Source organism: Bidens hawaiensis, unplaced genomic scaffold (assembly GCF_021521415.1).
Source record: "Bidens hawaiensis isolate Kalapana, Puna unplaced genomic scaffold, B.hawaiensis_p1.1 tig00000820_1, whole genome shotgun sequence".
Classification (NCBI taxonomy): domain Eukaryota; kingdom Viridiplantae; phylum Streptophyta; class Magnoliopsida; order Asterales; family Asteraceae; genus Bidens; species Bidens hawaiensis.
In genome coordinates this window covers 3,666,272-3,738,360 of record NW_027491048.1, presented here as the reverse complement: position 1 = coordinate 3,738,360, position 72,089 = coordinate 3,666,272, and the positions used below count along the sequence as shown (strand labels likewise).

At 35.9% G+C, this 72,089-nt stretch overlaps 3 protein-coding genes and 1 pseudogene across 5 annotated transcripts; 2 read left to right on the top strand and 2 right to left on the bottom strand.

The window, feature by feature from the left end:
* Positions 1–12,551: 12,551 nt before the first annotated feature.
* On the top strand, positions 12,552–15,561 carry LOC143540362 (protein neprosin-like). Its single transcript, XM_077033450.1, has 7 exons — positions 12,552–13,297; positions 13,501–13,587; positions 13,686–13,910; positions 14,010–14,174; positions 14,273–14,326; positions 14,429–14,575; positions 15,055–15,561. Exons 1-7 carry the CDS (start codon positions 12,944–12,946, stop codon positions 15,430–15,432), a joined length of 1,410 nt encoding a protein of 469 aa, XP_076889565.1. The 5' UTR covers positions 12,552–12,943; the 3' UTR covers positions 15,433–15,561.
* A 38,287-nt stretch (positions 15,562–53,848) lies between these two features.
* On the top strand, positions 53,849–57,302 carry LOC143542730 (uncharacterized). Its single transcript, XM_077035259.1, has 8 exons — positions 53,849–54,263; positions 54,332–54,426; positions 54,530–54,633; positions 54,728–54,828; positions 54,945–55,048; positions 55,603–56,040; positions 56,112–56,243; positions 56,979–57,302. The coding sequence occupies exons 1-8, from the start codon at positions 54,012–54,014 to the stop codon at positions 57,130–57,132; spliced, it is 1,380 nt and encodes a 459-aa protein (XP_076891374.1). The 5' UTR covers positions 53,849–54,011; the 3' UTR covers positions 57,133–57,302.
* Positions 57,303–57,598: 296 nt separating this feature from the next.
* Positions 57,599–60,563, bottom strand: LOC143542701 (lysM domain receptor-like kinase 3). Of its 2 annotated transcripts, none has more exons than XM_077035236.1 (10): positions 59,884–60,563; positions 59,585–59,794; positions 59,079–59,218; positions 58,896–58,985; positions 58,726–58,831; positions 58,490–58,641; positions 58,297–58,394; positions 58,067–58,205; positions 57,895–57,996; positions 57,599–57,781 (listed from the first exon to the last, which is right to left on the bottom strand). In XM_077035236.1, exons 1-10 carry the CDS (start codon positions 60,533–60,535, stop codon positions 57,617–57,619), a joined length of 1,854 nt encoding a protein of 617 aa, XP_076891351.1. In that variant the 5' UTR covers positions 60,536–60,563; the 3' UTR covers positions 57,599–57,616. The 2 variants fall into 2 exon arrangements, with proteins under 2 accessions (XP_076891351.1, XP_076891356.1); XM_077035241.1 differs by having other exon boundaries at positions 58,070–58,205.
* A 1,633-nt stretch (positions 60,564–62,196) lies between these two features.
* LOC143542719 (BTB/POZ domain-containing protein At1g67900-like) lies at positions 62,197–65,337 on the bottom strand (annotated as a pseudogene). The gene is made up of 4 exons (XR_013136942.1): positions 64,750–65,337; positions 64,566–64,635; positions 62,753–63,841; positions 62,197–62,664 (listed from the first exon to the last, which is right to left on the bottom strand). The product of XR_013136942.1 is annotated as a BTB/POZ domain-containing protein At1g67900-like (transcript).
* Positions 65,338–72,089: the final 6,752 nt, after the last annotated feature.

Below are 72,089 nucleotides of genomic sequence, written 5' to 3'. Positions count from 1 at the left end.
TGGTGGTGGCGGAAGGTGGGTGGTTGACGGTGGTGGCGTTGGACGGTGGGTGGTGGTGGCAACGGGGGGCGGTAGGTGGTGGGTGGTGGTGGCGGACGGTGGGTGGTGGTGGTGGTGGCGCACGGTGGGTGGTGGTGGTGGACATTGGATGTTGGTAGGATGATAAGAATGTGAAAAAGTGTGAAGAAGTGTGAAGATGTTGGATATTAGCTTCTTATTTAAGACCATATAAACAATTTTCAAATCTTTTTCTTTTTTTTAAACAAACTGTCTTCAGGAACTTATGTCTGTGCACCCGCAGACATAACCCTCCTGCAGACCTTTGAAGCAAAAACAAACACAACCTAAACATGAAAGTTCTTTGATAAGGTGAAATATGCCAAATGCCAATAATACTTCACCAGAGGTGCATGGACCGTGGACGAGTATACTATTATCTTTAAACGGATCAGTGAAATGAGTCAAATTTACCTATGGGTTACAATAGAGGTGCGCAAATCGGGTTTTTTCTAATACCCGGGTTCGGGTATGGAACCGGTTTCGGGTATGAACGGGTATTGAAAAATCGGGTATTGAGAGAATTCGGGTAAGGTTCGGGTAGGGTATTGGAACCGGGTACGACCGGGTATTAATACCCGGTTTTGAATTTGTAATTTTTTTATACAATTTTTAATTTGTTTAAAATTTAAATTTGCTTTGTAATTTATAAAAATAATTAAACTATATTACAAAAATCATAAATCCACTTAATTACAAATTATTTACTTAGTAATATGTATTTTACAAAAACTTAAACATAAAAGTTGTGAAGTAAACATAAATATATACTATAAAAACTCATGTATTATTTCGGGTATTAGAAAAAATTGGTATCGGGTATAACCGGGTATCGGGTATAGGGTATATGACCGGGTCCGGGTATTTACGGGTATAAATCGGGTACGGTTCCGGGTACGGGTATTGACTCAAAATGCATACCCTATCCATACCCTATGGGTAGGGTCGGTTCCGGTTTCGGGTATAGAATACCAGGGTATAAAAAAACCAGTTCCGGGTATTTTTTTAGGTTCGATTCCGGATACGGGTTTTTTTGTGCACCTCTAGGTTACAACACTACTACATGGGCTATTACTGACATGGCCCATTACCATGCTGTAATAAAAAAATGCAGTGATAGTTTGTAGGTCCAACTTAACTTGAAATATGGATGATTTGATTCTCATGGTCCATGGATGGTTGCCTAAGTTATAACCCAAACTCCCAAAGTATACCCTAGATCATTTTGTTAAAAAAAGATATTTTTAATCAAATAGATTAAATTGTTAAAAAAACACCACGTTATTTAAGTGAGTGAGAATTTTTTATGTGATAATCTTAAAAATTCAAAATAGAAGTGCATATGTATTATGTATTACAACCCTAAAATGTGAGTCAAAGACGAAAATACAAAGTGCAACGACATATGTGACTCCTTTTAATTCATCTACCTAGAAATTGTGACAAATATAAGTAAACATATCATAGGCTCATTGCTCCACGTCTTTGGTATACACCAAAGAGAGCTAAAAACATTGAAAATGACAGTTTAATGAACCGAGTTTCTACTAAATCCGTCAAGCCATTTAGTTTTTATTGATGTCATTAGCTATATGCTAATATAAATGGAAGTGTTTAGCAATAATATATTAGAAAGTATTGCAACTCATTAATACTTAACTTATGATTGTGGGGTATGGCTCCGTCGCAAAAAATAAGGTGAAACAATTAGATGTTTAAGTTGACTAGAGAGACATCATTATGTGCATCATCATCACCATGATGCAATGCAATGCTATGCAAATGGTCCATGGACATAATTCCCTTAGCATGCCATGGTGGAGAGGGGAATCTTCCAACCCCAATACAAATCATGGTTTATGAATAACATAAATCTCCACTTGCTCATTTCTATTCATATTACCTATGTCAATAATCACTTAGGGCTATTAAATATACATCTAGGATTCCTTATACTATTTATTTCTATAATATAAAAAGGGGAGACAAAGTATTATATGATGGACAATCCATACACATGTAGATGTGTATGTATATATTTATTTAAGGTTTATAAATTTTTTATAAACTATTAAAATAATTTTGAGAAAACAGAATTGAATATTGTTGAATATATTTTGTGTATTTTATAACTCGTAGTTAACTTATCTCTTTATATATATTGAACCAATACAACACAAGATAATTTTCAAATTTTAAAAACTATCTAAATAAGCTAATGTAGATATAAGAACAACATAATAGAGACATATTTTATATCTTGAACAACAATATATTATTTTGGCGAAAGAAAACCGTAGGCGGGGAGCTGAAACGTCAAAATAGATATAACATTATAGCTGGCTCCTCTAATTTAGTTTTGTTACTATGAAATGAAATCTAGTATATATGTAATATGCCGCTAATAAATATTAAAAATTCGCATGTTAATTTATTAGTATAATAAGTTTTTACTCATATTTTATTTAACTACTAAGTTCGGGAAAACATCAACTACAATAGTGCACTTGTGTAGTCAAGAAAAGATGAGACTGACATATCATAAATATAAGTGTTTAAAAAGAAAATATTTTGGTTGTTTAGAAGTAATAAATAATGAAAGTGTGTGATTGTGTGAAAGATCATGTTAGCTAAAATGGCTACTTGACCATTCAACCAAGTTATTCATGACTGGGCGTTATGCTGATTTAATTTAGAAGAATATTAATAAACACGTATATAACTAACTATGCGCTAATTAATAAGCCGTATGCATGTATGTCAATATGTGTGCATATATATATGTCTATTCATAACATGCATGTATCATGTATCATGTATCTCCATATAACTATTGTCAAAAGAATATTACTAAAACACACACACACACACATTTATATTAGAGTAAAGATATACCCATCAACTCAATGTGTTACCTCCCTCAATCCAAATTTCACGTCAAACAAACTTTTTATTATTATTTTTTCAATAATTGTCTTGTTTTGTCGTTTTTATTCTTTTAACTTTTTTAGATTATAATATTATATTATCCTAATCCCCTTAACCATTATCGTGACGAATTTGCCGATCGCGATGAAATTTTGTGAAGGGATGAAAGGATCGGAATAGAAGGGAACAATATCCCTCGTTAGTGTCGGCCAAAAATTTTATCTCGTCCCAAAACGACATCTTGCACATCAAAAAAAAGATGGGAAGTTATAAGATCTATTTATGTTAGTTACCTCATGTTTCTTTTTTTGTTACATAGAAACGTAAGAGTTAATGAATCAAGCTTTTCACTTTTTGGTTGATATTATTATATAAGCTATTAGAAGTGGTTGTGGCTCAATGGTAGAGCACTCACTTTACAAGTGAGAGGTAGAGGGATCAAACCTCACTATCACCAACTTATATGGCAGATATGAGGGATGACCCTGGCTGGTTCGAGTCCTGATCTCACCCGGTTTTACCGGCTCCTCGTTGTCGTGCCGTTTGGCGGGCGTGTGGGTCGGGTTTATCCGGTGAATCCCTCAACAGGTGGACCGCTAGGGGCTCCGTCCGTCCGGAGTAGTGGCTGGCTCGGGCTACCTTTAGCCAATGGGGGCCGCATACAGGGTACCGGCGTTACTTAGTTGGCCGTTCAAATATATATATATATATATATATATATATATATATATATATATATAAGCTATTAGAAATTTAAAATCTTTTAATATATGATAAGTGTTAAAACTTAAAACAAGACCACCCATATGTAAAACATCTTATTTGGATTGGAGCCTTTTTCACATATTCAGATTTGCAAACATGTATAGTATTTACTTTTATTAAGGTTATAAGCTAAAAGTAAAGGTGGGGAGAGCTATTTAGACATAATCATTGCTTTTAACATTATACTTTCATGGCCATCGACTTTAGTGTTTATGTTATTTCAATTTTTTATAGTTTTATTTCCAAATATGCCTGTCAAAACGTACATATCTACATGTGTGTATATTATATACATGAAATTACCATATATTAATACCTATAGATAGAAAGATATGTGTGTACAATCATATAGAATTTGTAACAAGTGGGGCCTAAGGGCATTTGTGTCAAATGGGGGTTTTGTCCAAACTCCCCAAAGATTTGGTGTCCATTTGGTTGTGAAAACAATCACTTTGATGTATGAACCATTCTTTCTCATGATTCTGGTCTCTTCTTTTCATGTGCATGTGTTGGCGGGACTTCATTCCCCTTTATAGACCATCACCCCTCTCTCTAATACTGATTTCTTTTATAAATATTTTGTAGAAATTTGATATCATATGACTAATTGCCTAGGCTCAACCAACCAAAATCAGGGGAACAAAGCAAATCTAACTATATATATTGACGAATAAACTCGTATACAAGTTAATACAGAAATGACTAGTTCAAAAATGAGCTACCTATAGTGTTTCCAGACAAATTGAATATGATTTTAGTATGTTTTGTACTTTGATATTAAACCATGTTGGTAAAATGTATATCGTGCTAATGTTCACACTGTAGACGATTGTTGTACTAAGTAAAGATAGGGAAGCAAATGGCAAAATTATGAATCCAACATATCATTCTCATGCATTTGATACCCTATAAAATTTACTTCAACGCTTATATGGAGAGAACAAATCGTCACTTCAAAGACCATGATGTCAAATTGAAGATAATCTTTACTCTTTAACAAAAGACTACAAGTTTTGCCACTTGTCATTCTTACATTAAACCTCATACTTTTTTAACAAATTTATAATAGTAAAATAATAGTTACTATTCTTAAAATTTATGCTTCAAAATTTGTTAATTTAATATATATATATATATATATATATATATATTCCTATTTTTTTTCAAACATTTTATATTTATAATTATCTTTTACTTTAAAATGTTTTAAAGAGTATTGTACAACGACTGTATTAATAGTGTTTAATGGATTTATTGTTTATTGTATACTGATTATTTATTAAATATTGTATTTTCAAGAACTACCCGTGTAATACACGAGCCTCAAACTAGTAAACTATATACTAAGAACCTATGTTGCAAAAATCCCGACTTGGCATCGATTAATCGCTAGTACCCATGTCACTGATTAATTTTGGGCTAGTCGGCAAATTAATCGGTCACGGTCAAATCCGGCCAAAGTCAGCGGTTTCCGGCGAGATTCCGACAAAAATCAGCACTTTCCGGCGAGATTCCGACCAAAATCAATGCTTTCCGACGACATTCCAGCAAAAACCAGCGGTTTCTAGCAAGATTCCAGTCAATTTCCGGCCAAAATATGTTTGTGTATGTATAAAACTAAAAATTACATATAAAAATGTGTGTGTGTATATAAAACTGGAAAATATACATTAAAGTCCGATCCGATTAATCCCGCTTAATCTCGTTTAATCCCGATTAATCGCTAGCCTCCACCTCACCGCCCGACTAGCGATTAGCGATTTTTACAACACTGCTAAGAACACAAAGACGTCAACAATGTGTATTTGGACAACCTCCCATATATATGATCATAATGTTGTGAGTGAGGAGATAGTCGATATTGTTGGTGCATACTTGTTACTCATCAAAGTGTATCTTTTTATGCTTATAAGAAGTAGCAAGAGACTCCATTGCTAATTCTATAAAGATCATATGCTCAAAATCTTCTCGTATCTACGTCTAAGGAACAAAATATATTCAAGTACAAACAAAGATGAAAATCAATATGCAGTCTTAAAGGTTGATACATGAGCGGACCATGGGTCAACTGTGTAGTAACTACCAAGCACCGTTGCATAATTTTCATAAGAGAAAATGGAGGACTCAAATTCAATGACCAAGCAATTGTAAGATTATAAAAGACTTAATTGCATCCATTCAATTGGTGATTACCATATATAAAGATACTAATAAGTCCTAATGATGCCATAATGATAGTATACGTTCCAGTACCAACGACTTGATCTTAGAACACTTCACCCAAAATAAAATACCCAAGTTAACCATTCCAATTTCAAAAACTACAGTAGATCTAGGATTTAATCAATGATGAATCGGTTGAAGGTTTGGCAAGTTTCTTAAAAAAACTATTTCAACGATTCAGGCAAATATCGAACATTCACATTCATACTTACTCTTGAATGATTCAGTATGAGGAAAGTTGACACATGATGATAAAAAGTTAAAAACGAGTCACTATAGAAGCAGTGTATAAAGACATACAACTTTTATCGAAGTTAGTTAAACGTTTCAATAAAAGAAAGCAATGTTTAATAGAAGAGTAAGCATTATTGTTATGTTATAACTAGGGATGAGCATGGGATGGTACCGGTACCGACCCTGATTTTCCCGATCCCGAAAATTGGAAATTCTTGGTACCGGTATTCGGTTCAGTACCGATACGATACCGGTACCGGGATAGTACCGGTACCGTACCGATCCGAAACTTAAAACTTTGGTACTGATTCGGTACCGATTTTGCTCATCCCTAGTTGATAGTTATAACCGTAAAGCTTGTGAATTGTAGATTCCATTAATTCGTGCATTTATTTAGTTGTTTATTTAAATTATTTTTATTTCTAGATTGTCCATTTTAATTTACTAAAATTTGGTAACGCCTACCAAATTTAGTATGTTAAGTAAAAAATTGTGTTTGATGTAATGAGTTTTTATCATTCAAAATCATATCATTTTCTTATAAATGTAAAGAATGCATTATTTCCTTTAGTTTCGCGTGAAAAAAGGATATGTTTATTGATTGTGCAATAGGCCAATTAATTTACTATATGTTCAATGAAATAACATCGCATAGAGATTTCAAATGCCTCAAATGACGACTAAAATATACCTACATTTTCCCCAGAACTGGATATAACTAAGGCGCTTAAGGGCTCCGTGCGACTGGGTTGTGTCAGCTGGCGGTGGCATTTAGCTATTGAGTCACCCCGTACGAAGTACCTAGACAATTCTTGTTGGTCGTTTAAAAAAATAAAATATTTGAGCCCCCCACCCCTATTTAATTATAAGTTCAAAGGGCCATCTCTTTCCAAACCCAATTTGTTTACTTAAATGGATGTTAATTAATCCCAGAATCCAGTAGTGTATTGATCATCCAATAATCCACAAAAACTTGAACCAATAAAATCGAGCCTTAAGTGGCCGCCGAGGCCCGCACCACTTCTTGCCCGGCTCTGCTCAACGTGGTCCATCATATGGTCAACGAGTGTTATGTGTTATTTTGGTCACTTTGGTGCTTCTTCAGATAATCCACGATAACACGGGTTTAACGTTTTTAAAACCAGTTTAGATGATGGATTGTTAGGAGCGTAGCAAGAAATTTTTTCCCATGGGTTCGGAAAATTTCGAGGGACGAACGACCGATTGTTTATCACTTAGATTTGGGTTTTCTACGGGTTCGATGTTGAAATTTCTACAGGTTCGATATCAAAACACGCTAATATATAACACTAAAACAAAAATTTTTATGGGTTCGACTGAACCCGTGTATTGTAGATAAACAAAGTGATATTTCAAAAACTAGTAAAAAATACATATTAGTCCTAGTCGATATTCTTTGAAGTTCCGATCCGATCTGGTTTGGTTTGGTTCGGTTCGGTTCGGCCTGGTAAGATAAAAGTGGTTCGACTGTTGTTGATTTTGTTTTCAGTATGTCTCCTTTTAGATGAAAACCTATTACATGTTACTTCAAATGTCAAATGTGTTGATTTTGTTTTCACTATGTCTCCTTTTAGATGAACTAACACAAGCTTTTCGTTTGGTCAAGCATAAACACAAGGGGACACATTTGAATGTGCATGATATCACCTGCATGCCAGTTGGTCGGTCAAGGACTCACTCAAGGTCATAATATCTAATAAAATAATATATATAGTAATAACTATATATTATCGACCTAAATTCATTTATACTCGTCAGGAATTGACAAGATGACATTGAAAAGTTAGCCAGGCTAAAAGAAACTTCGACATATGTAAAGTCAAAGGATTTAACTCTAAACACATATTATAAGACATATGAAATCATGAAAGGGATTAGGATTTCACCTTTTTTGGCTAGCTGGATCATTTTTATTCCATCATAAAGATAAACCAAACTTCAAATTCTAATCAATTCATGTTTCTAAACCCATGATATTGATTCAATTATGAAGAAACAAAACAACAATGTGTAGTGGATTAATGGTCAGGATATATAAATGCTTCACCAACCGGTGACCGGTGACCAACTTGTTGATCAATTCCTCATGGTGATAATGGAAAACATGATAATATGATAAACACATTAATCATACGCGTACCTGTTATAGCATGGAGAGTAGTAATCGCATCGGAGAAGGATGTAGACGACATAGTTGTCAGCTTGATCGAGTTCCCCTTTCGGATGTATAGTTAAGGATGGTGTTAGGGTTCTTGAGAGGAACCCGGTATATAATAAGATAAATTTATTTTGATCTAATATTATATAAATGATAATGATGGCCATATAAATATAAATATATATATATATATATAAATTTATTCTTAAAAAATTGACGGCGTAAAGTTAGCGCTTTAGCATCAAGCCCATTAGGATGATCCTGATCGAATGGATCGATCAACAAACTACTCTTGTTGTTGTCCAGTTAGATTTCCGAGACGTGTTAAGTGGTTTTCCATTGCTTTGTCGAGTTTGATATATGATCTAAACTTATAGACATCACTTGGTGCAACAATGTTCACTAGTTTGGAGTCCCACGAATCTATGTCGATAATCTTTGTTATTAATTAAAATTACCAGATAATCTAAAATATTATACAGTGGTGAAAGTTTTATTTAAATTTTGTTAGGAAAAAGAAGACAAGGGTGGTGGGATGCATCATTGCCGTAACTCTAAAAAGGGAAGTAGGTGTTAGGGTAAGGAAAATAGTATTTACAAATTCATAACCCATACTTACACACTAATTAAATATTACCTCAACATCACATATCTAAATATTATTAATTACCAAAGGTTTATCCATTTTAAATTTTTGTTTTCACTTGTTTATGTAACATGTTTATTAATTACCAAAGGTACTTTATCCATTTTTGTTAAGGTTTTACATTGGTTTTGACAAGACCCTACTTATTTAATATTATTTGTTGCTTTTAAATATCATTTACATCGCTTACCATAGAACACTAATTTTTTTAAGTAAAATAAACATTACACCAATCTTATAAAACCTTTGTATTTTGGTTAACAATTTATATATTTTCTTGAAAATTAATTTCTTTATAACTTACCATATATGAGTACTATACATTCGACCGACTAGGGAGCGTCCTAACGACTTCTGCAACCATAAAATATACAAATCGAATTAATGATGAAAACAATGAAAATCAAGCAGAAAAAGAAGTTAATCTACCTATTTGCTAATTCTGAGCGCGTTATTGATCAATCTCCTTGAAATCGGATGCTAAACTCCCGTATTTGTCACCCTCAGTCGTCTCGGTAGATTAGACTTGGAAAATTAATCGATTATGTAAAATTTTTGGTAAAGTTCATTATATAGGCTACGTTACTCGACACAACCATGCATCAGCTAGGTGTGGTTGTACATGGCAAGGACCAGAATCGTTAGCTCGCACATTGAATGTTCTCGTAAGCAGGGTGATCGATGGCTTCTTGGTTTGTGGCACACGCATGGAGGATTGGTTGTGTGTGCACCTAAGCATGGTTGCTCATGCTTGTGCATCATGTGTGCTTCTAGTTCTTCTTGTATTCGGCCTTGACATGATCATGCCACTAAATTCAATTCTACCGACTTCTGTGCTTTCCTCGTTTTTATATCTTGCAACAAAATTTACTACAAATTCACAATTTAATAAGTAAAGCAACCACGTCATTTTTATTTACGTAACATTCCTTAAACAACTAGCATGTAAAAAAAATTATGACTCCTCGGTTGAGTGTGACCTTAAATCAAATACATCCCCTCAATTTTATCTCTTTGATTAGGATGATAAGAGAAAGTTGGATTTCATCTAAAAGGATCCGATGGAAGGTCATTCAAAATTCAGTCTTTTCAAAAGTGTTACTTGAAGACGAAGATCCATGTTTTACCATGTATTTTTGTAACATATTTTTAAATTCACCAAATTTAAAAATTCAAATTTAAATCAGAATGACATTTTAACTTTCTAATAACTAATTAATGAAGTTTAAACTAAAAATAGAATAATCAAACTAACATTTTAAGTTCTAACAAATGATCAAATTCAAGTCAACTAACATCATCATGCCACATGGAAAATTGCTTGAAGCAATACATTATACGTCCATGTCTTTTAGAGGATTAACAATGCAACTGTTTTTGGCATGATCTCTATGAGATTTAACCAAACATTTTAATTACATGTACGTCTTTCTCTAAACCACATAAAAAGTATATATAAGTCAGTAATAATTGTGTCTTCAAAAACCGTTAATTAACTGTATTATATTCATTTATAGCTAGTGTGAGTATAGTAAGTACTAAACCCATTTTAAACGGTTAGAGTAGGTGCAGGTGTAAAACACTAAAACTTTTTAACTATAAAAAACATAACATATTACATAAACTAATAATAATAATGTAAGATTACCTTTTTACCCCTTGAAATGTTATCAAAGGGTGGGTTATGCGCGTGCAAAATACATGGATTTGTAGCGTTATAAGCATGCATGTTCACATAACCAGGTCCCCGCATGCCAACACATCCAACCCAGTAGCCCAGCCCACTATTACACCCAAATCTTGGACATAATATGATTTTTTGTTCATAAATTTTTAATATCTTACCTTTTGTGCTCCTTTACTAACTGCATGTTTACAGAAATTAGCAACCTTTGGATTTGTTATTGAATCAATTAAAATATGTTGTTACCTTGCTATAGACACTTTTACTAGACACAATAAGTACTTTTGTATCACATAATGTTAAAAACTACTTTTGTGTGACAACTTCCAATTATAATGTTGGTTTTTGTATAGCAAAAAATGTTAGAAACTGAAGTGATCGTTGAATGAACCGTGATCAGTTTATTAGGCGGATCGGTTTCATCGAATGACATTATAAACAATTTGATAACTAAGAAAAAAAATACACTATAATTGAAATGAACATTATATAGAAGAAAAAGAAGTTATAATTCTTGTTATTGTTATGGAGCCAAACTGATTAATCACCTCAAATATAAACAATTATTATGCATACATATCAGAACTACAATGACAGAAAAGTTACTAATTATAATTAATGTTCGAAACCTTGTACTCTCATTTATAAATTTTAAGTTTGGTTAAATTCTAAACCATATGCACGCTCACAATTAAGTACGTTTAATAATTACCAATGACTTAATGGTCTAGTGGTATTGTGTCCACATATTCAAAATGAAGGTGATAGGTTCAAATTCTTACAAGTGCTGAGTTAGGGGGATTTTGATGGAAATAAATTTGTTGTTTAGAAAAAACCAAAAAAATTAACCGGTTCACCCATTTACGTCTAAGACATTTGAACCGAATCACAATGCACGGTTCCTAGTTCAGCCGATCAACCGGGATTGATAACCTTAAAGGTAAAGGAGCTAAAGCACCATATATAATAAAGTAGAATTTGGTGTTATAACATGGATGTATAATTTTTTTAACTACCATCTAGATTCTTATACGGATTAACCTAAACCAGTCAATTTATATTCAAATTGTTTTTATTAAATAAATATATTATGTAAATCAAGGGTAAAAAAGTAGAATATTTAGAAAAGAAGAGAGTAGCAGAAAGAACATATAGGGAGAAGTGAAAGAGAAGCGCTTAAAGCAAGTAGAGGGCAACTTTGAGACTCAGAATCAAGTGTAATTCCTTTCTGTCACCCCAAACAAACTAAAGAATATATATCACTCCCTTTTTTTATAATTACATACATTTAAATTATATAATGTACTATTTTTGCATAAAAATATACCACAATTCTTTAATTTTATCACATTATTCTTTCACCATTTGATATACTAAAGTTTTCTTTTATTATCATGTGATTCAATTAAAATGTTACAGCCAAAGAAAATTTTCCTTAACATCCACTCAAAAATATGACATGCCAAACATTTCCTTCTATAAACGCCGTCTGACATCTAATTTCACATACATTGTTTTAAACAGCTATCAAGATACAAGTCGGATGTTTTGACCAAAAGTTTTCATCCGTAAGTGTCAATTGGACCGTCCGAATATTGTTCAAACTGCTATTCAACAATAATATTCGAAGTTTGATTTTTTTTTTATCAAAACGATCGTCTAAGTAGTGTTCGTTTGATGACGTGAAATAAGATAGGGTGGTGTAACCATAACATAATTATCCTTGTCATAGATTTAACATTATAACAAGTGCATCTAATTAAAGATATACTTAAACAAGTTCAACAAGTTTATGTATTGAAAACTAAACACCCCCCCCCCTCTTCAACCCACACTTCTCTCTTTCATTCTCTCTCTACTCGATTTTAATTTCTCAAAAAATGCATGTCTTGGCCACACCCCAATATTTATTAGCAAACCCCACATGGTTAACCTCTAAAAGAACTCAAAACCCCCCATTTTTGGTGCTCAAATCATCAATACTTGAGCTATTTAATTGCTTCTTGCCTTGAAGTTGTTGTTTGTCAGAGCATAGAAATCAAGGAATAGAATTAGAATAGAAACTCTAGAGAGAGAAGATCAGTGTGACCGCATTACTTGGATTCTCTTTTGTTTCTATTCTTATTATTATTATTATCATTATTATTATTATTCTCTCACAAAACATCATAATTTGAAACTTCGAAAATGGCGTACGTTTGAGTGATTCTGGAACCTATTTGGATCAATGGCTAGTCTTCATTGGGAGAAAACAGAAGAAACTTGTTTTTGTTTTGATCTGAGAAGAAGACAAGAAGAAGGCAAATGCACAAAACAAAAACAAAAACATAAAACAAAGACACATTTGTTTGGAACAACACAAGTACATACAAGAATGTATTCCACTTTTAACTTCCGGTTCAGTCCAATCATTTCCTCCTTTGTATTTTTCCTATTGTTTTTTCCAGCAATCTCCGCGGCACAATTCGAAGATTTCCGGCGAATGAATCAAACTTTCCGGCCGGGTGAAGAGTCGAAGAAAATGAGATTAATCAGAACACATCTGTTGAAGATCAACAAACCTGCTGTTAAAACAATCCAGGTAAATATACGTTTAATTAATTGTTGAAATGTTTTTGACCAGAACTGTCTTACGTCTAATCTCACACTGTTCACTGTCTTCTGACTTCAAAATGTAACATTTTGGTCAAAACGGCAGTTTGGTTATGTAAAATCAGATGGAGATGGTGTAGCTATAACATTACGGTTTTGAATATTAATTGATTTTTATTTATTTCGATATAGAGTCCAGATGGGGATATATTGGATTGTGTCATGGTTCATCACCAGCCAGCTTTTGACCATCCTATGTTGAAAGGAACAAAGCCATTGGTGAGTTTAACTTTTTAAATTTTAATTATTGAAAAAAATACAAGATTAATTATTTTTCTTGTTCTTATATAATTTCTTACTAATTTTTAAATAATTAGGATCCACCGGAGAGACCATACGGGCATCGACAACATCATCATCAAGCCAGAATAGAGTCGGAAAACTATCAACTATGGAGCATATCCGGCGAATACTGCCCCGAAGGAACAATTCCAATTAGAAGAACAACCGAGCAAGATATTTTACGAGCAAATTCGATTAAAAGATTCGGTCGAAAAATAGTGAAGTCAGTGAGAAGAGATTCTTCTAATGGTGGCCACGAGGTAAATTCATAGAGCATAATATTATTTTTGGGAACATAATAACTTTTGGACCGAGAACTCGTTGCTAAAAGTATAAATTCCGTCGCAAATGATGGACAGCATGCTGTTGGTTATGTGAGTGGAGATCAATATTATGGAGCAAAATCCAGCATAAATGTTTGGGATCCAAAGGTGACGGATCGATTCGAGTTCAGTTTGTCGCAAATGTGGGTTATTTCTGGTTCTTTTGGTGATGATCTCAACACCATTGAAGCTGGTTGGCAGGTATTTTTGTTCAACATACATGTACATGCATGATGCATATATAGACATTAATACATAATACACATATATGATATGTGTTCATAATTTGTATGTAACAGGTTAGCCCAGAGTTATATGGAGATAACTACCCTAGATTCTTTACTTATTGGACTGTAAGATTTAATTCTTTTAGCTAATCATTTTGTGACATAACGTATTTATTGAAATAATTTTGTAATTAATTTTAACTTATTATTATTTTAAATAAATTGTAGACTGATGCGTATCAAGCAACCGGATGCTACAATCTATTGTGCTCGGGTTTTGTTCAAACGAACAATAGGATTGCGATTGGAGCGGCTATATCTCCGACGTCATCGTATAACGGTGGACAGTTTGATATCAGTTTGCTGATATGGAAGGTAAGTTTAACCGTGTCACAATTAATAGATTTATAATAAATTTTATGTTACAAATTTTGAAATTTATGCTGGAAATTGGTAAAAGATATTTTAAATAATTGTAAATAAAAAGGTTTGATTTTGTATAAAAAGGAAAAGTAATAAAGAGATACGAATCATTTGGTTTCTTTAAAGGGTGGAAGTGTAATCATATATTTCAAAGCAGCCTTGCCTTATACACCATGAAGAAATTATATCCTATGTTCTTTATCTAGAAATATATTATTATACCTTTAAAATGGATAGGTTGGATCGACGGGTTAACGGGTCAATACGAGTTTAAGTTAGAACGAGTTATTTAAAGGAAACGGTTATTTTGTTTCTGGTTACAACCGATTTAAAAAAAAATGTTTACATGTCAAAACGGGTAACTTAAAAAGATCTAAAATAAAGTGATACCTACATGGTCATTTAAAGTATTTTGGACTGATTTGACGCAGGATCCGAAGCATGGAAACTGGTGGCTCGAGTTTGGATCGGGGGTTTTGGTTGGATATTGGCCAGCCTCTTTGTTCACTCACCTTCGGGATCACGCGAGTATGGTACAATTCGGGGGTGAAATTGTGAATAGTCAAGCCTCGGGTTCTCATACGTCAACTCAAATGGGAAGCGGTCATTTCTCGGGTGAAGGATTTGGGAAAGCTTCATATTTTCGGAACATGCAAGTTGTTGACTGGGATAATAGCTTAATCCCATTGTCTAATCTGAAAGTATTAGCTGACAATCCCAACTGCTATGATATTAGAGGCGGGATTAATAATGTTTGGGGTAATTATATTTATTATGGCGGGCCGGGTAAAAACCCGAGATGCCCCTAAAATGCACTGGCTCAGGTTATCCGTTGAGTACAAATACAAGGATGGCGTTTTTACAATCAGTTTTGTTGTTTTATTTCGGTTTAACGATCCATTTGCTTTTTATATGGGTTATTCTTTCAATTTTTAGGGTTTGTTTTGAATTATAGCTTGATGAAAATCATGTAAATTTGTGGTTTTGATTAAATTAAATAGTTCATATGTTATGATGATTTACGGTGTATTTTTTTCTTTTTCAATTTATGTTAATTTTGTTCTACGCACAATTGTTAATTAACTTAATAGAATGGAATAATTTAAACCGTTATTCTGTTTATTAACATCGAAAATATTGGGTATTTGATGCTAGAGGTGCAAATACCAGTTATGACTTATGACTAGAGGTGCACAAATCGGATTTTTTAAATATCCGGGTTCGGGTATGGAACCGGGTTCGAGTATGATCGGGTATTAGAAAATCGGGTATTGGTAAAAATCGGGACGGGTTCGGGTCCGGGTATTGCCTCTAAAAACCACACCCAATGCATCGGGTTCGGGGTAGGGTATATAACCGGGTATTCTAAAACCGGGTATTTAAATACCCTATTTTCGGGTATTGAAAAAACCCTTTTTGTGGGGTTTTTCGGGTTTTTTTCCGGGTACTTTTCCGGGTATAGATTGGAATTTTTAAAAGGTTGCACTTTTTAGGGGTATTTTCGGGTATTTTTAAGGTATTTTTCGGGTATAAATCGGGTATTTGAAATACCCGGTTTCCAGTATTGGAAAAACCCGGTTCCGGGTATGGAGTCCGGTTCGGGTTTTCGGGTATTACCGGGTACAAATCGGGTCCAGTTCGGGTTTTAGTGCCGAAATGCATACCCTATCTATACCCTACGGGTAGTGTCGGGTACGGGTTCAGGTGTTAAAAACCCAGGTATTAAAAAAACCGGCTCCGGAATTTTATTTCGGGTCCGATTCCAGGATCGGGTTTTTTTTGCACCTCTAGTTATGACCACAATAGTTAATAACCAAGCTGCTTATTGGTCCTATATATGTTCCTATCAGTTACAAACCGTTTCTAAATGCAAGTTACTGGGTCTAACTAGTTTCGATTGGTGAACCGGTTAAAATTTACACCTCTATTTGACAGACCAAAACCTGAGTAGATAATGGGTCGTTCAGAGTCGAGATATTTTATCAAGGCCCAATAGTCGAAGGTAAATGTAGGCCCAATCTATGAAATGCCTCATTAATATTGAACTAGGATGCGTTTCACGACAGAACCATTAAATCTAACAAAAAAAAACATAAGTAAAAGAGTTAAAGTATAAACTCGTTGCAAGTCGATATGAAGTCAGTTTGTATCAAGTTACTACATATCGAAACTAAACAAAATAAATAAACCCGTCAATGCCAAAATACAACAAATTATATCATACGCAGATCCAAAAAAAACCGACACGTTTCAACTGTAAGCTAACACAAATTCGGTTAGTATCAGCGGTACCAACACAAATTCGTAAGCATAAATTAGTAAGCCAAAAAAATAGTTTAAGGCGAGGTATCAAACATTGAAACACGGATATAAAATCATGAGACGATGATATAATCATGAAAAAAGTTTCAGACATTCTAAAGATGGACCATGAAAAATAGGAAAACAAAGTTTGAAAAAAATCGTTTAACTAACTGACAAATAAAACATATAAAGCCGACACTTACCCTAGTGTAGTGTTTAAAAATATAATTTATAAATATTTTATTTAGTTTAAATATAAAGTAAAATAAAAGAAATAAAAAACATTACTTTTATTTATGGAATTAAGGATAATTATTTAGTTGTTATAATTAATAAAATATTAAATAATTACGTGAGTGACTAGAGATTTTGGCATGAGCCCGATAAGCCTCATCAATTATTCAATATCAATATTAATATATATATTAAAAATAAGATTCAATCATACTCACAACTTTAATATTCAAGACATGGACACAAAAGTCTTGATATAAGATGAAAGGGTCAGTTAAAATATAAAGTGATATAAAGATAAGAAGTGTGAGAAGAATTTGTGATTATATAAATAATTCTTTAAAATATTTTAAAAAATAATAAAATAATTATAACTCAAAATATAAATAAAAAACGAAAAAAAAACAGAAAAAAAAAACTAAAATGTTTCCGCCATCATTCCCGTTGATAAAAAATGACAAAAAGACACAATGACGAAAATGAATAAAAGACGCAATTATAACTAAAAAATGACACAATAAATCGCAAAATATAAAACAATACCGAACAAAATATAGCACGATTGTAACATCCTAAAATATTATAACGTTAAATAAAGAAAGTTACGTTTAGTGATCTCGCGTTATTAATTAATTAATATCGAGTAAAGAACGGATCATGGACTTAGATTAAATAAGATGGATTAAAGGGTAATGGGCTTTAGGTCCATGGGCCTTGGGGAATATAAATATCCTCCTAAACCACCATAAAACCCTAAACCTCATTTCATTCCATCTAAATCTCTACACACTCCAAAACACACACACCACACACCACCGTATACACGGCCGAGAGAGACGAGAGGGGCTTGAGGCCAAACGAACGTTAGTTGGTATTAGATCTTTATTACACGAGATCTAGAGTACATAAACAAGTTAAACGAGATCCAAACGAGCGCTAAATGTATAATCTTGACCCTTTAAAGTTTACGTTTTATTAGCGTTTAGCATTGAAACTTAGAACGAGAGTAGATCGGGTATAAACGAAACATAAAGTTGTAAACTTGATGATAAATACGAGTGTAATGAACCCGAAAATGGAAACGGCTCGGTTAATGAACCCTTAACACTAGTATTGAACGTTTTTGAACTTAAAGGTCCAAACTTTACGTGTTTTTGGGTCAAACCATATCCAAAAACGACCATAGGAATGACCGCGGATTAGTCAAATACCATACCCATGGATTTCTCGGTAAAACGATGATGATTTTGGGGAATTAAGGATGAACAGCGGCGGCTGCTGCACAACTTCGCCTACACGCGAACTTCGCCTGTAAGCAAGTTCGCCTGCAAGCAAGTTCGCCTAACTGATAACTTCGCTGATTAACTAAGTTCGCTGGCCAACTTCGCTTGTTGACAAGTTCGCCTATGATTAACTTCGCTGGACCCCAAGTTCGCCCTGACAACTTCGCCTGGCATATGTTCGCCTAGGGTTAACTTCGCCGAACACTAATTTCGCCTATGCTTAAGTTCGCTAACGATAAGTTCGCTTAATGTTAAGTTCGCTTAATGTTAAGTTCGCTTATTGTTAAGTTCGCTTAATGTTAAGTTCGCTTATTGTTAAGTTCGCTTAATGATAAGTTCGCTGGAGTTAGCAAATGAGAAAATAAATTAAAAACCTAATGAAAAATGTGTTAAGACAGTTAATGGAAATAAAATTTTTCCAAGCTAACCTGGCAGCTCGACCCTAGCCAGGGGCTCTGCCCCTTGGACCCTGCTAGGGGCTGCCACCCCTGGACCCCACTGCCAGGGGCGCTGCCCCCGGACCCCCGTTCGTTGTGGGTTATATAAAGATAGAAATACAACATGAGTAGTAGTAGTTAATTGATACATGTAAATATTACAGTTAGCCGTGCACAGCTCAAGAAGGGAATAACGATTAACGGAAAGCGTAACAGGATTCAGGTGAGTTTCTAGCCCCACTTTCTTGTTATGTTTTCGGGGTTGTGTGCATACTCGATGTGATAGTTAATACACTTATCTTAAGTGATAAGTGTATGCCTCGTATGATTTATGTATGATGATTGTTTGACGGTGCGTGAACGATCTTCGGATATTGCATGTACCGTCAGGTGGTAGTTAAGATATGATTGATAAGTATGATGAAAGATATAATGTATGTATGAATATATGATGTATGCATAATGTATGTATGTTATGATGATGGTACGTGAACGCTCTTCGGAGATTGCACGTATTGTCAAGGAAAGTATGTATGAACAGGTACGGTACAATTACACGAAACAAAGGGACCAGACCCTAATAATATCTGTGATGTTAGGGACTAGACCCTAATAATATCTGTGATGTTAGGGACCAGACCCTTACAATATCTGTGATGTCAGGGACCAGACCCTTATAATATCTGTGATGTCAGGGACCAGACCCTTATAATATCTGTGAGGTTATAGGGCGAAAGGCTCTTTAAAACGTATGATTATGTATGTAAAGAAAGTATGAAGGTAAGAATGAAAGTATATGCACTTATGTGTGTATGAAAGAAAGTTAAGAGGTTAAGTATGAAATGTAAAAAGGTATTGTATGAGTATGTGATTAACTAGGACTCACTCAGCGTAGCTGACTTTTAGTATGCACGCAGGTGAGTAGAATGAGGCAGGTAGCTTGAGGAGGACACATGGCAGAGTTGGACGAAGCTGGCATCTGAAGATTTTGCTATGACGTTTTATTTTAAAAGACTATGTTTTGTTTTTAAATGACAATGAATGCTCGATAAGACAAGAATTATGGTTATGGAATGTAATGGTTTGAATGTTTTTAATGTTCCGCGAATGTTTTAATTAACTCTGATATTTAGAACTGCGTTTATGAGTAAATCCAACACGAAAGTAGGGCTACCGGTAACAGGGCCTTACAACAATGTTGAGTAATATAACACAATTTAAAGAAGAAAAAAAAAGACACAATGCCAAAGAAAAAAGACAATCAATAACGGAAATAAACACAAAACACAATGATAAACAAAAAAACACAGTGACTTTTTTCACTTACCGTTGTGTTTTTTTTATGAGAACAAGAAAAACGGTGGAAACATCTTTTTGTTTTTTATTACATTTTGAGTTACGATTTTTATATTTATATATTTTAAATATTTTTGAGGTGTTTTTTGTGTGCCTATAAATCATTCTAATTTATGTTCTCATGTAAAATAACTTAACCCTGTTATGTAATTATTTTATTATATTTTTTTCTAAAAGTGGGTAAAATTAGAGATTCAGAAGATACAGAGACATCGATGTGACTGTTTTTAACTAAAAGTTTTGGGATAAATTAGTAATATTTTAGATTATTAATACAAAATATATAAGTGTAAGATAAAATATTAATTCTATAACTGATTAGTCTTATGCTTATACTTGGCATAATGAGCAGGTAAGATAAGCTAACAAATAATCCATATGGTTAAGATCAAATTAGGTTCTGCTCAAAACGGGTTTGATTTCAAAAAAAGTTTGTTTTAGTAATATCACATAGGATTCGCCCTTTATATTTATTTTTTATAGCTACTACTAACGACAGTGGACATGGGTTAAACATACGGCAGAGGTGGTGTGATGACAACGATGGCATCATGATTCACGGGGATTAAAGGGCTTATGACCGCCGGATACCATCGGCCCATAGCCCATCCTTTTCCTTCTTCAGTCTAAAATATGCAACCCATCAAGGCATCAAGCCTCTTGCCTTCCATTTTCCCTCAAAATCATAAATTCATTATGGTATTGTTATTGTTCTTCAATTATTTTGAAATGTCCTTTTACTATGCCAATTTATAATATTATGTTTATTCTTCAATTTACTGATTTACACTAAATTGCAGTACCTATTGACCTCTAGTAACTTGGTAACAACTCTGTTGCTACCGAAATTCTGAGATCCTACCAAATTATGAAATATTACCGGACCTTATTAGCTACTTAGCTCACTAGTTACTGACAGACAAATTGGCTACCGCTTGAATGCAACTTTACATAATTCATGTCGATTTGATGTGTTTCCCATTAAGCACCACTATTGAAAAATAAAAAAAATTTCACGCTAGCGCTAACTTAGCAGCGTGATCAAACCAAAGACATTGCCCCTTGGACCCTACAAGAGGCCAGCCTCTTGTCTCTGACAAGGTGGAGCCTCTTGTCTCTGACAAGGTGGAGCCCCTTGGAACACCCAAGGTACCTAAGTCACAGTAACATTGAATGAACAGGTAACCCGCTCCTTCTAATTTGTATCAAAGTTTATCATGATTTCCTCTTTTGTTCTACAATTGAATATGATTACCAAAATAACATGAAGACACTAAAATGACCTATACTTTTACACGGGTATGATAACAAAAGAAAAGGAATATACCATTTATTAGGGAGATAATAATATATATAACTAGTGTCACTTGACCCATAGGCTATGACATGTTGACAATACGTAATTGTATTTTTTAAATCAGTTTACAATTTAATATAATATATTTAATATTTAAAAAATAAAAACTAATAACGTGAGAAGTAAGGCGATTGGACGGAATGGGACAATGGTTCGAGTGTGAAGAGGTAGGTCCCCGCAAAGCCCAGTTGGACCCGCAAGACACACCTTGATGAGGTACGTCTGCGCATAGACCAACTGGTTCCGCAGGACCCACCATGCTCAGAGAGATGAAGACCTTACACGCAGTAAGCCAGCTGTTCCCGCAGGAAAGCCTCCCTTGGTACAGTACCCTGCCTGTTCCCGCAGCTATGAGTACAAGCCAAGAAGGAAGGCTACCGCACTAACAGTAAGGCTACACGCATAAGGCACTAACTCTTATACTTCAGCAATGTCACCTGAAGAAGGAATGAGCAAGGCGGGAATATTCCCGCCCAAAAGAGCCAGTCCGTACGCTTCTGGAAGATCTTTTGTACTATACCTGCCAAGGTATGGACAAAATAGACAAGATCTGACCAAAGCAGCCCATGAACCAATCACAGGGTGACAGCTCACCGACAATAGTACGAGGAGGAGCACGCTCTAGTACAAAATGTCACTATCAGCCGCTGCCTACCCACCAACTCCCATCGTGGCACGTACATAGCCCGTAGTTAGTGGAAAAGGAATAGTATACAGCCGGCCATGTCACTATCAGCCGCTGCCTACCCACCAACTCCCATCGTGGCACGTACATAGCCCGTAGTTGGTGGAAAAGGAATATTATACAGCTGGCCGTACTTGCTTGGAAACCTACATTCGGCTATAAATACTCCAACACCTTGGAACGGTATCGGCATCTTATCTGATCTTCTCTAGCTATTTCTCTTAATATACACTTATATTCAGAGCAATCTAGTCTGATTCTCACGCCGGAGGGTGGTCACAAGGAGGAACCCCCCCCCCCCCTTCTCAGTGACGAGCTCACGGTGTCTGTTTTGCAGGTCTAGAAGAATAACCATCTTTGCCGGACCTAACCCTCGTGGGAAACATCTACTTAACCCTAAGATTATCCGTAATCTGCCGAGGTCACCTAGTGTTTCTTCATTGGCGACATCCGTGCATAAAGCTAGAACTAATTCTTTTTCTCAGTTTTTTCAAAACCTCTGGAAAGATGGTTAAGGTTACTCCGATGCCAAGGCCACCGAGTGACCAAGAAAATCCGGTAACCACAACCCCAGCTACTGGGGGGAACACCGGCGAGTACACAATTTTTACGAACACTACCCCGGTTACCCAAGCCGGGGCAAGTGCAGTAAACAATCCTCCCCTGGGATTCATTGATACCCAGTTGGAGAAACAACAGACAAGGCTTCCCCGCCAAACACTGGATCAAGTTAAAGCTTGGGCGGAAGCACGTCAGAAAGAATTCCAAGCTGAGTTGGATGAACGTTTACGTTCACTCCAACAGGCCAATGACGAATTCGGAAGCACTCGACAACAGCTCAACATGAGCAATGATTGCGAGTACTTGGACGATGATTGGGAGGAGTCCGACAGTGACGCAAACCCTCGTCATAGGGCGAAAGGGAAGCGTAAAGAAACGGACTTCCAGCCGAGAAGGAATTTTGGAGAAACCTTTAAACCAAGGAACGCGGGGGGAAACCCATGTGACTTCTCCAAAACTTTCAGGCCAACTGTTGCAAATGCGGGAACGTCCAAGTTTGCAAGGGACATTGCGGAAGCAATCGCCCCGAAGAGTGCCAAACAGATGTCCAACATCGGCACTTATGATGGCATATCCGACCCAGACGATCACTTGAACAGATTCATAGCGGGGGCAACCGTCAGCAACTGGACGGAACCCACGTGGTGTTATATGTTCCAAATGACGCTAGTCGGAGCGGCCAGGGCGTGGTTTGATCGTCTACCGGTCCACCACATCTATGATTGGGCGGACTTCCAGCACAAGTTCAGCCAGCACTTCAGTCAACAGAGAAAATATACTGAAGAGCAGTGGACGATCCTCAACTGCGTTAGAGAGGAGGATGAATCTTTGCTAGACTTCATCACTCGCTTTAACTCAAAGAAACTGAGTCTGGGCACCATAAGTGAAGATCTCGTTCGCGCCGCTTTCATCCAGGGCGCCGAATACCCAGAGCTTATCAGCACATTGACGGGTAAAGATGGCATGCCATCCACATGGGATGCCATCATGACGGCAGCTAAACGCTTTGCCGAAACGGAGAAACAACTGGGTAGGAATCTTCCCCAGAGTACAAACCTCTACACGCAAAGGACCAGAGAGAATAATGTCCGCACCGCCCGACAAAACAAAAAGAGGAAGCTTGGTATTTGGCAGTCAAGGGTAAACTTTGACACCTCATCCAGCTCTCGCCCTCTATTAGGCGGAAGGGATAACACGCACTCATCAAACCGGAACCCTAGATGGACGCCACTCACCAAAAACGTCACAGAGATATTTGCCACCGAGAAACTCCCATGGCCAAAAGCTCCAACGATCCGACAGCGCCATAAGGCTGATCAGAGAAAATCCTGTGACTTCCACGGGACAAAGGGCCACACCACCGAGGAGTGTACATCTTTGAAGGATATTGTCGAAACATTCGTCAAAGATGGAAAACTTATACACCTCGTGGCATCAATCAAGAACGGAGGGAGGAATGATAATCGGTACAAGGGCAACGGACGAAAGCCTGTCGACATCAGCATCCACATGGTTCATGGCAACGTCAGAGGAAGAAAACGACGAATGACAGAACCATGTGCGTGGAAGAAAGCTGAAGTGCGCTTCCCGCGAGTGCCAGGAGGACCCAACAAAGAAGGCCCTATAGTCATCAAAAGCCAGCTGGGGAACTACATCACTTCCCGCACTCTTGCTGATAACGGCGCTTCGTCAACAGTCATGTACAGGAAGTTCTTCGACAAGCTAGACGACGAAGACAAAGAACGCCTGGAAACGGTCTACGCCTCGATGGAAGGGTTCGATGATAGCACAAACACCTCCCTGGGTATCCTATCTTTCCCCGTCACTCTCACGGACGGGAAACACTCCCGCACAGAAGACGTGGACTTCATCGTAATGAGGAAGCCACACCACACATACGACATTCTCTTCGGGAGAGATGGGATGGCAAGATTCAATGCCGTGGTGTCTTCAGTCCACGGCATGATGGGTTGGCCAACAGCTGAGGGTGTAGCGATGATCACCGGTATTCCCCAGGTATGCATCGCATCTGTCTCATCTAAACCCAAACCAAAGATGGCTAAACCAACCATTACCGAACCAGAAGAATGGGCCTTCAATGGCAAATACCCTGACCAGGCTGTTACCAATGGTCCAACAATCACCGATCCCACACGCACCTTACTCAAACGCTTACTGCAGAAAAACGCTGACATCTTCGCGTGGACACCAGCTGACATGACTGGTGTACCTCGAAATAAGACAGAGCATAAGCTCAAGTGTGACCCGGCTTTTACGCCAGTCATACAAAAGCGTCGAGTAATGGGAGCGGAACAGGCTAACGCGTGTAGAACCCAAGTCAAGGAACTCCTTGACGCAGGCATCGTACGCGTTAGTAAATATCAAACATGGGTTGCAAATCCCGTCATGGTACCGAAATCTAACAAACAATGGCGCATGTGCATAGATTTCAAAGACCTAAACAAAGCATGCCCCAAAGATTGTTACCCGTTACCCGAAATCGACCTTAAGGTAGATTCGTTAGCACCGTTTCGCCTTAAATGCTTCCTTGATGCGTATAAGGGATACCATCAAATCCACATGGCCGTTGACGATCAGGACAAAACTGCATTTCGGACGCCCGATGGCACGTTTTGTTATCAAATGATGTCATTCGGACTTAAGAATGCCGGGTCCACATACCAACGCCTGATGGACAAAGAGTTTCATGCCCAAATTGGGAGAAACTTGGAAGTTTACATGGATGACCTGGTCATCAAAAGCCTTGAGCCAGAAGCGATGTTGAAAGACATCGAGGAAACTTTCAACACGCTCAGAAATATAAACATGAAGCTCAACCCGAGCAAGTGTTCTTTTGGAATGGAAGAAAGGAAGTTCTTAAGAGTCATCGTTACCAAAGATGGCTTCAGAGCCAACCCTGAAAAGGTCGAAGCCATTATCAAAATGGAATCACCTACTACCATCAAACAAACTCAGACACTGAATGGACGACTAGTCGCACTTAACCGCTTTTTGGCGAATCATGCGGATAGGTCGTTCCCATCCGTGTCAACATTGAGAAATTGTTTAAAGAAAACGCACTTCCGCTGGACACCAGAAGCGGAAGCAGCTTTTCAAGAGATTCGGTCACGCTTGATCGAACTCCCAACACTCACAGCACCAGAAGCGGGGGAGGAGTTAATCCTATACCTCTCCGCCACAGATAGAGCAACCGGGGCAGTCCTGCTAGTAGAACGAAAAGGCATCCAGATGCCCATCTACTATGTTAGCCGCGTCTTAACAGACGTAGAAACCTGGTACTCTACTTTGGAAATATTAGTCTTAGCGCTCGTACAGGCTTCACGCAGACTAAGACGGTATTTCCAAGGTCACCCAATCGCCATTCTCACCAACTTCAAACTTGAAAACGTTCTAGGCAAACCCGAGTTGTCAGGACGCCTAGCCAAATGGGCTATAGAATTGGGAGAATATGCGATAAAGTACAAGCCAAGACCAGCCATAAAAGGCCAGGTCTTGGCCGACTTTATTGCAGAAGTCCCAGCTTCGCGGGAGAAAGAGTGCCAGGAAGAGGCTCAACCCTCTCCAGCACAGGACATTGATGATGTCTGGCGACTCTACACTGATGGAGCAGCCAACAACGAGGGTTCAGGCGCAGGGTTGAAACTAACCAACCCAGCAGGCCAAGAGTACACTTACGCTATTCGACTGGATTTTCCAAGTACGAATAACGAAGCGGAGTACGAAACATTCCTGGCCGGATTGAGAATTGCGCGGAAGATGGGGATGAAAAACCTGGAAGCCCACGTGGATTCCATGTTAGTAGCCAACCAGATAAACGGGACGTACACGGCCGTTAACGACACAATGACCCTGTACCTCGCACAAGCAAAAACCCTTATGCGCGATTTCAACGATTGCAAAGTCATGCACATCAAGCGAAGCGAAAACAAATCTGCGGATGCGTTAAGCAAGCTTGCATCGTTAGCCTTCACCCACTTGGGAAAGGACATCCGCGTTGAACTCCTTGGAGCACCGTCAGTCCCGCACAAGGAAATTTGTGTCATCCAAACCGGTACGGAAACGTGGATGACACCAATCATAAATTACCTTGCGGCGGGTATACTACCAAAGTCAAAAGCACAGGCAAGAAAGATACGCTGTAAAGCACTGAACTATCAACTGGTTGATGACATACTTTACAGGCGTAATTTTCTTGGCCCACTCCTAAGATGCGTGGACGACCAAGATGCTGATTACCTCCTAAGGGAAGTACACGAAGGCATCTGTGGAGTACACGTAGGTCCACGCGCAGTTGTAGCTAAGCTAAACAACGCGGGATACTTTTGGCCGGGGATGCATATAGATGCGCTGGCATACATCAGAAAATGTAGGTCCTGCCAGCTCTACGCACCCAACACGCATCGCCCGAAAAATGAACTTGTTCCAGTCACTTCTTCATGGCCATTTCAGAAGTGGGCCATCGATGTGACGGGCCCATTTCCCACAGCAGCAGGGAACGTTCAGTTCCTAGTGGTAGCTATCGATTACTTCACCAAGTGGATAGAAGCAAAACCCTTAGCCCAAACAACCGCAAAACATATCAAAAAATTTATTTGGGAATTTATTATTTGTCGTTTTGGATTTCCACAGAATTTGGTGAGCGATAACGGCACCAACTTTGCTGACAAGAAGCTACAAAAGTGGCTGGAAGAACTTCAAATCACCCACACCTTTACCTCAGTGGCACACCCGCAGGGTAATGGTGAGGTGAAAAGAGCAAATAAGAACATCGTCGACGGCATAAAGAAAAGACTCTTGGAACATAGATCTGGCTGGGTGGACGAAGTTCCACACGTCCTTTGGGCAAACAGAACGCTAAAAAAGGCAAGTACAGGAGAAACCCCGTTCAGCCTCACCTATGGCACTGAAGCCATGGTCCCGGTCGAAATTGGTCTACCCTCACCAAGGGTCTTGACTCAACCAGAAGACAATGATGCGGAAAGACGGTTAGACCTTATGCTAACCGAAGAACGCAGAGACTTAGCCGCAGCGCGTGAAGAGAACTACAAGCGACAAATGCAAAAGTACTACAACACGCGGGTAAAACTCTGCAACTTCAATGTCGGAGACTACATACTGCGTAACAACGAGGCTTCGAACCAAGAACGCCCAGGAAAGCTGGCCCCGGTCTGGGAAGGGCCATATATTATCAAAGAAGTTTTGGAAAAGGGCACATACCGGCTCGAAAGGCTCGATGGCACCCCCATCCTAAGAACATGGAATGGAGCTCAATTACGCAAATGTTACATGTAGATCAATTCCAAACTTGTAAAGAAAAGGCCTAGAGCCACTTCTAGTGGAAATGATTCTCCTTTATCACATTGTGTTGATAGCCTTACCTTTATACTTATGAACTTTCCACACTGATATGCCGGTATTCACCGCATAAATAAGTGTGGAAAGAAGTAAGTCGTTGCATGTGGAAGGCGGCAAAACCCGCATAAACATAAAAACGGTAAAAATTTCTAAGGAAAAGATGAGGAAAACCTTCACGCAGGTCAGATATAGGTAAAGTTTGGCCATCCTACTAAGTGAAAGTGACGGTCTTACCCGCACAATCATGATAGAGGAAGCAAAACTTGGTACCACGTTGACAGGTTAACTTATCCAAAACACTTAGAAAGTTGCTAAGTTAAACTAAAATATGCATGAGCAAAACATATAAGGTTTACACGGCAAGGCATTAACAAAACATTTATATTCCATAAAAATTCAAACATTACAAGAATAGTTGGGTATCTACCCGCCTACAAAAATATAAATCTATCCTAATGGTGGGAAGGGATCTCAAGGTTCAAACTTCAGGACCACTCCCTCCAAATCCACTTGAACCCGCACCATCAGTTGGTTGTGGCGGTTCAAGGAAAGCCTTGAGAATAGTTAGCCCATCATCAGCAGCAGCAATCTCGTTCACCTTCTCCACCACCAGATGCGGGAAGGCAGCATACTGGTTCACTGCTTGGTCATAGGCAGCTTCAGTGTCCACGTCATATAGAGGAAAGTTGGAAGGCGGGATGCCCTTCTCAACAAACCCCAGACCAAGCAGGAAACCAGCCTTTTCCCCATCCTCATGAGAAGTGTTGAGGGCTGCGCTCATGGCATCGTCATAAGATGTGTTCGTGAAGATCCGATGCACAACCTACAAAAAAAACAAAAATATATATAACAAAAACTTTTCAAAGTATAAAGAAAAGCGTAAAGAAATTATAAAGCTATGCATACTTGAGGCAACGCTTTTCGCATAAGCCATTCCTTATTTGTCAGAGCCTCCTGAAGGGTAGCTTGAGCTTGATCACGGGCGCGTTCGGCTTCATTTTTGTTGAGGTTGGCAAGCAACACATCCTTCGCAGCAGCCTCTTCAACGCCCTTCAGCTTACGCTCAGTGCGATCAAGCATACCCTTCTAGTCTAGGAGCTCTTGGAGTTTCTTGGCATCTTCTAAGGCCAAAGCATCATGAGCCTGCTGAAGCCTCTCTAGTTTGGCTTTAAGCTCCTCATTCTCGGCGCGCAGAAGCTCAGCAATGGCTTCAGCTTTGGTGGCCCTCTCGGTCGCGTTCCGCGCAGTTTCCTTAGCCAACCTAAGCTGTTCGTTAACAGCTTGGGCAACCTTGGAACGGGCCTCATGCCTTGCCTGGACCTCGACCTCAAGGTCCTTGAAGGCTTTCTCCTTCTCTGCAGCAATGGCGGCAAGCCTCTTATTCTCCTCCCGGATTGCTCGCGCCTGAGCCACTTCCAGGCTACGCGCCGTCTTTAACTTGTCGTTTTCACGACAAAGCAACTCGACGCGCGGCTGCATTCGAGCAAGGAGAATTCGGAGCTCATTGGTTAGCCTACCCTCCTGGTAGCTAGCTATTGCCTCCCCCAACGCACCGCTTGGGGCAGCATGGCGCGCCCATTCGACGCAGTCCACAGTCGTTCGAAGGGTTGTTCCCCGGCGGATGTTCCACTTTGGAACATACACCCATTAGAATCCGAAACTGCAAAAACAAACAAAAAAAACAGTTAGGAAAAAATGATAAAAATAGATAATAGGCCAAAAGAACCCCACGCACCTGTAGGGTCAGTAACAGGCCGGTAGCCACCAAACCCATCACCTGAACCTAAGGGATATCCATCCAAGAGGTCAAAGAGATGGGAATGAGGCAAAGATTGGCTAGAAGCCCCAACCCTGAACATACCTGATGAACCGGTCATGGACGAGGTAGTCGCCGGTGCCGGAGAGGGCATGGTAGAAGCCGCCGCGGTAGAGACCATCGGAGGTGAACTCACTGGAGGTGAACTCACAACCGTGGCCGCCGCTGCAGAGGAGCCCGCAGAAAAAATCACCGCCGGCTCAGTGAAGGATGCGGTGAAGATGGCACTGACAGCCGGCGGAGATGACGACACAATTGGAACAGTTGACTCAACAGGATGAGCAACTGAACCAACACGGGAAACAGGCGCAGCCGCCTGGGTCATCGCCTCGGATAGGTTGACCAAACCTATCGTCGTGGGTCCAGAACTGCTTCCGCCCACACCACTCTGGAATGCGGTTGCATCCACGCCTGCATGAAGATAAAATATTAGAAACAACGGCGGAAAGAAATGTGGGAAAGATAAATAAAATTTATACTTACGGATTTTCTTAAGCTTGAAGGTTCTGACGGGTGGGGACGAACCCGATGGAACTGGCCTCTTCACGCCAGTCACCGTCGTAACGTTTGGCTGCTCGGAGGTGACAGCTGTCCCAACCTCCGAGACAATGGTCTCACCAGGGTTCCCCACCGCCTCCTCGCTTTCGGTCTCCGAATCAGACCCATTTCCCTGATCGGCGGTGGAGGTAACCCTCGCCTTGCCCTTCACGCTAGCAGCTTTCTTCTTCCTCACGAAGAAAAGACCATCTGCGGATTCCTCATCAGAAGATGACAAAATTAGAGGAACTCCAGCAGAGGTTTCAGCATGAAGAGGGCGAGGGTTAAAGAATCCCTTACCTAGCCGCGTGGCGCTCAAAATCTCGTGGCCCGGCGGGTAGACCTCCACGAACCTATCCGCCGTTTGCTCCAAAATGGGCAACTTGTTCTCGTCGAGATCACGAGTACCCAGTCCAGCGGGACCACCAGTCTCCTGCGGTTGCAGAAGCGATTGTAAGTTATTTCCCTCTGAAAATAAAAAGAAAGAAACAGTTAGAAGAAAAACCCTAAATCAGCACAAAAGACGGAGCATACCGTAGGGAGTAGAATTCGAACCGTATTCGAGGATGATAGGTACTTGCGGCGTCCTAGAACTGGCATCCTTCCATACCCGGCTCATCCCGAGCATCACCATCCCATACTCCGCAAAGCGGTAAACCGGAGTCTGGATCTGGGAGATCTTGGTAAACCATTCCGTCTCCTGATAGTTGGAGGCGTGAAGGTTGGGGAGTGCTCTCCCGTTCTTGAACGTCATCGCAATGGGGACGACGTGGGCAGAGATGTAGAAGAACTCCCGTTTCCAAGACCGAAGACTGCGCTCGGTAGCGCAGATCTTCAAACCCTTGATCCGAGTGACCAAGGTATACCAGCCCTGGATGCACCTCCAGGAGTAGAAGGTCATCAGGCGGTCGACACGGGGCTCGATGCCCAGAATGTGGCACACCCATTCGAAATGGCGGACCTTAGCGATCGCCATTGGGTGTACCTCCGTCAAGTGTACACCGTGTTTCTCCAAAACACGGTATACAAACTTCGTTAATGGGAATCTGAGATTCACGTACATGAAGAATGAGGCATAAACCCCTATCTTGCCCTTGGGGGCATCATACACCGTCTGGTGAGGCTCCGGAAACTCAGGCTCTTAAGGATCGAACATGAACTTCTTGACGATATAGTTGTATAGATCGACAGAAAGAGCACACTTGCACTCGCCAGTAGTACTCTTGTCGTCCTTGTCAGACGCGGACATTGGGTTCTCGGGGTATACATCGGACTCCTCCGCAGTAACCTCAGGATCATGAATAGAAGACATGTTTTGGGTATGAAAGAGAACTATTTCAGGAAAATGCTCGACAGAAAAGTTAGAGTATTCGCCGGAAATCGCTTAGAAGAAGAGGGAAGTGAAGGTGTGAATTGAAATGCACCCTCTCCCCCCTTTATATACTCATCGCAATGAATGCGATGAATTTAATGCGGAGGAGAGAGAAAGCGCAGGTGCAATAAAACGGCGACACGTGGAAAAGAGCAAGCTGGCAGCAGCTGTCGAAAGGACGGGTGCCGTAAAATTCGCGCCCACACGCCCGAAAACTCGCGCCCACGCGCCTGAAAAAGCGTCTGGAATGACCATATACTATCACGTCGCCATAACTTCCTGCACGTCCTGAAACTGTCAGAAGAAACCGTCAGGAGACGCCAACATCACTTCAACCGTTTGGACGGTTCTTATCCTTTCACCAACTCTTCAAATTTCAAAAAGATTCAAAAAAGATTCAAGAATAAGAGGGAATATACCCCTTACCTTGGGAAGCAAAAAACCATAAGACAAGTGCGGGTACAGTGTCAAGGCGAAACCCTTCACATACTTAGTACTTGCAGGGAATTGAAGCCAAGAAGGATCTTATGGGCCATGCTTGCGGAAAGGGAAATAACACCTCCGCATGGCAGGAACGTTGAGAACTAGCTTGTGTGAAACTTCAAGGCGGAATTGGTGGTTTAACATAACTGATCACTATGTCCAAAACTACCAAAACCTAGTGAAGAGCCTATACAAATGAAACTCAACGCTCCCGACTTGCGAAGAGGTTAAACACCTACCCGCATCATAACCAAAGATCAGGCAGAAAAGTCGGGAATTTCTGCAAGTGACATTAGGAAAACTGCGGGAAGAATTCCCACGGAAAACCTTATAAAACAAAAACCTCTTTAAAAACCCCTTGCTTAAAGTCCAAAAGTTCACCTCACTAACAATTCATGAGAAGAACAATGGACTGGGGGGACTTGAAGAGGTAGGTCCCCGCAAAGCCCAGTTGGACCCGCAAGACACACCTTGATGAGGTACGTCTGCGCATAGACCAACTGGTTCCGCAGGACCCACCATGCTCAGAGAGATGAAGACCTTACACGCAGTAAGCCAGCTGTTCCCGCAGGAAAGCCTCCCTTGGTACAGTACCCTGCCTGTTCCCGCAGCTATGAGTACAAGCCAAGAAGGAAGGCTACCGCACTAACAGTAAGGCTACACGCATAAGGCACTAACTCTTATACTTCAGCAATGTCACCTGAAGAAGGAATGAGCAAGGCGGGAATATTCCCGCCCAAAAGAGCCAGTCCGTACGCTTCTGGAAGATCTTTTGTACTATACCTGCCAAGGTATGGACAAAATAGACAAGATCTGACCAAAGCAGCCCATGAACCAATCACAGGGTGACAGCTCACCGACAATAGTACGAGGAGGAGCACGCTCTAGTACAAAATGTCACTATCAGCCGCTGCCTACCCACCAACTCCCATCGTGGCACGTACATAGCCCGTAGTTGGTGGAAAAGGAATAGTATACAGCCGGCCATGTCACTATCAGCCGCTGCCTACCCACCAACTCCCATCGTGGCACGTACATAGCCCATAGTTGGTGGAAAGGAATATTATACAGCTGGCCGTACCTGCTTGGAAACCTACCTTCGGCTATAAATACTCCAACACCTTGGAACGGTATCGGCATCTTATCTGATCTTCTCTAGCTATTTCTCTTAATATACACTTATATTCAGAGCAATCTAGTCTGATTCTCACGCCGGAGGGTGGTCACAAGGAGGAACCCCCCCCCCCCCCCTTCTCAGTGACGAGCTCACGGTGTCTGTTTTGCAGGTCTAGAAGAATAACCATCTTTGCCGGACCTAACCCTCGTGGGAAACATCTACTTAACCCTAAGATTATCCGTAATCTGCCGGGGTCACCTAGTGTTTCTTCAGAGTGAATCGAATTCACATGCTTGACGTTGGAATATTAAATGCTTGCATGTGGAGTCCACATTTCCAAGAGTGACACAACACTTGATGTTAAACAATGGTAACTTGTCTTTGTAGTTCGTACGTATGTATCTATGGTTTGTTTAGGTTTTCGAAAAATTCTAAAGAAAATAGAAATTTGTGTGTTTTTTAAGAGAACACTTTATGTAAAATATAAAACGTTTTCACCTTCACAATTGCAATTTCAAAACATTGATGTTTAAACTTTTAAGCTCGCTTAATGTTAATTAATAAAAAGTTAACTTTTTTGCTCCATCACAGGCAGCTTCATGGGCCGCTTCTCATCAAATGGCAAGCATGTTGCTCTCCTTTTCAGTTATTATTGGCACCTTTATCAAGAACTGTTTTCGGCTACCCAACTCTACCAGCCATCATTGGTGTCGCCACCATACCATTAGACTCCCTGCATACCTTCGTTGGGTATCATGTCACCTATTCACGCCGTCTATCACTTTTGTTTGCATATCAGTGAGGGTTGACATTTATGAAGATGTGGGTCATGCTAGGGCTTGGGGCCCTAAAAAAGGCCTCATTTAAGATAATATTTTATAATGGAAAGTTTATGAAACAAACGGGTCATTTCTAGGGTAAAAGTAGCTAGCTACACGTTTGGGATATATTTCCAATGCCCAATCATTCAAGTGAATTGGAAGACAAAGCAACAACGATTTGCGAATGATTGAGAAATTAGACGACAACACTCATTTCAATTTCTTCTATTTTAGTTGCGATGCCAACCCATGCTCGATTCGTTATGTTATTTTCAATCTTTTGTTCAATCTATGTGTGACATCGTTGATCATTCAATTTGCTTGTTTCAATTTTTTGTTCAGAATCCGTGACTTCTTTCAATCAAAATATTCTTCTAGCCCAGTTCGTCCACTTGCTTCTATTTCAAATTTTCAGGAATCCAGACTCGTTAAAATGTTCTTCTTGTTGATCGTTTAATCTGCTATGTTTGTATGTTGTTTAATTTGTTGTTCATTTAGCTTGATTGCTTCATAATTAATAATTAAGTTCTCTGGTATTGAATTTGTTTTGAATGTAAGGCAACTTTAATTTATTTGTTGCAAATGTATTAATACAATTAATAGAATTTAGAATTTAGGTAGTTTATAAATACATAAATTAATTGATGTTCACTCTCTTAAATATTGTTTCCTTCTAGGTATTACTAGATTCGAATCCTGGCTCATGTTTGTGTTCTGAAATCCTGGCAACATCACTGTAGGAGAACTTGAACTTGGGCAATGATATATGGCCGGTGTTATGGCCCTTTATCTATATATAGTCTTTTTAATACTTCATAACAATTAATAATAAAATTTGTTGAATTTAGAGAGACAATATTAGAATTTAAATTATAGTCTTATGATCCTTGATTTGTTGATTGATTTTGGTAATAAATATTCTAACAATGAAAATCTGGTCATTTAGGGTGTGTCTGGGATTCCTTATTTTTCTCTCCTTATGACTTATGAAGGATGAATAAGACATTTTTATACTTATATAGTATTTGGGAACCCATAAGTCATTTTAACTTTCTCCTTATTCATAAGGCTAAAAATGGGTTTGGAATAAGTTGGGATATGATAACTTATCTCCTTATAGGTTTAGAATACTCATTCCACCCTTCCATTTTCACCCACACTTTTTAAAAACAACTTATTCACTTATACAAAAATGTCCTTTTGATCATTTTACATCAATAAGTTAAACCAAATACTTTTAGAAAATAACTTATTGACTTATGTTAATCCAAACATTTTTCTGAAAACTCCTTATTATAAATTCATAAGTTCTTTTCTACTTATTACAAAAAGATCTTTTCTACTTAACTAAGGAATCCCAAACACACCCTTAAATGATGTTTTGTACCAATTTCTTTTGGAAAACAGCCCCAAATTCTAATTTGTTTGGGGCTTCGAAAACAATGGGCCGCCATACCACCACTTCCACCAGCCTTTTGTCATGTTTTTATATGATGTGATGATTGTTGAATAAATTATAAAAGTTTTCAATAGTTTCTAATAGGATATGGAAAACATAAAAATAAAAATAAAAAAATAGTAATAATAAAAAATCACAAAGAAGTTGAAGACAGGTTTCCACAACTAAAGACACCCACTACTTTTTGAAAGCAATTTTCTCATTCGATCTCTCTCTCCTCGTCTTAAAAAGTTTTAATACTAAAATGAACAATTGTATGTGTGTAACTAAAAGAGTTGTTAGAAGAACAACATCGAGCGTTTTTAGCCCAACAAAGCAAGTGGATTTGGATGTCATTTGACCAGGTTGGATATTAAAACGGTTTTAGCTTAAAACAAGAAGTCCCTACACGCTTGGATATGAATTTTAGCTATGTTTTTTTATTAAACTTTATGTGTTTTTTTAGCAAGTCTTGAACTTTTTATTTTATTTTTTATTTAAATAGAATACTATATTGGTTTTATATTTTGTTATTTTCATTTGAAAGGAATTTAGTTAAAAAAATAAAAATTTTAAAGGGATGAAAGATGACAGTTTTCACGCTTGAAAGATGGATTGTGATGAAATTGTGGAAACCTGACGTGTCGTCTACATGAAAGAGAGAGATGGTGATTGGTGAAAGATAGTTAGAGGCGAGATGACCACTCCCACCATTGGACTTTGTGGTGTATATCAAATTAACTCTGTTTCATTGTATCAAGAAAACACTCCACTCTTTCCGCCATTCATTCTTTTTAAAATTAAATTAAAACAACTATAAATAAAAAGTACATAAAATAAAGCTAAACTAATATCATAAAAACTAAATTAAAATAAAAACAATAAATTTGCATGTGTTAAATATTAGTAGAGCTAAAAATGAAATTACTTAATTTAAAACTTAAATGACTAAAAACTACAATTAAACATATTTGTCGGCGATTTTGGCTTGCAACGCTTCCAATGTTCATCTACGTTTTTCATACGTGACATCAATGTTAACGTCGAGGATTTTCAACTCATCTTGTCTCATAGCATCTCAACTTGTCTCTTTGTTTTCTCCATCATTTATTCTCAGATTTTATTTTATAGCTCTTTAATTACCGTACAGTTGGTGTTAAAAGAATTGAACTTATAATTAGACAACGATTCCAATTGTTCCGCCATTAAATTTGATGACGAACTTCCCGATCGTTTTCGTTTGTCACTCCCAAAAGGGCTAATAAGTCATTTATCTCGAGGATATCATCTAAATCATCCATGTACGTTGAGATCAGTTGACAACATGCATTGGAGTCAATCGAGACATAGTTGTCGTATTCTGAGATCTTTGTGCGTTTCGAACTACATATATAATGAGTCGTGGTGGGCCCTGCGTGCCATTTCGGTCTATCCTTTACAACATACCAAAATGAAAACGGAGTAAATTTTGATCCCTCGATGTTTGAGTATTTATCGGAATCGCTCCAACCACTCTTGCAGTTGTTAGAAGGTTGTTGTAGATACTGATAAACCGTGCGACTCTCCTACTCACTTCATGCCGCTTCAAGTTGATTTTATTTTAAGTTCGATATGGTTCACGGTTTAGAACAACATAAAAGTGGCTGGTAACGCGCTTGTAAAAACCATATCGTTTTTGCAAGTTCCGAGGATGATCTTTAATAACGTCCCACGACTCGCTATTATAACCGCGGTTTTTAACTTAGTTTTCGTAGTAGAAAAAAATGAAAAAGTTGATGTGGCATGCGGGGAAACTGGGAAAAGTGGACAAGTCCCTTTGCACTAAAAGCTACTAGCTAGATTGAACGTCAAAAGTGTGGGTCTAATAAAGTCAAATAAAGAGGGTATACGTAATAATGAGGACGTAGTTAATTCATGTAACTTGATATGATGTTGATATGGTTTAGACATATGATTATTATCTACTAATATTGTTATAGATTTTGTGTTGTTATATGTTACATACTAGATTGAGAGTCAAAAGTATACGTCTAAAAAAGTCAAATAATGAGGATAGATGTTAAGAGTGAAAACCTTGCTAATTCATGTAACATGATATGACATTGAAAAGGAGTTTTCTAGGAACACCAAACATACCCCCCAACCCAACCATATACGCCTCGCTATACCCAGCCCGTATAGCTCTATACGGGGTGTATATGAGATGTCCCTAGTAGAACCCTGTTGAAATGGTTTATACACATTTTTATTGTAATTATTATTATTGATTTATATCTCTTAAACAAGAAATATGAGGACCTTGTATATATTTATATTAATTGTATATTTTTAATCACTTTATTGTATGAACTATGGTACTTCATGTGTTTACTTGTTACAGGTTATTGGACATTAATGATACTTATTTTGGACTTGTACGTGCACGGTATAGAGTCTCGGGATGGTTGGCATGCAAAGCGGAGCAAAGATGATGAATAAAATAATGATTTTCGATGCTGAAGCTCGTTGCGCTACGCGATGGACACCAAAGCAAAACTCGACTATTTGTCCATCGCGATTAGCGATGGACTTGATCTGAAGACATCGCGATATGCGACAGGCAATTAAATCGTGAAAAAAAAATATTAGGTTGATTATTGTATTCAGTTTTATGAATTCTAATTAGTTATCACTACTTCCAGCCATTTCTAGGAGCTTATTGACGAAAACCATAGTGCTCTATCATTTTCATATCATTCCTCATGGCCTGTTACATCAAAATCGAAGATCTAACGAAGACGATGAGCTGCTAGTCTATTCGAGTCACCCCCGAGGGGTAGATTATTGTAATCTTTTCAGTTTTTCTCATGTCTTAAACTGATTTATTTGTAATTGTTGATTAACAATATATGATCATTGATGTTTGGTATCGTTGAACATTAAGTCGGTTTAGGTTTATTTCTATTTGAAGGTTTAGTTAGTTAATTGTTGTGATACATGTTTCATAGGGTTTGTTGGTTAGTTTGAGTTCAATAAAGCATACATTTGCCCTTTATTGTGTCACGCTTGCAAGGAACCTTTGGTTACCAGTGTTTGTGTTTCTTGATGCCTCGATGTGAGTTATCAATTTGGTTGTATGTTTGAACCCTGTGTGTGGCTTACTTTTTATTATTGTTTACAATTTTGCTAAGTGCTCGCTTATTCTAAAATTGTTGCTAGTGTGATCAGCACTCTTAAACTGCATCCTCATAAATTGATAAACTTCATAATGTTTAGAATCAGTTATAGCGCATGCTGACCAGTTACTCCTCATTGTTCGACACCTCTTACCCGTACTCGCATAGGTATTTAGGACTCCTAATTACTTTATTTTTATTAGACCACGACATCTAGATCAATAATGATCTGAATCGATATGAACCGAAAAACGTACATATTGATGTCAATATTATTGGGACCAGTGTAAGTATTTGTTTTGGTAGTTTTCTATCAATGTAAAACATGTATAGAAGTTGTATTTGTTTACTACTGGTACCAGAGCGGTAACTCGTACCTGTATTTTTGTAATTTTTATTTATTATGTATGATATTATTGTATGCATTATTTTACCTTTTATAGTTATACTGAGTACCCTTGGGAATCTCACTAGTTATTCATAATAATAAACTAATTATTATTTATATTTTGATAAATTACAAACCTAAATATTTATGGTTTAATCCACTAATTATTTAAAATAATATAGAAAAGATAAAAATAATAGAAATTTTCTTATTGGTTACGGTTTCCCACCAACCCCATTCGTCGAATTGTTCGTGTTACCCTTCTTTCTCATGGTTTATTTCGATTTTCCTATTTGTTTTCTTCTTCAATTTATTCACAAACCAAAACAAAGAAGAAAATAAAACCCCATATGACCCACCCCATCCATCCAAGCTCATCCCTTGCCACGAGTGCGATCTCACAAATATTGACAGATCCCTCACGACCGCCAACCCCCAATGCAGACGAACACCCGTAACCCTACAAGGACATCATGAATGCCCTTCACGACTCCATTAGAAATGTTCTTGTGCGTATATATTTGCATATGCAATACCATGTAACATGATATTGAGGTGATTACTCATGGTTATGGGTTTGTTGAGTGTCTCGCGTATGTCTTTTTTAGTTTTTCAAACTCTGTATGTTTTACTAACACACTATTCTATTAAGACAAACATGAAGCTGGTTATTTTTGTAGTGTTGTTTATCGTGTAAAATGTAAAAGTTCACTTGAAATTAAGTCTCAAATCTCTCAAGATGCTATAAAATATTAATCTTTTAAAAGTATACGGTGAGCACCGTGCACAAAACTATTTTCAGTTTTTCAGTCTCAAACTTAAATTTCATTTTTGTTTATAACAATATTCAGAATTTAGAATTTAAATCTTTGAATGTTATAATAGATTAATAGCAGGGAAAAAAATGGAAAAACATGTGAGGATGTACGTGAAAATTAATATCGTACACAAGTGTCTATTTGAAGTTACGTTAAATATGATAAAACACATGACACAAGTGATTTATTGATGGTGTATCATATGTTTATTTACTATCATTTGACTTGGTATAAAACTTAGGGTACTTTCGTTTGGTAAAACATGAGCGTATTCATACAAAGTTATTATAACATGACCATATAAATATATATCACGTATTTTCTCTAACGGTAACACATAAATCGATTAATAAAATATTCCCTTTAAATCTGGTCTATGGTGAGTGAAAACCGACTTTTAAAAACCTGTTTTTTATACCGTGTCTATTTGGGTTCAAAAATGGTATAATTGGTGTTACCAGCCGGGTAGAACCGGGTTTTTTTTTCTTAAACACACTTCAACTCAAAAAATAATCCAAAATTACATGATTCCAATAATCAATTTCCAACAAAAAATTTTCTTAATATAAAAGTCTACAATAAGTTTATGACATTTGAGTGCTGACTGTATCCAGTTTATGATCGCTTATAAGATGAATTTCTTTATCATTGTCATCCTTAATAACAATAATCTAACTGTTTTTTGTTTCATACAATATAAAATAAGAAGTTTTAGTTACTAATAATTATATTATAATAAATTTGAGCGATAAAAATGAAAGCAACTAGGTTATAATGAGAGTTTAAAATTTAAAACTCAAAATTGAACATTAGTATAAACCACATCATTATGCATTGGTAATACCCATTTTTTGACGACTGTATCGGTGACGTCTTCGATAAATTACAAGAACTAATACCGGTCGGTTTAAACTAATTTTCAAAGCATTAAGTGAAGGGAAAATTCTCAAAATAGTCCATTTATAGAATGTGGTTCCAAGTTTGTCCCTCCAAATTCAAGTTTCAACTTTATCCCTTTAGTATCTCGTCGCCGGCGACATGTTAGCGAACACCGACGATGTGTTAACATAACATAGGGTTGACAATGTGTTATGTTGCTAACACAGGGTAGCAGCGATGCGTTAATGTTTAAAGCATGGGTTCCACGATGCGTTAGTTGATAACGCGTCGCTGCTACCATATGTTAGCAACATAAACGTATCGCCAACCCTATGTTATGTTAGCAGCATAAACGCATCGTCGGCGACTTGTTGACATAACATTGGGTTGGCGATGCGTTTATGTTGCTAACATAGGGTAGCAACGATGCGTTATCAACTAACGAATCATGGAACCCCTGCTTTAAACATCAACACATCGCTGCTACCCTATGTTAGCAACATAACGCATTGTCAACCCTATGTTATGTTAACACATCGTCGGTGTTCGCTAACATGTCGCCGACGACGAGATATCAAAAGGACAAATTTGAAAACTTAAATTTGAGAGGACAAACTTGGAACCATATTATATAAACTAGGGCATAGCCCGCGTGACACGCGGGTGGAATAACATGTCACTAAATATAATCAACTTAAACATCAGTTTAAACAAACATATATTTCTTTAACTATTAAAACTTGATAGATTTACATTGTCACTAAACACATCACCATACCAACAAAAAATTAATAGATTTACATTGTCTTAATATTAAAACTTTCAAATTACAAGAAGTTAATTCAGATTAATATTTTTAGAAACTTCTAGAATAGATTATATTTGGAAAATCAATATTTTACTTTTTTGTTTAATTTTAAAAATCACTATTATGATTTAGTAAATTACTAAATTTATAATTCAGTAAATATTAATAAAAGTTTAGAAACTTTATAATTACATACGGTTATATAATTTTATTTAATATTATATAAAAACATAAATTATTTTCTTAATTATAATTAATTTAGTCAAACCTTTAAATGTAGTAAGTAATAATTTGAATTTGAATTTCAAATTATAGTCAAAAGGTCAACTAATAATGGAATCAGTTATGTACATTAATATCTTTATTAAATTCTATAATAAATTATACGTGGAAGGTGAATATTATAATTTAATATGTATTTTAATTTTAAAAATCAATATTATATTTAGTTTAGTAAATTTAGTATATTTATAATTAGTAAATGTTAATAAAAAATTAATAATTTTATAATTAATATTCAAGATTATTAAATTAAATATTAAAGATCATAACCCAATAAAACATTATAGATGTAATTAAATAGTAACCGTAACATATGTGTATATCAAAGCAATTTAAAAGTCAACATTGAATTGCAATTTTGGCAACGACTTTTTATTTTAGAAATCGGTTGGCAGTAGTAAAGTCAATATTATTGCAATTTTGGTATTGATTTATGTTTAAACACAGGTTGTTAAAATTTCGTGTCTTGCGCCATCTTTATTTTGTTAGAATTTTGAATTTAAAATAAGTTTAAATCATCATCATCATCATCATCGTACTCAGTATATCCCACCAATAGCAAAGCTATAGTAGGGTCTGAGGAGGGTAAGATGTAGACAGCCTTACCTCTACCCCATAAGGATAGAGAGGCTGCTTCCGGTGAGACCCCCGGCTCGATAGTAGTTTTGCATCAAGCCTTTGACATAAGGCACATAGCACTCAATCATCGGGACACCGGCTGATCGGTGCATGTACCCTTGTCTTTCGGCTATCAACGCCACTACATGATGCCTGATTAACCGTCCGTCACTTTTAACGTTATTTTCACGAGATTAGTAAAATAACGTCAAAATTAGTGCAATTTCACTTTTGCCCACCCGAGGGTTCACACATATATACATCATATTTAAAATAAGTTTAAATATGCTAATTAAATTGTATTAAAACCATTAATCTAATTTATTGAGTTTGACTATCCTTATTAGTTGTTTAAACAAATAAGGATAGTCAAAATCAATAAATTGTATTAATGAGATACTTAAATGGATAATTTAAATGTGTCTTACCAGAAAAACGAAATAATAAACGTGATTTCTATTTAGAACCTAGAAGAACAACATGTAAAACAAAAAAACATGAAAGAAAAATATAAAACTTCAAATAAATATAAAACAACCATTGTTATAGGTATAACACATAACCGGAAAAACGTAAATACGTCCACATATTAGCTTCATCGCTGTTTTTTATTACAACCTAAACTGATTTTAATAAAATCAGTTAACAATGAAAATAAAGATAAAAAGGTTAGAGGAAACAATAATCGGGAATAAAATATAAAGTTGTCGGAAATACATGTATCAACAATCGAAAGTTTATTATAAAATATAAACTTACCGGAAAACATTGGCGGAACCAAGAAATTATAAATGGAGGGTCCAAACTAAAATTGCTTTATATATGTAACTAAAATTTCTTTAATATATATATAAATATTATTTTACTACTATTTGGTGCTCGTGATCATTTTCTGTTTAAATTTATCTTTGCAGTGATTTTCATGGATTGTTACTACGGGACCAGAGTTGAAGCAAATCCTCATAAAGATCAAAGAGGTTTATCTATATGGGAGTCAGAAATACAGGCAATTATGGACTACCTAGATAAAAACAACTATCAGCCTAAATTCTGTGTGGTGTATGATAAGATGGGGAATATTATCGGTTGTAAAGACTCATCTGGCGCAATGATGGATCACATACCACATCCAGAAGAGATATTATACGATATTTTACGTGTCACCCATAGCATTAATCCAAAAGCACCACTTTCAGATATAATGGATGATTTTCGGCGAGGCTTAAAGTATCAAATACAATTTTATGAGTCGACAATCAAGTTTGAGGATGTTGGGTTGAAGGATAAGACAGAGGATCGTATTCCCTCTTGGGAAGACGAGTTTATGGATGAATTTGGTGAAGATTTGGTAGGTTCAGACGATGTGGATGTGAGTGGTTTTAACCCCGAAAGAGATCTTGAGGAGCTTGAAGTGTTGTTATTCAGGGAGCCAGTTAAGAAACAAAATGTCAAAGAGGAATCACAAGAGATATCTGAAGAATTGAAGAGTAAAGAATTGCATCTCGTTGTGAAAGAACATCCACGTCTGCACGGTAAAGCTGATCGGTTTTTAGAAATAGTTGTTCGTGGATCGCCATCAAGAGCCCCAAGAAGGAAGATATTTGGGCTCAGGAATCAAAGTGTGTCGAATTGGTCGAATTTTCAGAATTTTAATAATGGGTGGATCGAGCCGAATGCGTTTTTGCGCCTACATGTGTTTGGAAATTAGTTTCTTCCCAACTGATTTTAAGATGAGAGTGTTGAGGAGCACCGATGGGAAGAGGATCAAGGAGAAGCCTCCTGATTGAGGTTTCGGGTGTAAGTCTGGCTGAAGACTTTAGCGCTTCCCGGGAGGCAACCAGGTACTATCTTTTTCTTCTATTTTAATTTATATTTTGTTTTTACTTCTTTGCTCTGTCGGGTGTTTCTTCTCTTACTTGCAGGTTGTTCCAAGATTGCTTATGAGATAGTTGATGAGCTATGGTTTTAAACAAGTGTGGGGATGCCACTTGTTTCAGGATTGCTGTTTTTGTTCGTGAAAGATGACGTATTTGAAGATAGTTTGCTGAGCTCGCTTGAGTTGGAGGACATGGAACATGACTCACGAGGCATAGCGTCTATTTACCAGGGGAGTCTGTTCCAATTCATTAGTTTATTTTTATTTTTGCATAATTTTATTCGTAATTTCCTTTTTCTCACATTGAGGACAATGTGAAATTTAAGTGTGGGGATGGGGAATTGATATTTTCGGCAAAAATAAAAAAATAAAATTAAAAATTTTGAAAAAAAAAAGATTGATTGAAAACTGAAAAAGAAAAAAAAATGTCCCTTTAATTTTAAATTTAAAATTTTGCAAATAATGAAAGATGATAGAAAAAATCGGAAATTGGTCTTTCAAACTACTACTAATATGAGATAAATAAAAGAAAACGCACTTAACTTGGGATGTGTCGGTAGGCTCAGCCTTGAGAATGAAAGGGCAATTTGATAAAATGGGTCGGAAATCTCTTGTGGGTAAAGCGTTTTATCCGTGGAAGATAAGTAATGAAAGGTATGGCCATACTCAAGCCTCAATTCTTGGTATGAAAAGTGAAAATATTATAAAGTTTGAAAAGTTTAAAAAAATTGAATACGTTATCATATGATGCTTGGGTAGGTTTAACGTTAGAGTATGCCTTGTAGCCTGTGATATAAATCTTAAACTGCTAGTTTTAGTGTTTCACACCTCATTGGCGTGTGATTTTATAACCTTAAATCTTGTATTGATGGGATGCCCCGGGTCCGGAGACCATGAGTCTGTATGCAGTCTATTCATCTGGGTATTCACAATTCCAAATGGGGTTGTGAATATTTAAAATAAAGCTAAAAAGGAGCAAACCCGCAGTTTTCTGCCACTTAAGTCTTTAAACATGATCACAAAAGTACAAAAGTACAAATACATTACAGACTTGATCATCCACGCTGTTAGCCATGTGGGGTCCCCTTGCTCGTGTCTCATTACCATTAAGAAATGGACCACAAGGGACACGCCACATGTAAGCCCTACAGATGAAATATTGCATACTCACCTATGGTAATGGTTCGGTGTATTGCTTGATAATGGGGGTATGTCATGTTGTGGGGAACACTAACTGTAAATTAATTGTACCTTAATCATATCTAATGGCTACTTTGTAGACTTTGATGCTTAAGTGATATGAGATAAATTATATATGAATATTATAACTATTTCCTATATTTTTGAGTAACGTTATGGTTGTTTTTACTAAATAATTCGTTTAATTGGCTCATATATAAATTAAAGTGGTTTTAATGTTTAATGAGAGAACGAGCTCATATTATTAATTTTAACTCAAAATATATAAATTAGAATTACTATTAAATTAATTTATGATGGTGAGAAACAGAAGATTCGATAAAGAGTGTAAGGCTTGAATGTTAAAATTTGTTTTTATTGTTGAACAATGGTTTTAAAAGAGCAAGATGCAGATATCGTTGGAATAAATAAATGGCAATCATGAGAGCCCACTAATATAATATATTTAAGGGCCCATGGGAAAGAAAAAAAATACCTACATCAGACGTGAATTTTTTTGATATATAGGTTGGCTATTATTGTTGAAGAGAGGATATATTATTGAAGGGTTTTGGACCTTGATTGGTGACGTAAGAGGGGGGGGGGGGGGGGCGCCCCTAGGGTGTTGTGTGGCTGCGAATAGTCAAACAAAAAAAACCCAAGGAAGCAAGCTGCTACTCAATATCACGGTCAACCAAATTAAGGAAGCAGGCTAGCAAGTCAAGCTCGATAGCATGTCAAAAAATCTCACAACCAAAATTGAATTATTCAAGCAAGCAGGCTGCTCAATTAATTTAAGCAGGCTAGTAGCTCAATCATATTTATTTCATTTTACGATGAACCGTAATATATATTTTATATTTGTTTCGTTCGTAATTATGGTTGGCTAAACTTGTTATACTGCCTGGGTTTGAATGAATACTTTTTAGACTCGTTTTATTTTTTGTCTTGGATTATATATTAATTGGTTCATGTTTTGGTAAAGTTTTTATTTTATTTGGTTGTGATGCGTATGCGTATTTGGTATTAATTTATTATCAGTTTTTGTTCCATATGCGTCTTTGTGAATGTCTTTCATGTATGGATGCATATTAGGTTGTTTATTGTGTGTTTACAACTAGTTTATGGTATATAGTTAACGTATTCCATATGAACGGTAATTGAGAGTTTAGAGATACCTTATATCCAGCCACTTGAGAGACCGGGAGGTAATTAAGTGTCGTCTGTTTTGGTCGTTTGCGGGTTTGGGTAGTGATTGCACGGGAGTGGGTTACCCTAGACTACATTAGATTCTTACAGATTCGAATTATAACCAAATTTAATAAAAATACCCCTTATGCCTTAGGGTGTTTTGTGATCAGAGAGACCGAGAAGTGATTTAATCTTTGGGTACCTTAGCATAGTTAGGTGAGGTAAGACCGGGAGGTGATCCGAACCATTAAACCGTTGAGCTTACATGATATTTAAGGTTCTTAGGTATTGTTGGTGAGACCGGGAGGAGATCTAGCATACTTTAGTTATTCCTTAGTGTCATATTTTTAGAATACGGTACCGATCATAAATCCAATTCCGAGAGTTTACGAGTTGACTAGTATGATCTTTGCCTAGGTAGTTGTTCTCCCTATTTTAGTTCTAAACCGTTTGTTCGTGTCAGTTTTAGTTTAAGTATTATTTAGTTTATAGTTAATAATTAAAAAGACAAAAAATCAATTAAATCAATTTATTTAAGTTATTAGTCAGAGTCTAGTTTAGGTGTCGCTAGTGTCTCGTGAGTTCGAGATCCGGACTTCGTTAGGCTTTACTACAGTCGATAGGTACACTTGCTTGTCTAGTGGTCTAGCATTAGGATAGTCTAGATTTATAAATTTAAAACTAGAGTGTCTAGGTTAGGTTATATTTTTAATAGACCGTTTTGCACATCATTAAGCTTAGGTGGATAAACAATACCCTTGATCGTCTTAACTATTCATATAAAAATAAGAGCAACAAAAGTTTTAAATCTGCTAATTTTGAGGTTTAAGTCAAGTTGGGGTGGTCTGGTCCGGTAAAAACTGAAAATAAGCGGGTCTTAATTGTGTAAACTACTGAGTAATATTATTGTCGGATCTTATTTGTCCCGGTAAAGATTAAGGCATGAGTTTAAGTGGACAACAATATCGGTGATCGCGGTTTTTGCGTTTTTCTGAACTTTAAAATAATCTATATGTTTTTAAGACTATATTTTCCGATTCTGATTCCATTGCATCATACTTTTTCAGGGACGGAAAAAGAGTAAGTGTGAGGATATTTGATGTGGTCTAAATTATACATATTATTAAATAAATATTTCCTTCACTTTAAAGTACTTTTGAGCCATGTTTTTACTGAATATTATTACTAATTGGTTCATATGTGGTTTTAAAAATCTAAGAGAAACCGAGCAAATATAGAGTATTTATCTTAAACTTGAGACAATAAGTAAAACATTAAACAACTTGCATACATATTGACTTTATTTACTGTTATATGTTTAAGGTTAAATAAACAAGATAAAAAGAAATATGTGAAAGTTATATGGTGCTCTAAAAGTTTGCAATTAAATAGAATAAAATAAGTTGAATTTGATGAAAGGTCAACGAAATAAGTATTTGCAATTGGTTTAGATTGGGAACTTCTTAATTCTTGTTTGGTTATTATTTGGAACTAGATGGCGGGGCTCAAACGAGTAGAAGTTGTTTTGGGAGTTTATTCGTGAAGAAAAATTATAAAAGCAGAGTCAATATTGGGAGGGACCAAGGACGAAAATATAATAAATAAATGAAGTATCTTTTTCCACAAGAAACAAAAATAATAAAAAGGGTTTAACCATAATATAGGCTTTGCGATTCAAAAGGGGATAGCGGCGCAGCTTGTTGCTCGCTTACCCATTATCCAGATATAGTTCGGTTTGTGTTATAATATATTTGAGGGGGAATATAATTGGAGACGACAGACGTGGAGGAGCTGGGTTTCTTGGGACACGGCTTATCTCAAGAAGTTAAAGCTGGATTTGAAAAGAAGGGTTCGACGGACGCAAGAAAGAAAAGGAGAAAGCCGTTGGCTCGAGTGGAGAGCGTTTGAGTTCAACACCTACTCAACCAAACATCATCAATATTCGGTTTGAATTTATTATTTTAATTATGAGCTTGGTTGTTGAACTTAATAATTTTAGTTTCTTTGATTTTAAGATGTTAGGCTAAACATTATAGACTGCCTAGGCTTGTGATGCACTATTGTTTGAAGTTTTATTTTAATTGGAATTTGCTTTTCGTTATGGTTTTATGATTCAGTAAATTGTTTGGTTTATTTAATTGATACGTATGTGTGCTTGGTTTTTGTTGTTCTAGTTTTATTATTCCACAAAATTCTTGGTGATTGTTTCATATGATAGGATTTTGTTAGGTCATCTACTGTGTGTTTTTGACTAGTTTATGATTGAATTCGAATAATGAATAATATTATTAGTCAAACGAATAAAAGTGTGCTGCTAACCTAGCAAGCTGTAAGGTGATAGGTTATTGCTAGATCTTTGTTGATTGAAATTGCTAGATTTAGTTCTTCGTAAGGAGTCAGTCTAGGTTTGATTAATTAATATTGTCTAGCGAGTCAATTGAGTTAATTAAATTACCTTTGATTTCCGCGGTGTAAGGTAGGATTTCACTATAAAGGTACTATTTCATAAATTAATTAGATAACCGTAAGGAAGTCTAATATTATAACTGGTGTGTCTTAAAACTTGTTATAAACTCATAGGTGTCTTCTTGAAGTGTCAAGGGGCCTGTCCGGGTTTTCTTTTAAGTGTCTATTTTACGATCCCAGTTCCATAACTAGCATTTTCCGATTAATTGATACCTGAAACTTTGGGGATTCTAGCCTAGGTGGTTTTTCATCGTCATCTGATTTAAAACCCATAAAAATATTCTTTTCGTTTTTACTTGTCTTTTATTAATTAGATTTTAATATTAGTTTAATTAATAGTATTATAATAAACCCCCATTAATATATAAATAAATAGTCGTGTCAATAGTTAAGTCTAAGTTAGCTAGTTAGCGTAATTTAAAGAGTCTCGTGGGTTCGATATCCGGACTTACTTAGCTGTACTAGAGTCGACCGGTTCACTTTTCAGTTAGTAGTTTTAGTTAATTTAAGAGTCTAGACTTATTACTTAGTGTCTAGATTAGCTTATTTTTAGTTAATAATATTATAACTACTCTTAGCACATCAAGTTTTTGGCGCCGTTGCCGGGGACTCTTGGCGATTGCATTATTAGCGTTACCTGGACTTATTTGCTATATACATGCTATTTGTTTTATTTTCGTTTGAGTCATAGGAGTCTAAGTAGTTTTTCTTTTTATTTTTGTTTTGAGTCGTAGGAGTTAGGTTAATATAGTTTAGTTTAATTTAGTTTAATTAGTTTAGTTTTCTTTAATATATATAACTATTAGATTTAGATATGCACCTGATTGAAGAGCAAAATAAATCAATCGTATCTTTACCAGCCGCCATGAATATCAACTCCTGCAACCGTGGGTAGTGGCGTAGTGCAGATCTCAATAGCCATAAACTAGGGTGTTGAAGAGAGCACTTTCGTGCTGATAACGTGTTGTGAAACAAGCCTAATAGCTAAACATGTGAGAAAGAGATGTAGGGAGAAAGAGAGAGATTTCATTAATAGATGTGTATAATACAATGAGATACAAAAATATTATATAGGGATGAGAAAACTTGGAGAAGAAGCCAAATCTATTTTAGGTATTGATAACAATAATAATAATAATTCATAACAAAACATATTTTTTTTAAAAATGAGGATCTAGTGATAATTAAGTAAAAAAGTTTGAGAGGGTTAAGATGATTTTATAAGATGGAGTAAATATGGTTGTATAGTTTTATAAAAATGGTTGGTGAAAAATTAAATTTGGGTAGGTAAATGTTTTTATTTCTTATGGCTAAAACATGCCGACTAGGAGAAAAAGAATTAGCGGCTAAGCGAAACCGGCTAAATAATTAAGTGAGTAGGTAAAAATATTTAATTTTGGGGGCTAAATTTACACCGGCTAAGAACACGGCTAGGTGAAGCCGGCTAAATGTTTAATAGAGTTGGTAATGTTGGTAAAATATTCAATTTTGACGGTTAAAATTAGACGGCCAAATGAAAAAAAAAGAAGGCGGCTAAGTGAAGTCTTAGCCTACAAGCCGAGTTAGAGCCGGATTAGAAGGAATATTTGGAGCCGGCTAAGAAATAGACACGTATCCCGAAGCCAGCTAAGAGTCAAAGATGCCGGCTAAATAACCATAGATGTAGGCTAAGTTTAACCGCTTTTGACACGTGTCGAATTTTTATTGGTTAAAGGTGAGACCCGTTTACTTTTCATGAAATTCCGTACCCATAAAGTGGCGGCTAAGTTAGCCGGCTTCGGTGACGTGTCAGTTGTTTATTGGTCAAAAAATCAATGATTTGAGAGATGTAGGCTAAAATAGACATGTTTACTTTGGTAAAATTTTGGTCAAACATGTTTATTTTGGTAATTTTTCCCATTCTTTAAACTTTTTTTAGTTTTTATTTTACAATCACTTATACAATTAGTAGTCATAACTCTTAATCTTTGGATGTTTTATAATGTGTGGCGTTCCAATTAATAACTGAGCATTTGACAAAATGTAATGTAGTGATAAAATACCAACAACCCCCTTTCAAGCAATACACTATTATTTTTTTAATTTTTTTAATACATAAAAATATACATGTGAAGACAGAAAAAGCTTAATTGGCCAGACTATCCCACCTGACGTTTTGTAAGAAACGTTCTAAGCCAAAAAATAAATAAATAAATTGGCCAGACTATCCCCCACCATTTGAACGAACACACAAACACATTAATGCCACTAGTTGGAGAATAAGGCCATACGGGACTTGAACCACGTTAAGCAGAAAAACCTTTAACCAAGTTCATCGGTTCAAGCCTAAGATACTGCATTATAGTTCAGTTCGACTAAATATTTTACATGCCCTACACGAACTTTCATCTCTTAATATTGTGGTGGTAATCACCAATGCATCTCACTAAAATAGTCCATTATAATTTTTCGCATCTCTGTTATCAAAACAAAATAATATTATTAATTAATGATAATAAAGTAAGCATTTATATGATGAATTCAAGACAGGAAATAAATTAGCCACATTGTTTATTGAGAATCACTTTAAATAGCGACTTGTTGCTAAATGCAGTTGAGTGTGGGACCCACATAGATTGATTGGATAAGGAATCATCCAGCTTCGATCCAGCGCATCTTCACCTTAATTCTTTCGGTGGAATGCCCTACACAGAATCTTTATTTAGTTATTTATTTATTTCCACATTTTACCCTTTGTTATTTGTTTTTTTTTTTTTCAATTTTAACCAACCATTTTATACCAAGTCACAATCAAATCTTTTTTCATCACAATATCCTAACATCCTTGGGAGAGAAGCCCAGGGTGCATGTGGCTGTCACATGCTCAGATTTTGTGATATAAGCATGCATTAGTTATTATTTTTATCATATATAAAACAATTCTTAAGTACCATATCATGATATATATATTAAGAGTAAAGTATAGTAATTACCAAGATTCATGTACACTGCCATGTTTCTATGAATATACTCTATAATATAATATGCATCTATATATGATTATGAACAACATCAACATGATGGTTGTTTAAAGTTTATTATGATGTGTTAGGAGTTCATATGGCTTTGCCCATGAGAAGGTGTCTCATGATCGGTGCGGTGGTGCCCTCAAAACCATCCTTCGACGACATGTATGTATTAGAGTTATAGAGTGGCCGGGTGTGAGTAGGGGAGATGATTGTAGTCTTTTTACACAAATAAGAGAAGAGCTTTCATAGAGGGTTGCCCCCACTTTTACATAGGGGAGGGGTCTTCGGGCTAATCCTAATAGGCTGAACGAGAGTTTGCCCATACTTAATAACCGGACCTAAGTCACGGGTAGGTGTTACCTCTACAACTCGTTGTATTATTCACTAGATTTTTATAGTTGGATAAGAACGCTTAACCATGAGACAACCCCATTAATCATTTTACGCTTTTATTTTCACATCCCCATACATAAAGTGATCACAATCAAGTAAGACGAGATGTATTCATTGGTGATTGGCACCACATTAATGAGACGAGGTGTTGATTGTTGACATGACACAAGAAGTGAAAATTACCATCTTATTAATGAAACATAGTGATGGAGATCTATACCAGACTAGTTTAAAGAGAGAGTAACAATGAATAAAAAGTATATGAAAATTGAGGACCATATATAATTAAGTTAATACATTAATATCTATCAAAACCATTATATTATAGGTTGCAGTCATAAGCAATTTTTATAAACTGTGGGTTAATCTGGGTAAAGTCAAAAAAATATATATATTATATAGGTTTATATGAGCCATGTAAAATGAGTCAACGGGTCCAAACAGACAACTATTAAATTGTTAACTTAAAATAACCCAAAAGTGTTAGCGCCACCAATCCGACGATCATTGTTTTTCTCCACCACCGACTCGTTTTCACCAAACCCTACGCCGCTGCCTCCATCACACGCCTCATCGATTCCCCAACACCAGCTCTTATTAATTCGTCCCCACCACTATTGCCATCGTAACCACAACCCCTTGAAAATATAACAGGTGAACCTATTTGATTTTTTCTTACTGAAAATAATCATTTCAGCCAAACTCCTAATTTGACCCGAACCAATAATACTGTTTAAAGTTTAAACGATCCGTTTTAACGCAAACTCATTTTTCTCTGTCCAATTTCCCAACCCTAAATACACGTTAAACACATTTAATAAACCCACACCCCAAATGAAATTTGGTTCACCTACAAAACTCACACACCATGATCAACGAATAGCATGACGCCACGTGGCAAGAACCCAGAGCAGTCTTTATGGACTCTCTTTCCTACAAATTGACACCCAATTGAACAACAAGTGACCATAAACCATTAAACCCACATCCCAAATGCGCTGTATTTCAATTCCCAACAACAATTACAAATTCATAACCAACCAAACTCTAAGAACCCCAAAGACCCAACCTTTTTGGAACAACAACAAAAATTAGGGCCTTCTTGTTGTTACCAAGAAGGCTCTGTTTCTTCAACAAAATAATAATAATAATGTTTAGGGTTTCTGTACTTGCTCTTCAATTGATTGAGCTATGTGTTAGTGCCATCGTTCATATGCTATATGGGCTTTACATTTTCAGCTCTGCTGTTGCTGGTGATCTTTCATTGGCTGTCAATGATTTCTTGTTCAATTCAAGTGTCCAATCATCAATTAAAGATGAAAACCTATCCGGGTCTGTTGATATGCATCATAATCTGCCACCCATTGTGCTTGTTCATGGGATTTTTGGATTTGGCAAAGGGGTAATTTAATTTAGTTTTTTTTTTTTTTGGGATGATTTTTTTGATATTAATTTGGGATTTTGTGACAGAGATTAGGTGGGTTGTCTTATTTTGCTGGTGCAGAGAAGAAAGATGAGAGGGTTTTGGTGCCGGATCTCGGTTCTTTAACTAGTATTTATGATAGGTTTATAAATGTTGTTAATTTATTAATTTGTGCTCAATTTGTTGTTTTCTTGATTTGATAGTGTCGGTGTTGATGAATAAATTATGGGTTTTTTTTTAATTAGGGCTAGGGAGTTGTTTTATTATTTGAAAGGCGGGCGGGTTGATTACGGTGAAGAACATGGTAAGGCTTGCGGGCATTCGCAGTTTGGAAGGGTGTATGAACAAGGTTAGTTCAAACTTCAAAGCTTAAAGTTGTAATCTTTTTCTTATGTTTTGACTTTTGAGTCAATATTGATAGTAATGTGTTTTATGTTTATTAGGGCATTATCCTCAATGGGATGAAGATCATCCGATTCACTTTGTTGGGCATTCGGCGGGTGCTCAGGTGGTTCGGGTTTTGCAGCAGATGCTGGCTGACAAGGTTTGGTTTTTTGCGTCGGGTTGATGTCATGTTTTGTGTTTTTTTGGCTTTCAGGTGTAGAATATGCATATGATTTGTGGTTATTAATGAAACATGAATGTGGTGTAAATTTGCAGGCGTTTAGGGGATATGAAGACACTTCTGAAAATTGGGTGCTGAGTGTAACAGCTTTGTCTGGTGCGTTTAATGGGACCACTCGAGCTTACGTTGATGGAATGCAGTAAGTTTGATCCTTTTGTTTCTTTGAATATTTACTTATCGACAATTCGACATCAAACACTTCAAGATTTCAATAGTATATTTCAATATACTATTTATCATGGAAATATGTAAACTTCAGATGTCAAAGTTGGTTACCATAAATTAAAGCTATGGGTGTTATCTGCTCTAAAAAAGTTTGTTACAAATATTGAAATTATGTCAAAAGTTGCTTACCATATATGATTATTGGGTGGCTTTTTAATGAAGTTAGCTGTGCAAATTATTGTTGAGTTCTATGCACCCTTTTCAAGATTTTAAAATTATCATTCAAAATATCTTTTTTAAGGCAATAACAAGGGAAATCTTTAAAACTTAATATCTTTAAATCCTGATCCAAACAGTTAAACCCAAGATTAAAAACCATTCTTTTTCAAGATTTAATAATTATTCATAATAATCTGTTTTTTTAAGGCAAGAACACCCAAGATTCTAAATTTATGCATCAAAATCTGTTCTTTTTTTAATGCAAGAACAAGAGAAATATAGGAAACTTAAGTTCACTTTAATTTTCAGGCCAGAAGACGGGAAATCCATGAAACCCATAAGCCTTATCCAATTACTACGCATCGGTGTTATTGTTTACGATTGGTTAGACATTCCTTTATTAAAAAATTACTACAGTTTCGGGTTCGATCATTACAAAATGTCATGGAAGAAAGTTGGCATTTGGGGCCTTGCTGATCTTCTACTTAGAAACTCGGGCCCGTTTGCTTCTGGTGATTGGATCCTTCCTGATCTAACGATCCAAGGATCATCACGTCTCAATAGCCATCTAACCACATTTCCTAGTACATATTACTTTAGTTATGCAACCAAACGTACGAGAAACTTCATGAGTTGGACGGTTCCATCAAATATACTAGGAATCCACCCGTTGCTATTTATCAGAGTCTTGCAGATGTGTCAATGGAGGCATCCGCCTGATATCTCTCCACCTTTCAAGGGCTATAGGTTGGTTAAGATTTTATAAAATGTTGTTATAAAAAGTTGTGTGTTAGATGTTATAAAGTTTGGTTTTTTAGGGATGAAGAATGGTGGGATAATGATGGTGCGTTAAATACCGTGTCGATGACTCACCCGAGGCTCCCGGTTGAACACCCAAGTCGATTTGTGGTTGAAGATTCTGAATGCCAACCGTTGCAACCGGGCATTTGGTAAGATTATATATGAGGAATAATTTCATATATATCCCTGCAAAACTTGCCAAATATCATATATCTAAACCAAGTTTAAGTATCATATATATTCATTTAAACATATTTTATGAAGAACAATTCATAATATGACCATTTTACCCTTAGTTTTTTTAAAAACTTTAATTTCTTAATCTATTTTTTTAAAATCATCCTTTTCACGGTTTTTTTTCCTTATTTCTTTTTCTTTTTTTTTATTTTCACATTTTTAAAAATATTTTTACAAGGGTTTTCTTCTGTTTTTCCACTCAACTCGATCGTTTCAGCGATTTTTACCAGTTTTTTAATTTTATTTCTAATTGACTCGAATTTTCATATTCCCGGTTTCGGCCTGGTTCGTTGTAGAAAAACGAGTCAATTGGAAAAGCAATAAAAAAAAGCCGCTCTAAATGAAAAAAAAAATAAACAGTTAAAAAATGAGTTAAAAATGTTTAAAAAGTTTTAGGGTAAAGTAGTCATATTATTGTTTTTAAGCAGTATGTTAAAATGGTTATATATATGATATTTTGGTTATTTTACAAGAATATATATGATATTTAAAATTTGGTTTGAATATATATGATATTTGACAAATTTTATAGAGATATACACGATATTCAGAATTTAATCTTGGATGCATATGATATATATACCTTATATATAGTTGAGGGGTTGTTTGGATGTGCGGTTTTGAATATGATTATGGCCGGTTTGCAGGTATTACAAGATAGTAGAAGGGGATCACATACTTTTCATAGTGAACCGGGAAAGAGCAGGAGTACAGTTTGATATTATTTATGACAGTATTTTTGAGCGGTGTAGAAAACACGCGTTTAGAAAGGTTCCGACAATGCCAGATCATGTTCATTGATGACCAAGGTTAGCTGCTACACAGTATTATTTATATACATACATTTGACTTCTGTAACTGAGTCATGTAGTTCTCATGTAATATCTGTCTCATAGAATGAATGATGCATATATGCGTCAATCCATTGTTGTGCAACGCTCAGTATTTATTATATGTGTTCTATTGATTACAATGTGTCAATACATATGCTTCGTTTCACATTCTTTTTTGTTTTGGCAATTGGTACATATGAAATTGCAAATTATATTATATCTGTACCTATGCATTGGAATGTTTAATAACATTATGCAGATAATATTCGCAAAACATAGAAAATAAACAACGCTCATTTCTGTCGTATTTGGTTTCAAGTTGAATATATTACAGTACATAATGTAATGTCAAAAAAATGTCCATTATCATTACACTTTCACTGCATCATACAAGCTAAAACTGGCTTATACAAGAAAGTAAAATGACTAACAATAGCCATCCAAACAAGTTTTCAGCGGCCATCAAAAACACCACTAAAAACCTCGCTACTCCCTCCCAATGATGCTTCCCATTCGACTGACGACATCACTATTCGAGCTAAAGACTCAACTACCTCTCGCATTTCTGGCCTGTTATTCGGATCTTCACTTAGACACCAATATGCAATTTCAGCCATCTGCAAATAATAAATGCATGACATAATGTTTTAAGGGGCTTATAAACTTTTCTATTAGAACCTTTCGATGTTGATGTATGTATGTATGTATAGTAATGACTAATGAGAGTCACCTTGTATAGAGCGCCAACAGGATAACTGTCCCTGAGGCTACCGTCTCTAATGAATACTAGTGCACCTTCGGGATCTTCTTCTTCTTCAAAAACTTTGGTTATCTGAACACATCAAATTTGGTTACATATGGTTTAGATCAACTTGTTTTTGCCAACAATACTACAAACTTACAACTGTTATGAGTGATTTCATTTTATTTGGCTCTCGATTATCACGCATAAGTGCACGTTTCCCAGTTATGAGCTCTGTTAGAACCACACCAAATGCAAAAACATCGGTTTTCGTTGTTATATGCAGTTCTTTGACGGATCTGTCAACCATTTTTTTTTTGGAATTACGCGTGTTTTCATGAAGCAGAACTTATACAACGATTATATGACATGAAAGATTTAGAAACTTACTCTGGAGGAAGATATCCTGGTGTTCCAACTAGGCGAGTTGCTATGAAATCCTCATCATTTGTTCTTCCAACAAGTTTCGCTAAACCAAAATCTGCAACCTTGCGGACATATCTCCTTACTTCAGTCTCATTATTATTGTTTTATTATTGTTTTATTGCTTTGACTTGAACTAAAAGTATTTAGTAGGTAGTACCTTTGCTCTTAAGCAGTCATCAAGTAAGATGTTACTTGTCTTAATATCACGGTGTACATACCGCTCCTTCGTGTGGTCATGAATATACTCGATACCCTTTGCAGCATCCAATGCAATCTGTGCTCTTGCAGTCCAAGAAAGTGGCTGATGACCTGATTTCTCTTCTGATCAGTAACTTTCTTTCCTTTTTTCTATATTATCGCGTTTCCTTTTAGTTATTCGTAAAAAGATAGTACCTTTGAGTAAAGGGTCATGAAGATGCTCACTTAAAGATCCATTTGAAATGAACTCGTAAACCAGGTACAAATGGTCATCTCCACTAGCAAATCCTAGTAACTCCACCTGTTAATTATTCGAGCACGTTTAATTATCAATAAGTGTAACTTGGAATAATAATATAACTTACCACATTAATATGATGAATCTTGCATAAGACTTTGAGTTCTGCTAGAAATTCTTTTGACTTGTTAGATCTCATTTTCTTTATGGCAACCTCCTAAAAACATAATATCATTGATCATAAATATTTTGGGAAAAATGAGGCCAACTCTCACAAATCTTTCTTAAATTAAAAATAATATTTTTGTACCTTTTCTCCTAATATACCGAAATACACACTCCCATATCCACCTTCACCAATTTTCCTAGCATCATCAAAATTGTTTGTAGCCTCAGCTATCTCGTTAAAGTCATATATTAACGGTCTTTCTGTATCAAAACCTGTTATTCCTGTATATATTTTTGCACCTGAGTTAAACTCGTGTATGGTTGTAGCACGTCAAAACTGGTTTGGATTGAAACTAGTCTATTTTATGGTACGGGTCAAAACGAGCCAGACTGGTTGACCCGCAAACACATTTTTACCCATCTCTGTAAATAATTAATTTAATTATAAGAACTCTTTAAAAGGTTGTGTAGTTAGAAATAGACGTTTGGTGGCTTTCAACCGGACCTATGTTACTCGTTTTCCTTCAAGCTTAATCATTCGGTTTGAACTTTGAAGTTTGATCTCTATGAGATAAAAACACAACTAAAATCGACCCTCTAGGTATAACTAACTATGTATCGAAAGCTGGACTGAAATGACTAACCGACCTTCCATACTTTCTCTACTGAGGTATCGAGTGTGTGTAGAAGCTGATTTATTAAAGCTCATGATCTTAGATTCGGCCTTTACGTTTTGTTTGTCGTGTTCTTTGGATCTTTTCCGCTTCATGAACATTAAAATGGTTGTCACACATAATAAAAGCGCGATGATGGATAACAGTATGCCAAGTATAATTGCCCACTTATGGTCTTTTTTTCCTGACAAAACAAAATCAGCAAACTTTGTTATCATATTGTTATCATATCTAATGCAAATTAAAAGTACATAAACGTAATAAAAAACTTACCTTTCTTTACTTTTAGTGACGGAACTCCATTCTTATACATAGGAACAAACAACACCCAACCGACTTCAATGAACCCCGACTTCTGAACCAAAGCACTATTTACACTCTCGATATCACTAACCTCAGACGAGAGCCGGTTAGCAATATCTGAAAGTGTATCATGTGGCTCAACGGTATACGTAACCATAACTTGAGAGTCAGTTTCAACACACCCACACAATAAATGTATGGTGGCATTTGTGTTAGCTTTAAAGTTTCTACCTTCATCTCCAATCGGCCAAACTTGCGAGCTAAATAACTGATCAGAAACATTCAAGAATGTGTCGTGTTCTTTTACTGGATAGACGGTGTCATAGAAGTATGCAATAGTGTTGTTCACATTTTGACAAGAACATGGGACCGTTACAAGGTGGTGGTTCTCGTCTCCCTGGGAAACCGTCTGAATTTGCGATATGTCAACCGAATAAAGCGATGAAATATTGTTTTCTGTGAGATCATTGTGTTGGTAGAGTATAGAGTTGCAAGGTTTAGAATCCTGAGAGCAAGTGAACGGGAACTCATTTGGTTGATTTACATGAAGACCAAGGATTAAGCGTATCAAAGACGAGACGATAATAACAATAAGCAGGAAAACGCGGTTCTGAGAAGTCATGGTTTGTCTGCAAGAAAAGAAGCATTGGAAATGCAATGGAATGAGGTTGAAGGTTAGTATATTATGTATTTGTCACTATGTGATTGTATGTTAATGAATATAAGGATGTTTTTGTTGTCTCCAGCTTTGTTAGTAAACAAAACTTTGTCGATGAAAACAATTCGTTTGTGAAGTAGACAAGAGATTAAATGTGTAGTATGCTAATAATTTGTTGTTTTACTTACGCGAAAAATCTATGATTTATTAACGTAAACAAGTTTCAACCATTTTATGGGTATATTCCATTCAGCATTGCGTAATTCGTCGATTAATAAATAGAGTCAAATTAAACTCATGTGTGGACAAGAGAAGATGCCAAAGATTGAGGCCGGCAAGATTAGTGTCTTAAACATTGCTATCTTAACTTAAAAGCTAATAAAAATACCTTATGTAATAACTATTGTAGTACTAAAGTATTCTAGTGTAATATTTATGTTTATGTAATATACATAGACTCTGAGTAATGTTTATGTTTAGGCTTGCTAGACTAGTCAAGCTTGGTTTATTATGATTTATGAAGCTCGGACTCGGTCATTAAATGAGCTATAAGTTAGGCTTGAGCTTGTTTAAGTTCAGCTCAGTTTGAGCTTTTAATAAGCCGCTCTCGAGTAAATCACCAACGACTCGACTCATTTACACCCTACAAACATCCAATGTTAAAAGCTGGCCCGTTTCAACTCCATGTTAGCCTGACAAGTTTGTTTCTTGTCCTGCCAAATGTAGGGCTATCACTTTTACCCGAAACCCAACCCGAAAAAACTCGTACCCGATCCCAAACTAACCCAAACAGAAAAACCCGAACCCGAACCGAAGTAATTTGGGTTTGATATATAAGTTTCGGGTCAACCCGAAAAACCCGAATAAAATTTTAGTTTTGAAATTAAATATATTTTTAGGTATAATAGGCTTAGTTTTAGCCACTAAAGTTATCAGAATCTGACCCTAATCGATTGTTGTCATTCCAACCATTATGGATCGATTGTTTATTCTTAATTTATGTAATCTGTTTATTACTAATAGCAACCATAATCGAACAATCAAATCACGTCCGATTGAAGAAGATTATGGTTCGAGTTAGTTACTTAGTTTTATTTTTCTTTTGAACTGTTTTATCAAGTTTTGGTTTATTATTTATTTGATTATTTGTGTTACGAGCAAAGACCTATATGTTGTTTTACTTTTAGCATTGAAGTTTTATAATTTTTTTTGTTTTTTGTTTTCTTTTCTAGGATACTTGAAACCCAATTAACCCAACCCGAAAAAACCCGAACCCGAAAAACCCATGAGTATTTGGATTGGGTTTCGGGTTAAGATTTAAAGCTTTGAAACCCGAATAATCCTACCCGAAAAACCCGAAACCCGAAAAACAAACCCGAAGAACACCCCTAGCCAGATGAAATGTGTTGTTCAATGTTCAACTATTTGTCAAGACTAACATAGAAACATATACTTGTGTAATTGTGTTAAAAGAAATTAGAAATCATTGCACCAACATACAAGAAAAAATTATGCAAGTATAATATTGTATTTGATGATTTATAATGTTACATTTGATGCAAATGAATATATAAAAAATTTCTGCAAAATTCTTTTTGTTAACCACTAAACTAATTTGATCTTCACATTAATTTGAAAATAACATATAACTCAAAATCGGATATAACTCATATCGTCTATTCATTTTCATCATGGTTCATTAAACAACAGCATACTCAACGTCGTCCTCATCCTTTCAGGCTGAGAAGGAATCAAACAATCTTGTTTTACCCTTGAACTATCAACATTTTGTGACCCGGGACATTTATCATGTGGTCTTGGTGTGTGTGTGGTGGTTGTTAGAATGTTAGTGAACCAGGTGGGCTCGGTGCAGTACCTTCGGCTGTTAACGCCTTGATGTTCCTTGGCAGCCTGGTTAGTTGACTACCAGCCATTGCAGCTCGGGTTTGTTCAGAGAAAAGAACTTGCACCACGACATGTAATGGAAGTGACTCGTTTTGTGCTGCATGTATGCATGCTTCTAAAGATAGTTTTTTGCAGTCGAGTGCCCGGCAAAGATCCTTCCTTTCTCTTTTGTTTAGCTCCGGGTGCGACTGGTTGACCAAAAGTCAAAAGTCAAATTTCAAAATAAAAAAAACACTAATAACTTAGTAAGTGCATATATTTAAAAAAATTGATTACCTTAAGATATAAGTCAATTGATTTGTAAAGATCATCATGTTTCAGTCTTGCAGATTCGGGAACCGCTTTGGTCAAAGCAATGAACTTTGACAATGGTACATTCACATCTTTAGCAATCTCTTGCAAATATCCATCAACAAGCTTTGATACTTTAATCACGGAACTTGTCTGTTGACTTTGACTTTGACTTTGCAGCATGTACTGCTCCAAAATGTTCAAAACAATGTCAACATCATATATCGTATCACTATCACTCGACGCAGACAGAATCATCAAGTCACAAACTTTAGCTTCATCTAATTGAAGTGCAACCCGTCTAGCCGGTTCCAATTTTGAAGAACCCGAAGCTTGAAATATGTTGACCGCCTTTAATAAATTAAGCAAAAAGCTACAAGAAACTGCATTTCTTTCGGTTGGGAGTAGACTGATTATAGATTCTAAAACCAGTATGCCTTTTGAAATTAAAAGATCCGATACACTATTTAAACTCGACCCGTTTTCAAGCTTTTTTGAAATTTTAGGAAGCCATTTTGAAGTGTAAAGTTTTAACGAATCACCGATAAGCTTAGGTGGCACTTTCCCGCCTGATTTAAGGGCTGCCATTGTTCTCCAATAAAGTTCAATCCTTAATTCTGAAACATAATCACCCCACCATTTTTTTTCTGTTTGACTTTCTTCTATATCCTTTTCCATAGGATTCGAGTTGACTTTTGACACGAGTGATTCGATACACCGGTTTGTAATCCCCAATTCATCTGACCATAACTGGAATGGCTTTATGGTTTGAAGAGTCACAATGCAATCTTTAAAACCATTGAGAATGCAAGAGTTGAAAAATATTTCTAGCTTATTGACCAAATTGCCCTTCTCAACATCTTCTGTCATTTGAAGGTATTTGGCTGCACAACGCGCTGACACGATATTGTACACGCTTAGAGTGATCGTTATTCCGTAACAGAACTTTGCACATAATTCAAAAGCCTTGATTCCACCAGGGAAATCCGAAATTTCGATTCTTTGAGGTTGTAAAGATTTAGTACTCTCAGAACAGAGTGTTTGCAACTTCAAGCTTTTTGATAGAAGCGGAAACTGAAGGTGAAAAACAGAGTGTCAAGAATCATAACAATAAACCTTTTGTGTAATCAAGCTTAGAGCCGTAAAAGAACCGAACGTTTAGCGGGAAGTTCGTTTATGTTCGTTCATTTGATAAATGAACGAACATAAACAAGGAATTTTGTTCAATTAACCAAATGAATGAACACGAACGGAGGCCATGCTCGTTCATTGTGTTCGCAACCGTTCGATAATGTCGATTACGTTTGTTTACGTCCGTTTATGTTTGTTTACGTTTGTTCATTAAAGGTTTTTAATATTATTTAATGTTTATATAGATTTAAGCAAAACTATTAACAATAGAAAAAAATCAGTATTATGTGATTAATTTATATGTAAAATTAATATATTAATATGAATGTAAAAGAAAACACCAACACAAACTTGGTAGCCAGACCAAACCGTTGACACCGACCAGTCTTGGTTAGCCAAATCAAATAAAACATTGTGTGCGTACATTTGTGTTCGTCCGTTTGCGTTCGTGAACCGTTCACAAACGAGTTTAAATCCTTATTGAACAAACACAGAAAAATTTTCATTCGGTTAGGTGCTCGTGAATCATTCCATTCACTCGTTCAATAAAAGCTTAAAAGCTTAACGGACGAACATGAGCAAGGCCTTGCTCGGTTGGGTTCGTTTACTGCTGCAATCTATTTAAAAAAATAACATAAAAGTGATGAATTATATATTAAAAAATCACCTTGTGAAGCAAAAATCTTGTTTCATTCACTTGGATTATAAGATCAGTTCGTACCTCCAATGAAACTGACCTGCAATCACTCAATCATATCATCATCACATCATGTGTTAATGATTCCACAAAAAGTGTGAACTTTCATTAAATTATAATAAAAAAAACTTAAAAAAATCTTAATTCTGTTTACCTTACACCATTTAAAGTGTAGAAAGTATCAGGTCTAGAACCAAGCTTCATAAACTTCATGACTGAGTCTTTATAATTCTTGATTTCACCTTCTGAATATTATATATATATATAAGCTTTTATTCACAAATCCCAATCAGGGTTCTTCTCAAACAACAAAAAAGAACCAGACCCTTGAATCTTTTTGGTCAACAAATGATAAAGCTTCAATCTTTTTAGGTAAAAGATTAAAACTGCAACTTTCTTGATGACTGAATAATATTAATATTCCTTCCATGTGTGTTAGTGTTAATATATGACAGCCACAAGTGTAACTGCTTGTAAGATGGTCCTTGAATTCTGGGTCTTACCTCTTTCTTGTCATCATGGCAATGAGGGGACAAGGGTGAGTAGATGAGTGTAAAATTGTCCATTTTATTCATATGGATGTGGACTTTTTATTTCTTTCATAAATTTTAGATCAAGTTTTGATTTGAGGTTGTCTTGAAATTGTATTATTTGTAGGTGTTTTGTCAATGTATTTATTATCATGAGTTTCTTTCCTACCAACATAAAAGATATGTCAATTTATTTGGACAGACAAGAAAAGGTTGTTATTAATGGTTTTGTAACTTTGTTGTGTAACAGTTACAACACATAATATGAACATATGAGTTGTATCAAATATTGTCTAATAAATGTGATTAATATCAAATATTAATGTGATTTATTATTTTCTATATAAATGTGATTTATATCAGATACTAATGTGATTTATTATTTTTCTATGTGTACTTCATATTTAGTCATTTATTCACCTTCTTAGCTAAAGCTGGTGTCCATGGAGAGCACATTTAAGGTGCGTTAATTTTAATTTTAGTTGTAGTTTTTGGATGAGTGTTGCTAAACGTACTCACTTTCATACTATTCATACCGAATGTACACCCCTTTAGAACTTATTAAATCAATTATCAGTAGCCCTTAATAATATTTATATACATATTAATTCCTTCAACATTATTTTCAGTTAATGGTCACCGCTAAATATATTAAATTAAAAAATCTATTGAGTTATTATTATTAATTTATTTTATTAGAATTGATATTGTAATATTTAATATATTTTTTAATTTTATGAGTGTGTGTATACATATAATGTGACATTCGTCAAATTCAGATTTTGAATTATATTCGTTTTTGTAAACTTTTAATACGTAAACTCAACTCAATACTTTTAAAACCATATTTAATTATTATATAATATTATTATATACCTCGACCATAAATATCGATGTTTGTTATATTTTAGTGTTGTTAAGAAAAACATAAAGGGTTCAAATGGATTTTCGTAAACTCGTTATAAACTTTGGAAACCTTTAAACTCGTGTTAAATAACGATTGAAACTTGGAGGGCTTGTTTTGAAAATATGCATTACATATATATACACCTAAACTAAAAAAAAACCTAAACCTAAACATCACAAACTAACCACAGCCGCCCCCTCCTTTCCTTTTCCGATTTCCGGCCGCCGCCGCCATTTCCGGCGAGCACCGCATCTCCGGCAAGTCCCGACCCCACCACCTCTAAGCCACCCTTTGGTCCATAATATCGGTTTTATTGTTATCGGTCATATACTTTGAAACAGGTTGAAAGGGGTATGGAGTTGGTTTGGTTTGGGGAAAAGATGAACAACCGGGTTCGAGTCTCATCCTAAACCGGTTTTGGTGTTGTTTTTATACTTAACAAATTTCGGTTATTATTAGTACTAACATTACTACATAAAAATTGTTATTAGTATTATTATATTAAACTTACTAATATATATATTCATTATTAATGTTATTATTATCATTATTATAAATATTAAAGTGGTTATTAATATTATTAAAAGATCATATTATTATTATCTATTAAAATCGTATTATTATCATTAATCATTAGCAATTATATTATTATAGTTATTTTGTGAACTCGTTTAGAAATCGAACCAACATCGAGTATGGTAACATTAATTACTATCAACATTACTTATTATTATTATTACTATTTTATCAACAACACTTTAAATTTATACCAAGATTTTACTCTTTAACTATTACTATTAGTATTATAAATAATAATTATTGTTATAATTATTATACGATATTAGTATTATTAGTAATAGTTATTGTTATTATCATTAACTTATATATCTATATACATATATATATAACATATTTTAAAATTCGTTACTATCTTTTATCATTAATAATATTATTATAAACTTTATTATCAATTCATTTTATGAAAACGAACTCTTAAATTAAGCCCGTCTAGTTCTATTTTAATATTGGTTTAGTTATTTAAAAGCCCAATAAAATAATAATATTTTATTTTAAATTATCAATTAAGTACGAGTCCCAAATCATTAACAAATTAACCAGTACTCCGATTTACAACCGAACCTCATCGTTCATTGTTTCCAATATAGTTTCATCATGGTTTCAAGTTCATTAATATATTACATTATTTATTTTTAGCTAAGGTGTTTATCGTTTCAAGTCGGGTTCGTTTGTTTCGTTCACAAGCTTTCTATATGTCGATCACTTAATTAGTTTTGAACTCATCAATCGAGGTGAGTACTTTCATACCCCTTTTTCCATCTTTCGTTTTGATGTGACATTTCATACTTATTAAACTAAATGCTTTATTTACTTGAATCTTAAACCCCACAAACATGATTGTATACTTTACTTGAATAAATGCTTGATTTGGTGTTCTATGCTTACATGATTATGTGCTTATGTGTTTATCGCTTTTGGATGATGGAACTATAAATCCTAGACCATTTGGCAACCCCTCTTGGCAAGGTGTCGTTAACGTAATGCAATTAACGATAACTATAAAATCCTAAACTATTTGGCATCCCCTTATAGTTGGGTGTCGCTAACTTGTTAGCGATAACTATGTTTACAGCTTTTGGATGGTGGAACTATAAATCCTAGACCATTTGGCAACCCCTCTTGGCAAGGTGTCGTTAACGTAATGCAATTAACGATAACTATAAAATCCTAAACTATTTGGCATCCCCTTCTAGTTGGGTGCCGCTAACTTGTTTAGGGATAACTATTTTATCCATGCTTATAGCTTTTATTTATTGTTTTGTATACAAGTTTTGTGGCTTTTTATTACTATATACTTATATGCTCAAACTTATGAATTGCTCACCAACCTTTGTGTTGACAAACTTTATTTTATGAAATGTTACAGGTTTGACTTTTGTTTGACTCGAGGACTTGATGAGAAACGTTACCAAGACTATTAGGGTATTAGTAAAACGAACAATATAAATGTTACTTGTATTAAATTTGTTTGTGTGAACGAGAGGTGTTGATTATTGATTTATGAAATGGATGAGTTGATTAAATATTGTCACTTTAAATAGTGTCTTGTGTATTTGGGCAATCGGTTGCACCCCGGCATGTTCCACCGCCTTTGGTTGGGGTGTGACAGATTGGTATCAGAGCCACAAGACTATAGGATAGGTGGTTAGACGTAACGACCTAGTATAGTCTTTACTTTAGGGTCCTTATACGTGTTGCCTATACATGTTTACCCTATTTGATTGTTCAATGCACTTCTTTATTTATATACTTATTTATTTTATCAAATCATAAATATACACATACACACACTTTCATAGTACTCCAAGGTATCCTTACCTTAAAACGCAAAAACATTAGTTTTTATTGTGTTTTTATGGATCACGAGCTTAACTTGGATCCCGTTGTTTCAAATCTCCTTAAAGATCGTCTCATATGAGATGACCACTTTAAGTAGTCGAATGCGAGCGTTCCGCCCGCCATCCTAATTTTCGGTGTTAAGACAATAGAACTACGGTGATTTCGTGGACTAGTGTTTTGACATGACGTTGTATCCTGATTTATTATTTTTGCTACAATCGTTATTTGAGTCGAAGACATGAAAAAGACGCGGTGGTATGTGTACACGTTTAGACTCCAACATGGTATTTTTGTAATAAAGGTTTTTAGTGTCGGAATATCAAGTCATGGTGGTTCATGCACGATTCTTCCGCCTTTAAATCTTAAAACATTATAATTACATTTCGAGAATTTAAACCATTTTCCCTTTATTTCTGTTATAAATTCTTATCACAAGTCTTCATTTGTAAATGTTATATATTTTTTATATATATCTCGATTTTATATGGTAAAGTTTTACACCAATTTTCTCATTTTGATTTCACAATGATTTTTATTACAAATTTCGTTCATTATGATCTCTTCGATATAAGTTAAAAATATATGTATATATATATAGCTAGTTCGATCTGTTCATAAAAAATTTTAATATGCCATTTATTTTTATTAAGACTATTTACAAACACAAATCTTATTATTTAAATTTCATCATATTAAGAAGGTTGTATAATAAATTTCACCTCAAATTTCCAAGTAAATTTCCTATTGAATAAACTTTAAATTGTCTTTAAAGTACTCGTACAAAATTTTACAAAATTTTATTTTTATAACTGTTCCGTTTATTATGGACGATCACTTCAAAATTTAAATTATTTAAAGATCGCACGACATTTTAATTATACTATATTATATAATACACGTGGCAAAATTTTCACTACCCAATTTTATTTTTATAACAACTTTCATCAGGCAATCATTGGTTAATTATAAATTTTCGCAAATAAAAATTTAAATCATACGATTTTCCGTGTTTTAAAATTCTTATGATAGTTTTCCCATGATTTCTGAAGAAAGTCACAAACTTATAACTTGTAATCTTTTTGAAACTCTCATGCAAAACTTTATAGAAAATTTTCTTTATAGACCAAAATCGTTTACTCATGATTTTTTCGATTTACAATGCCGGTCATTCTAACTTACCATGATATTTTCGTTACGCGATATTAGATAATGAACTTGGTAAAAAAAAAATTTCGCAACTTTGTATTACCAAAAATGACATTCATCATTTAATACTGAAACCTCATAACAAATTTCGACATTCAATTTACGTATTTTAAATTTCCTCATAAGCAAAAAAAAATAATAAAAAAAAATTATTGTAATCTTTATAAAAAAATTGTTGTGTGATTCACACGCTCGGACCTCAAAAATTCTATTTATATAATATATATTTATACATATATTTACTTGTAACTTTAATTATCAAAATTTTCATGGACATTTCAAACTTTATTTATAAATTATGATATTTTTCAAATTAACATTTATTACTAGTCAAAATCTCCCTAAACGCAACCACAAGTTCCCAAACACCCGTATCCCATCTCAAACTACCATATTAAATTAAACCACCCTTCCATTTCAAAAGTTTTCCCGAGCACTCAAATCTTTCCTCAATATGAACGAAACCTAAACATTCAAAAGTATACCCTCACCAACTCAAACACCATGCAAGACCAAGATATACAAAAATTAACCCAATAAAAAGCCTTAAATACCAACACTCCCACGCCACGAAAACCTATCAAACTCACTATCCTAATATTTCAAAGACACCGACAAACACACTCACAAATGCCTTGAACATATATAAACCAAAGCTTACCCAACTATGACTTAAAATCCTTCGACCCATACTATGTCGAGTCACAAACCATATCGCCACATCGTTCCCATCCAACCATAGAGTTGATGTCAAAATAGTAACCCAAACACTCTTTACAAAATATATGTATAAACCAAATTGTTGGGTCAAGAGTTTGACCCAAATGAGGAGATTTGACCTAAACAAAGAATTTGGAAGATTGGAATCTTCTCAACTTCCTCAGAAACTGCTAAGTATTGAATCCGAGCACACCTTGGACCTTCGAGTAAGCTTTTACTTAGCCGAGTACGAGATTTTGCCTCCCGGGCAAGGTTTACTTCAAATAGTCTTCTTAAGTGGATATCCGGGCAAGGAATGCTTTTTGGTGATTTCCCGATTAAGGTTCATTAATTTGGCATATCCGAGCAAGGTTCACTTTGTCAAGCAGGGTTGTTCTTCAAGACCAAGTATTTTACTCTTCCGAGTAAGGTATGGTCACCAAGTCCAAGAAGCCAAGTAATTGGAAGACCGGGCAAGGTATTCTTTAATAATTATGGTCCGAGTATACTTGATGAGTTAATAGAATATCTTTAAGTTATCTCGAGTAAGGTTCTGCTCAAGTAAGGTATGTACTCCCGAGTACGCCTTATCAATAAGTTGTTCAACTGACAATGAGCCGAACAGGATCATAGAAGAACAAGGTTGCTCGTAAGAATTTGTCGAGCAAAGTTTGATAAGTCCAAGAAGACTGAAGTCTACTCGGTGAATATTTTACTTGGTAAAATATTCTTTAAGTAAAGTCTACCCGGAAACTGATTCCAAGTACACTTCTATGTTTACCAAGTCTGAAGGAAGGCCGAGCACACTGCGTACTCGGAGACTGAAGTTTAATGAAAACTTACCCGGAAGACTTGTTTTACACTTAGTATATTTTTGAATATGTACTATCGGATAGGGTTTCTAGAAGGAATGACAGCTGTCCTAGGTTGGCAGGCCTATAAATAGAATATTTAGGGCACGCCGCCAGGAGTGAACAGAGACGACACAATACGGATAAAACCGACACGTTAATTGAGATAATATTTTGTGTGTGACGGCTGTCCTAAGATTCCTTCTAAACCCTAATCGATTATCCTTTTGTATGATTAACATTATATAAATGGAAATCTTTTGAGTGAATCCGGTGTGTGTCTTCTGTCATTGAATATTCATTGCAACCGTATGTTTGTTATTGATTCCGCCTTTAACAAACGGTCATCTTTCTAAACATAGTAACCCGTCATTAACTCGCTTGTCAACACGATTAATTTTGTGTGAGTTATGACATGATTGATTGAAGATCCGATCCTAATCGACCATTCATTGAAAGTTGGGACCCTGACACAAATCTTAACCCAAACTAGGCAAGATAAAAAAAAATAAAAAAATAAAAAAATTTTATCCAACCCATCAACTTAACTCGAGCTCAAATAAGCCAAACCTCACTTAATAGCCCAACCATTACTCATACAAATCATCCAAGCCTAAACCACTCAAAAGACCTAAACTCAACAAACCCCATCGATTCAACTCAAGAAACTCAACTACCCAAGCCGACCTAAGCACTCTCACTTACTAATAAATCTCCAAACCATTCACCGTACGAAGCCTGAAACCCCTCCCTACGCATGCAAGCTTCTATATATATATATATATACAACTAATGTACTTATAACAACCTCATGTGTTTAAATAATCATTTTTAAATTATAAACTCTAAATATATATGTACGGATATATATATATATGGTATT

Bases quoted from the DNA above. Each gene is read 5' to 3' on its own strand.
- LOC143540362 (XM_077033450.1), top strand. From the start codon at position 12,944: ATGGCTAGTCTTCATTGGGAGAAAACAGAAGAAACTTGTTTTTGTTTT. The intron at 13,588-13,685 runs GTGAGTTTAACT...TTAAATAATTAG, and splicing joins TGAAAGGAACAAAGCCATTG to GATCCACCGGAGAGACCATA. The intron at 14,327-14,428 runs GTAAGATTTAAT...AATAAATTGTAG, and splicing joins GATTCTTTACTTATTGGACT to ACTGATGCGTATCAAGCAAC.
- LOC143542730 (XM_077035259.1), top strand. From the start codon at position 54,012: ATGTTTAGGGTTTCTGTACTTGCTCTTCAATTGATTGAGCTATGTGTT. The intron at 55,049-55,602 runs GTAAGTTTGATC...TTTAATTTTCAG, and splicing joins GCTTACGTTGATGGAATGCA to GCCAGAAGACGGGAAATCCA. The intron at 56,244-56,978 runs GTAAGATTATAT...GCCGGTTTGCAG, and splicing joins CCGTTGCAACCGGGCATTTG to GTATTACAAGATAGTAGAAG.
- LOC143542701 (XM_077035236.1), bottom strand. From the start codon at position 60,535: ATGACTTCTCAGAACCGCGTTTTCCTGCTTATTGTTATTATCGTCTCG. The intron at 59,219-59,584 runs GTCGGTTAGTCA...AAATATATACAG, and splicing joins CAGTAGAGAAAGTATGGAAG to GAATAACAGGTTTTGATACA. The intron at 58,832-58,895 runs GTAAGTTATATT...AATAATTAACAG, and splicing joins AGATTCATCATATTAATGTG to GTGGAGTTACTAGGATTTGC.